The following is a 69,747-nucleotide window of genomic DNA, read 5'->3' on the forward strand; positions in this document are numbered from 1 at the left end:
AAACTATCAACCAAGGCGAAGATTTCCTCGGCGTGCAGAACTACGACACTCCAGGACAAATTTCGGCAGGATTTCGGACAAATACAGGAGGAAGCAATAGAGATGATTACCAGAGAAGCAATGAACAGCGAGGTGATAACAGGGATGATTCACGCAACAGGCAAAATAGCGGGCCTAGGTTCCCAAGGCCTTTCATGTCCCCTGAAGAGATGATGAATGGACCGTGCCAGATGCATTTTTTCCTCGACAGCAACGGTAAAAGACAGTCAGGGCACTTGCAGAAAGATTGTCGAAATTTTCAAGCAATGTTGCGGTATGCAGAAAACGCTAATGCACGGGCAGCACAGAGAAATCCTCGAGAACCCAGAAGCGAGATTCACTTGCCGCCTCCTCCCGCGATTACAGACGACAATCGGCATCAGCTCAGAATAGCGGCAGCACCTCCACCACCACCTTATGTTGATCCTAACTCCAACGGAGCAGTGTCGATGATTCAGAAAGGGAGGCCGTCCAATAGAGCTCAGAAAGTAATCTCACGACAGGTGTTTATGGCAGAGAAAATGCCTCCACCAACAGCTTGAGTACCTTAATTGGTCGGGACAAGATATCGGCTTCACAATAGCAGATCATCCGCAGCAAGTTCCTCGACCGGGGCAGTCAGCACTTATTCTGCCAAATAGCTTATCGCGGGATTTGATGTTTCTCGAGTGTTCATAGACGGCGGCAGCAGCTTAAACCTTATGTATGCAGATACATTGAGGAAGATGAACATATCCTTAGCAAACCTGAAACCAACAGACACAAGGTTCCACGGCATCACACCGGAGAAACCAAGTTATCCACTGGGAAAGATCAATCTCGACGTTCAGTTTGGGACCCGAGAAAATTATAGAATCGAGAGGCTCGAATTTGAAGTCGTGGATTTTCCGTCGCAATACCACGCTCTGTTGGGACGACCAACATATGCTAGATTTATGGCGGTGCCACACTATACATACCTGTTGTGGAGGATGCCTGGACCAAAGGGACCAATCACAATCAAAGGAAGCTTCGCCTTAGCCGATAAGTGCGACAAGGATTTTCACCGGTTGTCAGAAACCTTCGGGATGCAAGCTGAGTACTTGGCGTCAAAAAGCATGACTGATTACGACGTACTGCCAGACGTTGGAAGGCCAAACAAAGAATCAACTTTCAGATCGAGAAAAATTCAAAAGAGGTGCAGATTCACCCGACAGACCCGAAAAAGACGACATCTATCGCAAACGACATGGATATCGCATAGGAAAGCGCGCTCGTCGAGTTCCTCCGTGAGCACTGGAAAATCTTCGCATGGTGTCCAGCTGACATGCCAGGAGTACCCAGGGAACTTGCCGAGCACCACCTAAACTTGGATCCACTAGCGAGACCAATCAAACAACCTTTGCGGCGTTTTTTGGAACCAAACCGCAAAGCCATGCTGTCAGAAATCAATCGACTACAAGAAGCTGGTTTTATCAAAGAGATATTCACAGAAGCCACATGGGTAGCAAATCCTGTGCTGGTGCCGAAGAAAAACACTAAGGTCCTTCGCATGTGCGTCGACTTTACGTGTCTCAATAAACATTGTCCAAAGGATCACTTTCCCCTCCCGAGGATCGATCAAATTATCGACTCCACGGCTGGATGTGAACGTCTTTCCTTCCTGGACGCATATTCTGGTTATAACCAGATCAGATTGAAAGAAGAAGATGAAGTAAAAACCGCGTTTATTACACCTTACGGCGTGTTTTGCTATAGAACAATGCCCTTTGGTCTAAAAAATGCGGGAGCAACATATCAGAGGATGATGCAGAAGTGTTTGGCGACACAGATTGGGAAGAACGTGCAAGTATACATCGATGATGTCGTCATAACATCAAAAAAGGGGGCAACGCTGATCGAGGATCTCAAGGAAACCTTCGACAACCTTGATAAGTTCTGCCTCAAACTGAACCCGACGAAGTGTTCTTTCGGCGTCCCAGCAGGAGAACTTCTGGGTTTCTAGTTTCAGCAAGAGGGATCGAAGCAAATCCCGATAAAATACAAGCTATCGTAACAATGAGGAAGCCAACAAAGTTGAAAGAAATACAACAGCTAACTGGGCGAGTCGCAGCTTTGAGCAGATTCGTCGCTAGGCTGGGTGAAAAAGCGTTACCATTCTACGCTCTGATAAAGCAAGGAGATAAATTCCAATGGAACGAAGAAGCCGACAGAGCTCTCGAGGATTTAAAGCGCACAATCTCGACACCACCAATTTTGGTGGCGCCAAAAGAAAGGGAACCTCTCCTGCTGTATATCGCAGCCACGCCCCAAGTGGTGAGCACGGTGCTAGTTGTCGAAAGAGAAGAAGAAGGAAAACTCCACGGCGTGCAAAGGCCAGTATACTTCGTTAGCGAAGTTTTATCACCCTCAAAACAAAGGTACCCTCAGTACCAAAAGATAGCATATGGAGTGTTCACAACAGCACGAAAATTACGCCACTATTTTTCGGCACACCCGATCATAGTGGTCAATGAAGCTCCCTTGTCAAATATACTGAATAACCCAGAAGCTACGGGTCGTGTCTCCCTTTGGGGAATAGAACTTTCCCCTCGGGACATCACGTATGAAAAAAGAAAAGCAATCAAGTCGCAAATACTGCCGGACTTCATCGCAGAGTGGATGGAGTTGCAAAACACAGGACCCCCAGACTTATCGAGAACCTGGACCATGAACTTTGATGGGTCCAAGAGGCTAGAAGGGGCTGGCGCAGGAGTAGTACTCATATCACCTGAAGGCGACAAGTTGAAGTACATCCTTCGGATGACGTTCCCTAACGCATCTAACAATGAAGCAGAATATGAGGCTCTCATACACGGGATGAAGATGGCGAAAGCCTGCGGTGCAACTCGACTAAAAATCTTTGGCGACTCACAGTTGGTGGCTCAGCAAGTTATGAACCAATGTGACGCAGTCAATGATAGCATGATGGCATACAAGGAGGTGTACAACGAGCTCGAGAAGTTGTTCGATGGATGCGAAGTAAATCATATTAGTAGATTGAGCAACGATGAAGCCGACGTTCTTGCAAACATCGGGTCGCAATGCCTTGCAGTCCCGCCAGGTGTATTCTGGGAAGAGATAACAGAAAGATCCACTAAGTCGACAAAATCAAAAAAGAAGGAGAAAAAATCCTCGGGGGCTACCAAGGAAAAGCAAGAGGAAGAAGAAGAAGATCAGGACCTGGTCATGGTGATACAGATACCGTGGATGCAGCCGTACATATCATACATCCTCAGGAAAGAAATACCCGACGATCCAGTTGAGGCAAGGCGAGTAATTCGACGCTCCAAAGCTTTCACGGTGGTCAAAGGAGAATTATATAAACGAAGTATTTCAGGCGTCTTGCAAAGGTGTGTCACACCCGAAGAAGGAAGAATAATTCTGAAGGATGTACACGAAGGAATATGTGGCCACCACGCAAGTAGTCGAGCTATTGCAGCCAAGGTTTTTCGGGCAGGATTCTACTGGTTGACAGCAATCGAGGACGCCAAGGACATAGTAAGAACTTGCGACGCGTGTCAAAGGTTCGCCGCAAAACCTCATTCTCCAAAGACAGAGCTAGCACCAATACCATTGTCATGGCCCTTTGCTCAATGGGGACTTGATATGGTGGGCAAGTTACACAAATCCTGGCCAGGAGGAAAGGAGTATATGCTAGTAGCTGTCGACAAATTTACAAAGTGGATAGAAGCGAAGCCGATAAATTCACAAAAGGCCTCGTTTTCAGATTTGGAGTGCCCCACAGCATCGTCACAGACAACGGCAGTAACTTCACATCCCACGAATTCAAGGATTATTGCGAAGAGGTGGGTATCAAGTTGCACTTTGCGTCAGTTGCACATCCTCAAACCAATGGGCAAGTCGAGAAAGCCAATGGCATCATCTGCAATGGCATCAAGAAACGCTTGTTAGGACCACTGGAAAAAGCTCGGCATACCTGGCCAGAAGAATTACCAAGTGTGTTGTGGAGCATCCGAACAACACCAAACACAGCAACACAGGAAACTCCGTTTTTCTTGGTTCATGGAGCAGAAGCAGTACTACCAATCGAGATAGAGCACAACTCTCCACGCGTCGTCGAATATGACGAAGAAGTGTCGAGAAAAGCGCTAGAAGACGACGTCGACGCACTTGATGAAGCTCGAGACGAAGTATTATCTCGAGTAACCAAATACCAACAGGACTTGAAGAATTACCACAGTCGACGTTTGCGGCCAAGATCTTTTCAGGTGGGAGACCTAGTTCTTCGGCTCACGCAAAAAAGTCATGAAAAACTCGAGTCACCATGGCTTGGCCCTTACATTGTCACGGAAGTAATCGGAGGAGGAGCATACAGGATAAAGGACAAGAAGACAGGGGTGGAGGAGCCAAACCCCTGGAACGTGGCGCAACTCAGGCGGTTCTACGCCTAGAGTCGAAATATAGTCCTTGTAAAACTTCAATGTACTGAAACGCCCGCGAGTTTTCAGACGCACTCTTTTCCTTTTTCGGGGCACCGAGTGGGGCCGGAGAAGGTTTTTAATGAGGCGGGCTCGCGGTGCTGCAATATAATAAAGATAGTGTCAATATACCTTTCTCTTTATCGACATCTTCAAAGTCTTCGCTCCGACAAATTTCAATATAGTTCATCAAAAAAGAAAAAAACCTTGCCTTGGTATTAAAATACCTCGTGAGTTAGTAAAAATACAAAATAGTACTCAATAAAGAAGCTCAGGGGCTCATATCCGACATAAATACATAAATGCCTTGGTTCAAAACCTCGCAAGATGCAAATACAGTAAAGAGTCACCGAAATACTCGGGGGCTAGACAAACATACAAATATAATGATTGCTTCACAATATAATCACAGTCATGGGTCACAAAGAAGAATTATCTACAGGAGGAAAATAACTAGTCTTGATTCAGTATGTCATCAAGGGTAACTCTGTTTTCTTCAGGAGCAGCGCCAAGAAAATCGGCATAGTGACCATCGGCAAAAAAGTCAGCGTCCATCCGAAGAAGGTCTTCAATCATTTCTTCGGCTATAGGCGAAACCTTCGTGTTAATTCGGTCAATACCAACTCTTCGACGTTTTACCTTCTGATGAACCTTCGCGACAACTTGGGTAAGGTCAAGATTTGAGTGGCAGATCTGGAGCATGATAAGAGCAAATGCGCGCCAGCTACCAATTGAGCTTTGACAAAATCATGGATATCATGCGAGCATCCTTGAATCTTTCCATCAATTCAGGAAGAGTTTTTGGTTGAATGTTCCGAGGAAACATGGAGTTATAAACCATGGACAAGGTCTTGGTACAGAAGTCAAGGAAATCACGAGTTTGAGAGGTGCGATCCTGAAATCTGACAATTTGGCGGGTCCTCTCTGGGGTAGCCCAAAACAAAGAACCATGGTCCAGGGAAAGGTTAACAAGGAGATTCGTCCTAGCATTTACCCTCTCTTCCTAGGCAGCAGCATCAGTAAAGGAACCTATCAAAACAACGAAGTAGAAACCTTTAAGAGACATAGCATGAAGATGAAAGATATCGGAGGATGAAACAAGCATACCCGACATATCTGCGCTGGCTTCATTCATCAATTCGAGCATGAAATTTTCTCGAGTAGTCGCCTTTTCAGCCTCGGAAGCAGCAATTTCCTTAGCAGCCACGGCCTCGCGAGCTTGCTGAAGAGCAACTTTTTCGGCTTCAGATGACTTACGAGATTGCTCCATCATCACAAGTGTTTGCTTCTTCGCATACTGAAGTTGCTGTCGAAGTTCATCCAGTTCTTGCGACAAGGTATCGTCGACAGGTGCAGTATCAGCAAAAGCTCTCCTCGCGCAAGAAGAAGGCGAAACATTGGAAGGAGCAGAAGATGGAGTATAGTTATCAAATATCAACTGAAATTTAAACAAGACAACATCAAACAACAAGCAAAGACAGAGGTTTCATTAATCTCTTGGAATAATTACAAGGGAATTACAGTGGAGCTAAGGAAGTACGTGTCGCCAAATGGCTACTTTGGCGACAAGAGCAAAAGAAACAGAAAGAAAAATAGAGACATGCAACTAGACCTCCGGCCTTGACGAGCTAGGAGTCGACGCTGGTTTAATCCCGAGATAGGCCAAGATCTTCTTTGTGTTGGGCTTGGCTGCCTTAATCAGCGACTTCCACCTTGATTGTTCTATCTGCTCGGTGTCGCCAACTTTCATCCAGTCAATAGTCTGTTGACTGTCAGCAACCAATGCGACAGTGTTCTCAACGGCAACCTTCATATTTTCTTGGCGCATCTTCAGTCCAAGGTCTTCCGGTGAATTGAACATCTTGGCAAGGTTAAGGATAGTCGTAGGCTCCTCTTTCTTCGGGAAGAAGTAGGGGAACAATGCCGACAATGCTGCGTTAGCATTCGACACACCTTCACGAATCTCGGACCCATGAAGCTCCAGATAGGAAAGTGCGTCAAGGAGCGGGTCATCGACAGGGTTCGTCAGATCAAAATCCTGGTTTGTTTGGGCTGTCAAGAAAACAAAGCATTAGTCAAAAGACAAGAAACAACGATTCTCATAAAAATAGAAGGGATCAGCAAAATTACTGAAAGTGCGGCGACTTTGAGTTTTCAGGCGCTTGAGGATTCCTTGTTCACGAGAAGCTTGCGCAGCTTTGTGCTCGTTTAAGGCAGATGTAGCATCCTCAAGTTTTTTCTGCAGTTCCTCGACACCAGCAGCTTTTGCCTTGGCTTCATCAGCTTCGGCCTTGGCTTCGCTAGCAACGAGTTCGGCTTTCTTGCGAGCCGCCTCACTTTGCTCAAGTTTTTGAGCAAGTGCGTCGGCACGTTCGTTGGCCTCTGCAAGTTTCTCTGTCGAGATATGAAAAGAGAGAGAAGAAAGATCAAAAATCGCGACAAACAACTGGAGCAAAAAGCCAGGGAAAAACGGCAAGCATAGAAGTCGTTACCTTCGGCTCTGTTCGCATATTCACGGTACCCAATAAATTGGGATCCGATGCGGAGAAGCTCTTTGATCATGGGCTGTTCAAGACGAACACAGCAAGAGAAACATCGGCATGAAAAAGAGCGAGAAGGCGTGAAAAAAGCAAAATAAAAAATATAGATATCGACAAACTTACATCATCTAAGAGCAGAGTCGACGAACTGCCCAACTGAGGGGCAGGTTCAACAATCTTTTCAACCCTTGACCTTTTTGGTGAAGGAGCAAGGGGGCTTGATGGTGGAGTAGTGGTGACGACATTTTGTTGAGGAGGCGAAGATTCTTCTCCTTCAACTAGTGTGTCTGAGGCAAGTACAGTGCGTGACGTGCTCGTTCGAGGAGCTACGTCAACAGTTGGTACTTCTTCCTCGTCATCACTGTTGATCAAAAAATCGACAGCATAAAAAACAAGACAAGATAAATATTTCGAGTACAAAAAGAGGGAGAAGTAAAGACGACTTACGAGCTGACGAGGGATTCAATATACGGATCATAAGCTGCCTTCGGATGGGAAGGAACAACTTCTTCAGCCTTAGAGGTGCCAGAATCCTCGGCATCATTCCTTTTCCTTTTGTTCCTTGGGGAAACAGCAGGAGGAAGGGATTGTGTCGACTCACTGGCTTCAGACTCAATTTCTTTTTCACGGGAAGCCGCAGATTTGTGAGAACCCGCGACTTCACTTTCGGGAATAGCAGAACCTTGAGTATCTTCGGCAACGATGGCCTGTTCTTCGACTTCTCCACCCTCAGGAAGAGGAGGAAGGGAAGTCATAGTAGGATGGTTCTGTAAAAAATAGTGACAAAAGGAAAATTAAAGAGATGACAATACAGTGAGATGCAGAGAAAGTGCGTAACAAGATAAAAACTCGGGAAGACAAAATACCTCGGGGAGTGGATTGGCGGAGCTGTATGGTTCCACGCGACAAGAGGAAGGAATAGGGTCCTTGCCCAGGCGAGAAAGTCTTCGAATCAACTTCTCCAAGTCCTTTAAGGAAAGATCGCTGGAGATTCTGTTGGCGTCGTTTTCACCAGAATACGTCCAAAGGGGATTTTTGCGAGCCTGAAGAGGCTGCACCCTAATCCTAAGGAAGTAGGTAGTGATTTGAACACCAGACAGCTCTTTGCCTCGAGTGTTTTGCAGCTGATGAATACGAGACATGAGTGCCTCTGTCGCCTTTTTCTCTTCTTCGGAAGCTTCGGCATCCCAGGAGCGGCGGCGCTGGATTCTGGCACTTCCGTCGAAAGGAATTATGTTGTGTTCAACGGAGTTGGCGCTTTCTTCGTGAATGTAGAGCCACTTTTTACGCCATCCTTGGACAGAATCAGGAAATTTGACGTCGAAATAATCGACATCAGTACGAACACAGATAACAACGCCACCTATGTTATAAGTGACGTTGTGGGAGCCATTGCGGCGGAGGCAGAAAATGCGTTTCCACAGAGCCCAATTGGGAGGGATTCCGAGGAAGCATTCGCAAAGTGTGATGAAAATAGAAATGTGAAGGATGGAATTGGGGGTCAACTGGTGCAGTTGAATCCCATAAACGAAAAGAAGGCCGCGGAGGAAATCATGAATTGGGGTCGAAAGGCCGCGGATGAGGTGATCAACAAAACTAACCCGGTACTCCATTGGAGGCTTGGGGTAGCTTTCTTCGCTGGGAAAGCGGATGGCGTCTTCCTTCTTCATGAAGCCAAGCCTCTTCAGCATGTTGATGTCCTGGTTGGAGATTTTAGATCTCTCCCACTCAAGATCCTCGGCGGCCATCTTGGATTCCGGAGATGCGTGGCGAGTGAGTCGCGTGCGCGGTGGCATCAACGGCAATGGGCAGAGCAATGCTCGTAAGTGCGGAAGATCAGAGAGAGTTGGGCGCAGGGTAAGCTTTTGCGAAGAGGAACAGATGAGCGGCGCAAGCGAGGGGATGAACGGAGGTTGAAGAAAGGTTTATATAAGAATTGGGTGAAGCAGTGTACCGTTGGATGAAGAAATCGTGTGGTGAGAAAAGATCTTCTAGATACAAGGGTAAAAAGGTATTTTTACTAAGATAGGCGTTACCGTACGTGCGCCAGAAAAAGCGGAGGACGTGTGTCCCCCACTTGCACGACGTGTCAACGTGGTGGAAGCAATGAACCCACAGGGCAGAAAAATCACGACTATTCACCAGGGATGAAGAAAATTTGATTAAGGGAAGCATGTCGACAAGAAAAATAAAAGAAGATTGGCGACAGGAGGAATTATTAAAAACTTCGGGAGCCTTTGATCAAATACAAGTTTTTGCCCAAATGCTCGGGGGCTACTTCGACAAAAAGTAAAATTTCGAGTATGGCAATATAGAAATTGCGGGAGCCTACAACCAAGCACAAGTCCTTGGCTGTAGCCTCGGGGGCTACTCCCATCGGGAGCGCTGTTCGCGCACCCGAGAGATAAAAAAAAAGAGAAGAAGAAAGAGATCATATTGGGAAAATAATGACAATATAGCGACAAGGTGGACTAAAATGTTGAGCCTACAACCAAGCACAAGTTCTTGGTTGTAGCCTCGGGGGCTACTCCCATCGGGAACGCTGTTCGCGTGCCCGATGGAATTAACAAAGGAAAAATAGAAAAGCAAGAGAGTATATTTCGAGTTATAGTTAACTCTACATATACTCCCATCGGGAGAGCAATATAAGTCATATTTGACTCGATAAAATGTGCCATTCCAACAGCCGGAAAAGCACTCGACAATATATTCTCGTAACGCCGGTTGCGATCAATTTCTCGAATGCCGCAAATTTGCGAAGGTAAGACCCAGATCCGTTCTGCTGGCGTGGCATCGCCAAAGACTGCGCTCATTACCTTTATCCGTATCAACAGATACGAAGAAAAATCCTAACGGACGCGTTAGGTACCCGATAAATTTGACTGGGACTCGACAGAATGGTAAGACCTTAAGCGGCACCTGTCGAAGTTTACACCAGTATCCCGAGATCATGTCCAGGGACGTGATTTTGAAGTAGGTTTTTGCGGATTGCCACTAGAGCAGTTAACTAGTACCTGATCCGTCAGATGAACTAGCCCCAACTACCATTATCCATGTACAATATAGAATCTTATGTGAAGAAATATAAAAAAGTTAAAGCTTTCGAATAAAAATAAACAGTGGAGATTTTCCCTGATTCTACGATTCAAGCAAAATCTCGGGGGCTACTGACATAGGCATCCCAAATGGGCCTGCCGAAGATAGTACCCGGGGTTTACTGAAGGCCCACTACCCGAAGAATAAGAAGATTCGGGAGCCCAAGATATATCAAGGAAAGTTAAGAGTTGTAATAGGAAGTGTTATTTGTAATATGGCGGGATGAGTTAGAAACCGTCCCGGACTCTGTAACTTGTATAGCACGAATCCCTCGGCTCCACCTCCTATATAAAGGGGGAGCCGAGGGACAAAGAGGGAATCGAATCATTGTCTGCAAACCCTAGTTTTCATAATCGTCGAGTACTTTTCGGCTGAAACCTTCGAGATCTACTTGCCCTCTACTTCCAACTAAAACCCTAGCCTACAATCCATAGTCATTGATAAGTTGATACCTTGTCAAAAGCACTCCTTAAAGTTCACGTTCCAAATCTAGGGACACCCTGCGTTGTCACTTTGAGCATCCAAAGATAGTACTAACAAACAGTACAATTTCATAGAGAATCTAACTTAAATTACAACTCGTGATAAATATTTATGTAAAATTTAGCCTATAAGACACACACGGTGCGCACACTGTCACCTTCACACCGTGGGACAAGGTGTCTCTGGAGATAACATAATAAAACCACTTAAGTAGCATAATAGATGAAGAGTAACATCTACTTATTCAACTAGATTAAAAAGCTCATGATCACATAAAGATCATACCATGGGAGAAAGATAGACCACATAGATACCGGAAAAGCCCTCAGTCTCGGGCGAGAACTACTCCCTCCTCATCATGGGAGTCAGCAACAACGATGAAGATGGATGTGGAGTCGATGGAGATGGCTCCGGGGGAAATTCCCCGCCCCGACAGGGTGCCGGAACAGAGACTTCTATCCCCGAAAATTGTCTTCGTTGGCGGCGGAGCTACAGAACTTTCCGTGGATGGAGGCTGATTCCTTTATAATTTTCACATCGGGAGGCAATTTATAGGCGGAAGGGCGAGGTCGGTGGGCGCCCGAGGGGCCCACACCACCCCTAGGCGCAGCTAGGGAGGGGCCCACGCCTAGGCATGGTGTAACCTCCCTGGTGCCCTCCTCCGTCTCTGCTTTGGACTCCGTCTTCGTGTCGAAAAAATGGAAGGTTTGGCTTTTGTTTCGTCTAATTCCGAGAGTATTTTCTGTACATCTTTTCTGGAATACGAAAACAACAGAAAACAGGAACTGGCACTGTGGCATTTTGTTAATAGGTTATTTCCAGAAAATGCATAAAATGTGACGAAGCGTAAACAAAACATATAGAAATTGGTGTAAAACAAGCATGGAGCATAAACAATTATAGATACGTTTGCAACGTATGAGTAGGTGAAATTAAATGGCGGCGATGGCCAAGGAAAATCCAATGGAGCACCAAGTGGGGACTAAAAAAATGGAACCTCATTTGGCCTGCTGATATATTCCACAAAAGTGTAAAGTTGTGTTTGTTCGGGCTTTAGCTTCGACTTTTGGGGTGTAAAAGTGGAATTCCAAAGAAACACTAGCAATAGAAAAGCGCTATGTAGAAGCGCTGTGCGGAAATGAAGTACCGAGTCGCTATCGATCAAAAGCTAGGCGAGAGGTTCTTGCCGAGCTTCCCGAATTACAGTGGACCATACTGCCCTATATACTTCCACTTTTTACGATAAAACTGCCACCCCATATAACCCGAGCACACCAAGCGGTATCCTTCGGCCGGACCCGGACCCCGATTCCAATTCATTTCCCCCTCCCCTCCGGTCCTCTCCTACCAATAGCCATGGCCCACTAGGGTTAGGGTTTCACCGCCGTCGCCGTTGCCCACAGCCGTGCTCCGCCGGTTATTTGAATTAAAGCTCCGGCAGTTATTATGGATCAAGGAAATAAGAAATGACACGGTGGCTAATTAAACATGTTGCATGTGGTGTGTGTATCTCTACGGGTGCATGCAACGCTCATGTTAATGAGCACCATTGAACGAGTGAAAAATATAGTAAAAGAATTTCTCGGGAAAAGATAGTGACCTTGTATGGATATAAATTGTATTTTTGCAGTGAGCTTTGTATTCAAGAAGGGGGGGGGGGGGTATATGTTGTGCGTTGCTTGAAATTACACATTATTGTTGCTCAAATTTTTGTAGATATTATTCTCAATGAAGATTGCATTATTAGGGTTATTAATAATGCAGAATTGTAAAACGAAAAAAATTGGTTTTTATTCTAAAAAATTGTGCAACCAAAAAAGGGTAAAATGAAATGTTGGTCGCTGACGGTGGGCCCGGTCAGGCGAGGCGACGCGCACACTGTCTCATGAACCCGAGGTCTGAGGCCGTGACACCTCTGTATGCGGGAAGCCCCCGGCTCCGACGGCCGCGGGTGGCGCTGCCTCCCTCCCACCCCCCACCATTCCCTTCCTCCTCCCTCGCCCTCGCCATCTTGATCTTGACCATTTCCATCTTATCTCTACCACCCCCATTCCCACGCCCAACCTCGCCGATCCACCCGCGCGTACGTACGTCCCAAACACGAGATCGATCGATCGGCCGGCGGCCACCCATGGAGCCCGACGACGAGGCGCTCAAGGAGCTGGCCGCCGCATCCTCGCGCCCGCCGCAGCGGCGGGGCATCTCCTACAGCCAGCCGCTCTCCCGCGGGGACGCCGCGTCCGCGCGCCGCGCCGCGCTGCGCAACCACAGCCTCGACGACGAGCACATCCTCCCGGCCTCCCACTCCCTCTCCTACACCCACCACGACCCCTCCGCCGGCGTCCCCTCCGCCGCCGCCGGCACCGGCGGCGGCGGCAGCGGCTACCACCCGCCGCTCCCGCCCCAGCAAATGCAGCACCACCACCACCCCAGCGCGTCCTACTCCTCCGGCCCCAGCTCCCGCCGCTCCGTCGGCGGCGCCAGCGACGGCTCCATGACGCTCGAGCGCGCCATGTCCGAGTACGGCGGCGGCCACGGCACCCTCCCGGAGTTCGTCGGCGCGGGCGGCGGCAAGGGCATCTTCCGCGTGCCGCTCCGCGCCGCCATGCACCCGCTCCGCCCGCCCCCGCTCGAGGTGCGGCCCCACCCGCTCCGGGAGACGCAGGCGGGGTCATTCCTCCGCACGCTCGCCGCCGAGCCCCAGCGCCGGCAGCTCTGGGCCGGGGCCGAGTCCGGGATCAGGGTGTGGGCGCTCGACGAGGTCTTCGCGGGGTGGGGCGCCGGCGCGCGCCGCGGGGACGAGGAGAGCGCGCCGTTCCGCGAGGGCGTGCCGGCCCCGCCCGCGCTCTGCGTCGCCATGGACAGGGCCAACGGCCTGCTCTGGACGGGCCACAAGGACGGGAGGATCCGCTCCTGGCGCATGGACCTCGACACCGCCGCCACGGCGCCCGCGCCTCCGCCGCCTGGTTCGGGCGAGAGCGTTGGGGGAAGCAGCCACGGCGGATCCAACAGCGCGCCCGTCTTCAGGGAAGCCCTCACGTGGCAGGCCTACGGACGGACGCCAGTGCTCTCCATGGCCGTCACCTCATACGGTAATCTTTCCACGTTGCATCTACATTTGCGCATTAAGATTCGATCATTGCAAATGACGAAATGTTGTATGCCCTCACGTACGTCGCAGGTGAGATATGGTCGGGCTCGGAGGGTGGAGTCATCAAGGCGTGGCCATACGACGCCATTGCCAAGTCCCTCTCGCTCTCGCCGGAAGAGAGGCACATGGCTGCTTTGTTGGTCGAGAGAGCATACATTGACCTCAGGAACCATTGCACTGTTGGCAATGTGTGCTCTCTCCCGGCATCTGATGTGAAATACATCCTCGCCGATCATTCTCGGTCCAAAGTTTGGACCGTCACCAGCATGACATTTGCTCTCTGGTTAGTATGATGCCTTCACACATGTTGTGTTTACATTACTGTCTTTTTTTCGAGGTAGCGTATTTACCTTGCAGATTGTACTGAACCGATGTGCCACAGGGATGCTCGTACAAGGGAGCTTCTCAAAGTGTTCGGAATGGATGGCCAGGTTGAGTCAGCTCGCCTAGAGACACCGGTCATGCCAGAGCAGCCCATGGAGGAAGTAGAGGTCAAAGTGAAACCATCGAAGAAGGATAAGTCCCAGGGTGGTTCCTTAAACTTCTTCCAGAAATCTAGGAATGCCTTAATGGGAGCAGCCGACGCGGTGCGCAGGGTCGCAACAAAGGGGACATTTGTCGAAGATAACCGGAGAACGGGGGCAGTGGCTCAGGCAGATGATGGGGCAATTTGGTCAGGATGCACAAACGGTTCCATTATCCAGTGGGACGGAAACGGGAACCGTATGCAGGAATTCCAGCATCATACTTCTTCTGTGCAGTGTATAAAGGCGCTAGGAGATCGGGTGTGGGTGGGCTATGCAAGTGGTACTGTTCAAGTCATGGATGTCGAAGGTAACCTTCTTGCAGGATGGACAGGACATAGCTGTCCAGTCATAAGGATGGCGCTCGGTGGTTCTTACATCTACACGCTGGCGCATCATGGCGGTATCCGGGGATGGCCGCTCACTTCCCCTGGACCCCTTGATGATGTTTTGCGAACTGAATTGGCTAACAGAGAATTGTCATACACTAGAATGGAAAAGATAAACATAATGGTTGGAAGTTGGAATGTTGCACAGGGAAAAGCAACTGCTGAGGCGCTTAGGTTATGGTTGGGTAGTGTATCATCTGATGTTGGTTTAGTTGTAGTTGGATTGCAAGAGGTTGAGATGGGTGCAGGGTTTCTTGCAATTTCTGCGGCCAAAGAAACTGTAAGATACTTGATCTCGCTTTCAGTCATTTATTCTTTTGTTCGTCAATCAATCAATTATGCAAAGCCTGGATCTAAGTATGTACTGGTGTAGCTACCAGCATTAAGAATATTCCTGCTTTAGTTATACCTTTGAAACTCAAGCTGCCAATTTGCACTATCTTAGTAAAATAATAGATCTTATATTTCATAGGTCATCATGTTTCATCAGGGTGTTATTTACCTTTTTTTTCGAGATCGTGCAGGAGTAGCGTTATTTACTTTTTATTTCATCATTTCTTTGCTTGAAAATTGGTGCACACTCCTTCTAAGATTTGATCACCCTAGATTAGTTTTGTGACTACATGTTTTTCCCTCAAGGCAATTGCCACCATTCTTCGAAAAGAAATCAATACTGTTCCAATTTGTAATGTTGTTCATTATGCTCTCGCTGACAAGTTATAGCTTTTTTTTATTAGGGCTGTGCTGTTTCCCATTCCTGATAATTACAATTCAGTCATTAGTTAATTTTCCCAGAAACCAAGTTTTTGGTTGCCAATCATCAGTGCCCCACATGTTTTTTTGTATTGTTTCCGGGGAAGTACCTTTTTTCTTGGACACTTTATTACGCTTGCAGATTTGGTTTTATGGTTCACATCACTTGAGATAAATAAAAATGTCATTTGTTAGTGCTAACTTATTTTGGTTTCTTTTACCTTATGTTTGAAAGCTGCAAATACCTTGGTTGCTCCTATTATTCTTGATTTCATTGTGTGCAAGTACCCTACGTCACACATTTTATTCAACTTCCCTTGTTCATGTTATAGGTAGGACTTGAGGGAAGTGCCAACGGTCAATGGTGGATAGACAATATAGGCAAAGCACTTGATGAGGGGACATCATTCCACCGAGTTGGTTCTAGGCAGTTGGCTGCATTGCTTATTGCTGCATGGTATGGGCTTGTCATGAATTAGTTTCTCAGATTTAAACTAAAAAATTCTTTTGCTGCATAATGATAACATGTTGAATTGACATTCTCATGTGATATACATAACATGGAAAATATTAACTTTTCAAGGGTAAGAAAGAGTCTTAAGCCATATGTTGGTGATGTTGAGGCTGCAGCAGTTCCATGTGGTCTTGGACGCGCTATCGGCAATAAGGTACATGATCGTATAGATGTACAGGCATTCTTGTTCATCAATTGAGCTCCCGTTTCCTAAGGCTATGTCCTTATGTACAAGTGTACAACTACCATAATATCATGTTTGTAAACATGGATAATGAAAGTTTGGAGTCACCGTAGTAAGTATTTCAGTACTCATTGGAAATATCCGAGGATCTTTTCTGATATATATTATGTAGGAACACGAAATTCCAGTGATGATTTCATAAGCCTCTCTGAATAGTAAGAAATACTTTTATGTAGGAGCACATTCCAGTCATTGATCACTGCTCTGATTTATATTTCGTTGCATGTATCTAAGTCATGCTCCCCAATTATTTTACTTGTGTCATAACTAGAGATTCTTCTGCAGGGTGGTGTAGGGCTAAGAATAAGAGTTTATGATCGTAAAATGTGTTTTGTGAGCAATCATTTTGCTGCACATCTGGAAGCTGTTAACAGGCGCAATGCTGATTTTGATCATATTTACCGGACAATGGCTTTCAATAAACCTCATGGGTCCACAGGTTCCCTTTTCACCTTTCCTATTTAATTGACACACGTTTTCGCATTGCACATAATGTTGTTTCAATCCCCAAAAGGTGCTTTCTGTAACCATGTGATTTTTGTTGTTGTTGCAGGGTCTGCTACATCTGTCCAATTGCACAGAACAGTGAATGTATGTGTTATCTAACCTTCAAATTATCCATATTGATGAATTCTGCTGATGTCCAGATATTGTGGTAATGTCAGGTTAACGGAAATCAGGTTGATGAGGTCAGGCCTGACTTGGCTGATGCTGATATGGTTGTCTTTCTTGGTGATTTCAACTACCGGCTTTATGGTATCTCATATGATGAAGCAAGAGACATGGTTTCCCAAAGAAGCTTCGATTGGCTTAGAGAGAAGGATCAGCTTCGAGCAGAAATGAAAGCTGGAAAAGTATTTCAAGGAATGCGTGAAGGTCTGATCAAATTTCCCCCAACTTACAAATTCCAAAAGGGCGCACCAGGTCTTGGAGGTATGTCTATTTTGATTCTAAAATCATTTGATCAATTACTCTCTGTTCAGCTTGTGAAGAATCTTGCTACTGCCTCACCTAGGAATATCTTTTTCTTAATCACTTTGCAATTTATCATGTTAAATCATTGGTTCTGAATCTTCTTGATGAACTGGCTTGTAGGGTATGATTCGGGTGAGAAGAAGCGGATACCTGCTTGGTGCGATAGAGTATTATATCGTGACAGTCGTGCTGTATCAGTAGCTGAATGCTCACTAGAGTGCCCTGTAGTCGCTTCAATTACATCGTCAGAAACTACAACACTTCTTTTTTCTCCTTATGATAGCTCACCATTTCTTTCTCATATGGATCTTGTTTTCCCTCTCTTTTGATAGGTATGTAGCTGTCATGGAAGTCATAGAGAGTGATCATAAACCTGTGAGGTGCACATTTAGCGTTGACATAGCACGGGTAGATGAGTTAACAAGGAGACAGGAGTATGGAGAAATAATCGAATCAAATGAAGAAGTGAAGGCTATGCTTGAGGAGTCTTGTTTTGTCCCAGACACCACAGTTAGCACAGCTGAAATTATATTGGAAAATCAAGATAATATTGTCTTCCAAATTACCAATAACGATGAAACTAGCAAAGCAGCTTTTGAAATCCTATGTGATGGCCAGTCGACCAAAAAGGAGGATGGAACTAAATCTGAGATTCTTCCAAGAGCATCATTTGGCTTTCCACTCTGGCTTGAGGTATGAGCGATTTCTGTAGAAATACAATTGAACTCTAGACCCATTTTTATGTCAGTATTTATTTTTTTGGTCTCATGCTTATTTATTCATCCGTATCAGTGTATCACGCTCTCACTTCTCTTCGAAACAAAGAAACATACCACAGCACTACTTTGTTATAAAGCTTCACCCAGAAGCTGTTATTGTTAAAGCTTCAGTTTAAATGTAGGGTCTGGGCAGCAACTTATAGGGTCCTGGTTCTTCGGCAATCTCAATATTTATTTGCCTTTATGCGGGAATACGAGTGATCAAGTGCTATTTTACTATGTCATGCAGGTCCAACCAGCGGTCGGTCTAATTAAACCAGGAGAAACCATGGAGATTACAGTTCATCATGAAGACTTCTACACACAAGAAGAATTTGTTGACGGGATACCACAAAACTGGTGGTGTGAAGACACGAGGGACAAGGAAGCTGTTCTTACGGTAAACATAACTGGTAGCACTTCAACTGAAACCAAGACACACAAGATCGATGTCCGGCATCGCTGCCCAGTAACATCAGCACCCCCGCCTACTATAAATCCACCAGTGTCAGTCGCTCCGCCAAGCAATGTCATCAGTGAAGCTCCATCTAAGCGTTCTTCCAAGAAGAGCCAGACAAAAAGTCAACAACAAGACTATGCACAGTTCGGAGGCTCGGAGGTACATGATTTGTGCCGCATGCGTTGCCCCTGAGGCCTGTAGAAAGGAGTACACTCAATATTGCAGTTTCTGTCTAGGAGATGTGGGTCAGAAAAGTTTTAGATGTCTCATATAAACCAAGAAGGAATGGAGTTGCTCCAGTTCTGTACATATGCTTCACTTACCTCTACCAGCTGCCATTCTTTATGTAGCCCAAACAAGGAGTCTAGAGTCATCTCACTGCTAAATAAGTTAACCTTTTGCTCGAATTCCGGGAAAGTTGTCTAGTGAATGAACAAACAGTGATCAATGTAACTTGTTTCGTAGAATTACCTTAGGCATGTTTTTTCCTTACTTGAAAAGTGCTAATGGTCCTGTAATTGATGACTATTCATTTGTTAATAAGAGATCAATTCATTCTTGATGAATCATTTATGGTGCCTTGTGCCAGTGATCACCTCCATGTAGTGTAACTACTTTCCATATTTTGACTCTGCTTTGTGGTTTTTGCGTGGTAGCCTCATTGCGGGAGCAACTCCCATGTCTGTTTGGCTGAAATGTGCTTCATGTTCTGTTGCTGAAACGAAAGAATGCAGTCAAATTTGAAACTACAGTATTGTGCCCAATTCCCTACTCCAGAGTGTTGTTGAAAAGTCTGCCCTCTCAGAAATAATAACGGGCCATTTTTATCGCAAGTGGCTGTGAGGTCACTAAACATTTTTCCCACTGGAGTGTCCAAGACTGAAAATGGATGAGCAACTACCATGTCTATTCAGCTAAGGTGAACTAATAAGTGAAATCGTTGATATGAAGAAAGTGTATGAACAGGAACCAGGGAGGGTCCTGGGCCAGGGCGATAAGTGAGAGGCTCCTAGTGTGGTACTATAGGAAAATCACATATATTTACATCATTTTTGGGTGCACACACCCTCATGCAAAGAAGAATAAGTTCCTATGGAAGTATAAGTACACTGGACCCGAGTAAACATAACACTAAAACTCGAATACAACCTTATTAGTTTTGGAAGTAAAATAAAATTCACGAAATATATCTACATGGGATCTAGTTATGAAGATCTCGACACGAGGAGCTCAAGAAACGGTTCATAATTTGGATGAACAATTCTCTATATATATTGTGTTTTGAAGTTTCATTTTCCGTAAGAAAAGAGGCAAAAACTGAGACTTCCCACCCTCCGGTATCTCTTATCTCTCATCCTATTTGGCTTCCCGTTGCAACAAATGGAGAGAAGAGAGACAACTTCCTGCCACATTCAAGCTTTCCTTCGTCAAGATCGGACTTTTTTTTATATTTTGATAGTTTACACATAGCATTATTGGCCCTTCTTTCAGTCTTGCCCCGAGGTTTTCCTAAGTCCTAACCTTGCTAATGGCCGCTGTTTCGAGTATATGGTCTTAAAAGTTGTTTGGTTCATACAAGCACCATGCTGTTTTCAGCTTTATCTCTTTATCGAGTAAATTTGTGCATTTTTTATCAGTGCTATGTACATGGTCAGTTGTGACTGACATGCAAATGTGTCACTATTAGGATACCCTCTATCTTACTTATAGTTTAAATAAATGGACTAATTTTTTAAAGTCATGATGTCATTGAAAAAATAAGTGTGTGGGGTGATGTGTGTGTTAGATGTAGTATCATGGTTTTAGTGATTAAATAGTGACAACAAATTCATGATCTATTATGATTTTGCCTTTTATTTTGCTACCTCACTAGGGATAAAGTGAATGCATGCGCTATGTTCGTTACGTGACAAAAGTGATGATCATGTTTGGTCAAGGTATCATATTTGACATTCAACATCATGTCAAAGTACTTAAAGCTATACTATGTTGATTCTTAATTCAAGATTGCATGGTGTTTCCCCTTTCTTGTGTAGTATAAGAGAGATGTGTTGTATCATCTCTATGTTAGGACGTGATGCCCATATGAATGTGTATCTTACTCATGTTATTATTTTGTATCCTCATATCGCACTTAGAATTACTATTTGTCCACTACAACTTAAAAGAGAGAATAGTCAAGTGAACCCATGAACCCAGGTCCACTTTTTATCATAAGAAACACCTTTATATTGCTTTTATCTTGTTTTCTATTTATAGCACTATTTTAATCCGAAAATACAAAAATATTTACTTTTCTTATTTGCATCCAAAACACCAAAAACAATCAACCCCTTTTCAGTTTTTATTTAGTTACTTTATTTCATCTAGCTTTACTCGCTTTATTTTTACTTGTGTTTTATTTACTTACACGAAACCTTGTGCTTGACAACCACACGGTGGAGTTGGGGACATAAGGCTTTTATTTTACTTGCAGGATTGCTAGAAGAAGAGAGAAGAGAATACTCTTTGTCCACTTCCCCGAGAGTTCGATATAAACTCTCGAGTCACCCTTGTGGGAAAAATACTCTGCTGATACAACACTCTGCACTTGGAGTCCCAACGTCATTAGATCCCTCTAGCCAAATCCAACTCCACTAAGATGCCCTCTCAAGATTGAGCGTGACACCAAGCATCTCCATCGCCTGATTCAGGATGAACTAGATCTTGTGTTTTCCTAGAGGTTCCAAATTCCGCCTTGCCAACTGATGCATGTAAAATGCATGCATGAACTTTGTAGTTTTGTGACACATATTCCAACATATTTTCAAATATACGATGTTATATGCATGTTTAAAACTGATTTTTGGGGATTTACCATTGACCCGCTTTATTTTGGTTATAACCCTGCAGGTCAGCAAAACCATATTTTGTGTATTTTTAACTTTCAAGGAACTAAACGGAGTCAAATGGATCTACGACTCTAAGGATGTAAATATTTCATCAAGAGAGGCATATGTAGCACTTGGACCTCACGAGATGGGCCAGGAGGGGATAAGAGGCCAGGTGGCGCTCTCACTTAGGGTGGGTGCTCCACCCAACCTATTTGCTCCTTGTTCATCCGATTCGCTTGATTTTTTTGCCCATGTACTTCGTATGACCTTAAAACCTCTATATAAAGGACTTCATGCGTCTTCCTTGAGGAGATCTCGGCAGAAACACCGAAACACCAAAATATAGCCAGAATCAGCGAAGATTGGAGGGGGAAACTCCGCCGGAGCCACCGTCGGAGGGATCTCCACCTTCTCCAACGTATCCACCATCATTACCATGATGAAGAGGGAGTATTACACCTCTAGACTATGGGCTTGATCTATTTATCTCTTGTTATTCATAGATCTAGTACCATATGAGTTGCCTCACTTGATTATGGTCATATATATAATTCCTATGTGGTGGATCTTTATTCCTTGATTTGATATATGATATTGGAACCTATTATGTGTAAGATGTATTTATAGATGCATATCATGTACCCCATTCTTAAGTACTTGTTCTAATCCAACTTGTATGCAAGAAAATGTGTGGGGAGAAGTGTGTATTAGATGGAGTAGCATGGTGGTAGTGATTGAACAGTGACAACACATTCAAGATCTACTATGGTATTTACCTTTCTTTTGCTGCCTCATTAGGGATAAAGTGAATTCATGTGCTATAACTATCACGTGACATCTTGATAATCTTGTTTGGTCAAGGTAGCATATTTGTAATTGAAATATTATGTCAAATACTTAAGGTTATACTATGTTGATTCTTAATCAAGATTGCTTGGAGTTTTCCCTTTCTCGAGGAATATAAGAGATGTGTTGCATCATCTCTATGTTAGGACGCGGTGCCCATATAAAAGTTCCACCAATATTATGTCTTTGATGAATTGTTTGTGTCAACTACAACTTAAAAAGAGAGTAGAAAAGTGAACCCATGAATCCCGGTCCATTTTAAACCATTAGAAACCCATTTCCAACACAACTATCACTCTTTATATTTTCTGCAATTTATTAATCCGAAAATATAAAAATACTTTCTTCACTTGCAAAAACATACAAAACCCAAAAACAAATATTTCTTCATTGTCTTTTATCTTGCTTGCTTAATTTACTTTCTTTAGTTTACTTTACTTTATATTTATATTTAATATTACTAATACGAAAGTTTGTGCTTGACAACCACACGGTGGAGTTGTGGACATAAGATAAAAACTTTTTTTTGCAGGTTGCTAGAAGAGGAGAAGAAGAAATCATCCTCTAGCCAATTCCCCGAGAGTTTGCTATAAACCCTCGAGTCACCCTTGTGGGAAAAAGACGCTTGCTACAACATTGTGCATTTGGAGTCCCAACGAGTTGGTACACATGAAGTTGTTGCTATCACCATCCAAGACCGACTATCGAGCTTCGGTTGGATATCCCTCGTCGCGAAAAGACGAAAAGACAAAGGCCCATCGACCGTTGTCCACCATGCGGGGCTGGAGGTGGGGAAAGTTTGGGGGAGAGGAGGGTTGGGGCGGCGGCAACTAGTGTTTCACCCAATCTGCCTAGGGAGCAACATGGGCACTCAACTTGATATGACTTTGAAATGTACAAGTTTGTAATTACTTCCAATTCAGTGTTTTAGTTATACTAGGCTATTATTACTGAACAGTAATTTGTTTGTCGTCGAGCATGTACAATATTAATACTCTATAAAAGTAAGTATGTTTGCCTTCACGTTTTTTTCATGATAAAAAATATTTTCACCTTGTGAATTTGAGCAATTTTTCATACAATATATTTTTCCGGGTGCCATTTTAAAAACGGCTTTGTAGAAATCAGGCTCCTGATTTTTATTATGTTTAAGTCGACTCCTTAGCCATTGAATTTTCCTCGTGATTCATGTTGATATTGTTAGGGCAATATGCTTGTTGTATTACCAGGGGACCAAAGGCCACAATATATAGTACATGTACATGTGCACATATGCAGAAAGCCCCCTAACATATGGGGAAAATACAATATACAGATACACCCCAAAGACGAAGACCACGCATGTGGACGCGCATGAAGGCAGCGAAATCAGGGTAATTCGCGTCATCGAAGAGCACCGGGCAGCGAGGGATCACAACATAGCCCAAGGAAGACATAGTTCTTTTTTTCTTTCTTTTTTTTGATTTTTTTTTACCTCAGATCGAAGTCAACTGTGAGAAGACGAGCAGAGCCGGCGACGCAGATCGGGGAGTCGGCGGCGTGAAATCGGGAGCAGAGCAGGCGGGGAGAGAGCAGAGCGGGCCAGAGCGGGCCGGGCCTGCAGCAGGACGAGGACGAGGCCTGGCGCGAGCTGGAGATCGCGCGCGGATCGGCGGGGCCTGGCGCGAGGGCGAGCGAGGGCTGGAGATCGCGCGCGGATCCTGGTCCTGGCGGGCGTCGGCGGGTCTGGCGCACGGATCCTGGTCCTGGCGGGCGTCGGATCCTGGCGAGCGAGAGCTGGAGATCGCGCCTCGCGGAGATCATGCGCGGGGCCGGACCTTGCAGAATCGGGAGCGGAGACGGGCATGTAGGAGCCACGCGCGGGGAAGAGCAGGCGGCCACGCGCGGGGAGCAGAGCGGAGGACGAGGAGATCGATCGGGGGATGAGGACGGCCGATCAAGACGAGGACGGCCGATCGAGACGAGGACGGCCACACGGGCGATCGGATCAGGGAGAAGCCGGCGGTGGGGCGGCCGGGAACAAGTCTTCACGAGGACCAATTTTGCTCTGATACCATGTTAGGGCAATATGCTTGTTGTATTACCAGGGGACCAAAGACCACAATATATAGTACATGTACAGGTGCACATATGCAGAAAGCTCTCTAACATATGAGGAAAATACAATATACAGATATATACATCTAACAGATATGTCAGTTGCAAGTGGGTTGCAACTCAGATTCTCATACTTGCAAGTAGGTTGCAACTAAGATTTTTCTAGTTGCAAGTTGGTTGCAACTGAAATTTTACTAGCTGCAAGTGGGTTATGATTGAGAAAAATAATATCGACACCGTTGAATTTGCTTTAAGATTCATGCTGGCATAAGAGTTGCAACTCACATTAGTTGCAACTAGGTTGTAACTAAAACTTAATGGCGTGACTAAGATTTTTTTAAACGGAGGCAAAAGTTTTACCCCATCTATTAATTAAGAAGAGGGTGCTCGATTTTTAGGAGAAAATCGAGCGAAAACCTACAGCAACATAGCTAAGCTCATAGCAAGAGCACACCAACAACATCAAAAGAAAGCAAACTTTTAAACCAACTAGAACCGTGGGTGACTGAAATTTAGTTATTAAGTCTAAATTGCCTTAAATTTAGACAAGCCCTTTTAAAAAGAAATTTAAAGTTCACGTCTTCTGAGACGACATTACTTACGCGTACGTGGACGTACTAGTGTAGGATACGTAATTATTCGTGCTTTGGATTATTCAATTTTGTTTCCGTGTAGGATAGATGGAAGAAACTTCAAGAAAGTATGAGAAAAGTTATGTCCGACCCGTATAGCATAATAAACCGACCTTGGCTAGGGGCTCCGCCTCGATATATAAGTATCGCAACTCCAAAAAGAGCCGAAGCGCGAAAGTATTGCTCCGTTTCGACCCCCAATGACGACTAGTGTGTTGTCCAGGCGAGGCTCTGGCGGTGGCGCCATGGACAAGAACTCTGGCCCTACGTTCGAGGCTTCGCCGGACGTCGAGGTAGTCAGGAGCTTTGATCAGATGGGCATCCGCGATGACCTCCTCCGTGGCATCTACGCCTACGGCCTCGAGAATCCGTCCGCCGTCCAGATGCGGGCCATCCTCCCCATCATCAGCGGCCGTGACCTGATCGCCCAGGCGCAGTCCGGCACCGGGAAGACCTCCATGATCTCGCTCGCGGCCTGCCAGGTCATCGACACCACGGTTCGCGAGTATGTACTCTGAACTCGTTATATTGCACTTATATATACAGAACTTACTTTGTTTCAACGTGTCCATCCGATGTTAATTTGGTGATGTTTCCATAAGAAGTTGTCTCAAGAGGATAGGTAGTTGTTTGTCGGGGCGCAACGCAATTGAGTTTTTTTTGCAAAATTTCGTTCTTATCTATCTATAGAGGGCTGGATAGTTTGATTCGATTCGACGAAATTCTCTTCATAAGTGACGTTGTTAAAACTGTCGATTTAGTCAATACATACCTTTCTTTCTTTCTGAAACAAAGCCAGTACATATCTCGTCTAAATTAATCCCTAGTCCTAATCCTAATGTTGCTGCGTTTCACAATCATTGCTTGGAAATATCTTGTGACAAATCCAGCCTTTTATAACATATTTTCTTGTAGTAACACTGTATTTAGCATATGTTCTGAATACCAGAGCTGAAGTTGATTCCCTCCGTTCATTGTGTAGGGTGCAGGCACTGATATTGTCGCCAACTAGAGAACTGGCTACACAGACAGAGAAATTCATGCAGGCTATTGGTCAATTCATGAGCGTGCAAGTCCATGCTTGTGTTGGCGGCAACGCAAACAGTATCGGCGAGGACATTAGGAAGCTCGACCACGGGGTGCATGCTGTGTCAGGAACGCCAGGCAGAGTCTGTGATATGATCAAGAGAGGGTCCTTGCGTACAAGATCAATCAAGCTCCTAGTTTTGGTTAGTTTGCTTTTCCTTTCATCGTATTTATTCTTTTGTTTTAAGTTGGTCTTTCTTAACATCCTTTCACTATAGGATGAAGCGGACGAGATGCTGAATAAAGGGTTTAAGGAACATATATATGATATCTACAGACATCTTCCCTCGGAGCTCCAGGTTGTCTTGGTGTCCGCAACTCTGCCCAATGACATTTTGGAGATAACCAGCAAGTTTATGACTGATCCAGTCAGGATCCTTGTAAAGCGTGATGAGTTGACTTCAGAGGTTAATATCATAACTTCTTTTGTTTCATTATATATGCATCAGGTTGTATTTAGCACTTAATTACATTTTCCATTAATTTATTGTTTGCAGGGCATCAAACAATTCTTTGTTGCTGTCGAAAAAGAGGAATGGAAGTTCGAGACGCTATGTGATCTCTACGACACGCTGACAATCACCCAGGCCGTAATTTTCTGCAACACTAAGAGAAAGGTCGATTGGTTGACTGAAAGGATGCGCACGAACAATTTCACAGTATCGGCTATGCACGGTGACATGCCTCAGAAGGAAAGGGACGCCATTATGGCCGACTTCAGGTGTGGCACAACTCGCGTTCTAATCACGACAGACATGTGGGCGCGAGGGCTGGATGTTCAGCAGGCAAGTATTGTTTGATATTTTAGCTCTGTCTTTTTATATGGAGTATATACTATAAGTTGCAACATCCCCTAAAAAAAGTTGAATCATGCCTGACCATACGTTATTTACATCCTCAGGTCTCTCTCGTCGTAAATTATGATATCCCAAACAATCGTGAGCTATACATCCACCGCATTGGGCGATCTGGACGTTTTGGTCGCAAGGTAAGCTGCATACATGCTCCTGCTGTAAAATTCCCTTGTCTGCTTAACAGATAAAACAAGTTCAGACCAAGTGCAAGTTGTTGCAGTTTCTATTTGCTGATTCTGATGATACGAAAAATCTTTCTGTCCGCAGGGTGTGGTGATCAATTTTGTACGCAAGGAGGACATCTGCTCATTGAGAGATATTGAGCAATTCTACAGCACGCAAATTGATGAGATGCCAATGAATGTGGCGGATCTGATTTGAGCATAAGGGAGAGGAAATCGCTAATCATTTTGCTTTGGCTGGAATTGTTTGGCGTAGATAGTAACTGAACATGGTGGGAATCATTGTGACTGAAATAGTTTGGGGTCCTGACAACTATTTATGTTTCGATACCTTTCTTGTTTTATAAACAATGAGCCTCCCCTTGTCAATTTTCGCTAAAGAAATCACAAGTATTTTACACTAAACATGAAAAGCGAGAAGAGTAGTATAATCTCTACTTATTACATGCCCATCATGTGCTAGCAATACCACAAACAGTTTTGATAAGGTTCAGCAAACATACCATTGATGCACCATCTTAAAAATGATTCAAAACACATCTCGAGAGCTTGAATCATATCCTCGACACAACAGGTGCCCCATCCATGCCTCCTAGAGTATGTTTTTGCAAGTACCTTCTTAATCCTCTCAACACTAGATTAAGACAATGCAGGATCACTTGGATAGTTTGTTTTAAAACAGGCTGCATTTCTCGTTTACCAGATCGCTCAACACACTACCACTACTCCCACAAAGAATTAGCTTGTGTTGCGATGATGGGAAGGAGTCAATCCAAGCTCCAGCAAGATCATGTATGCTGTCAGGTAGCCTTGCAAAGCAAAAAAACACTGGATATGACTTGTTAAATCTGTTTTGGCAAAGCACAATTAAACATATATACTCCCTCCGTCCTAGGAAAGTTATCTCAGATTTGTTAAAATTTGGATGAATTTTAGATGTATGTAGACACTATCTAGTATGTAGATACATCCAAATTTAGATAAATCTTAGACAAATTTCATGGGACGGAGGAAGTAGATGATCAAGATTTAACATTTAGCTAGAAAAGTGACATTGATCAGCCCCTTCTGAATATTTTTTTTTTCCTTTTTTTTGGGGAATTCTGAATAAGTTTTCTTTTGTAAGAATATTATTTATGAGCATTAGCTAAAAACTTGTTGTGCACAAGTGTTATTGTCTTATTGATCTGAGATACAAATAGAGATCTCCAACTTTAACTTTATTGAACTTTCCTATTTTCCATCATACCATGTCATGCTCATCATTTTGGTGACACAATGTCCACCATATTCTTCAGTTTTCCCATTACTCTACAGTAACCAAAACAGCTCTTCTGTATATGATACAATCTCGTCTTTTTTCCCTAAAAGGTTTTACCGTAACTTCTCTAGTAAGAAAAACTATATAATCTGGGAATCTATCTTGCCAATGATGAACCATTCACCCAAGTATCCTTCCAGAAAAGTATTTTCCACCATCATTTATAATCCTGACCGAGTGTTGCTGGAAGATATGGTTAATCTCCGCTACGCTTTACCAGAAATGAGAACCACCGGCACCTGATCTCACCTGAGATAACACATGGTTCTTCGAATATTTCCCTGTTATCAGTTTTTTCATGTACAATCAGTATTTTCCAATTTTCAGTGTCAGTTCCTAACATGCTTGATTCATCGTAGTTTCTTAGATGCCAAGCCCCCAACAATCTTTAGGCACACAGACGGCAGGCCAATGGACCAAAATGATACTTTTTCTCCCATCCTCTTTATGGAGCCTTTTGGAGCTTCCGAAAAAGAAAGCATAAAGTGGCGCATGTCTTTTGCCCAGATATATCTAAGAGTAATGTTGTAATGGAGATGGTTTCGGCAACGTACACCCGTAGATCGAAAATGGTTAACGTTCTGCTGGAACGTGGATGATGTAGTCGTACTTGTAGCTGACCTTAGAATCGAGTGTAGTCCTCCTCGCGCGGCGTCTAGTGCCGCAGGTGCATCGCTCGTAGTTTCGCACACTTCTCAACGACGACTCCTGGGTCTCAGATCCAACAGAGTTTGCGAAAGTAGATCTTCTCGATCTGAATCCCTGCAACGCTTTCCCGTACTGGGTGGAGTTAACTTCCTCCGTATGCAGCTCTTCGAGGAACTGCACACGGGAGAGAGAACTAGAGAGAGGGGGCACCCTAGGGGAGGGGGTCTCGGAAATTATGTGTGGTCTCCTCCCTCCTTGTGTCCCACTATATGGAGGGGAGGGGTGGAGGAGGCCGACCAGCCAAGTTGGGATGGGAGGCAACTAGGTGGCCCCCACCCCATGCGCACCCAAACCGGGCCCCTCTTGGCCCATGGGATGGCTGGCTAGCCCCCTTAATGGGCTTCTATTTGAGATGGGGCCCAATTAAGCTGGGTTCTTATCTGTACCTAATAATAAAGGGAGGGTTCCGTCGTCCGTCGATCATTTTGCAGTTTAACCCCTGAAAAATTGGATATCAACCCGCAGTACGTTCACGTACATGTTCCTTACGTTGTGTTTTTTCGCGTTCCTCGCCTCGGTGGGCCTGGCCCAATCGTGCACGGTAGCAATAGGTTACCGTATGTCCTACGTTGACAGAATTCATCACGAAATTCATACCCGCCCCTTCATCGCTACCATAAAGCACGCACCGGCGACGCTCCTATCGCCTAGCCGCTATCGCCCGCAACCTCTTGTGCTCGATTCCTCTATTCGACCTTACGACGATCGTTCGGCATCGATTCATCTTGCGGTGCTAGACCTTGATCAATCTTGCGGTCCTCAACCTCGACCTTCTTTCCAGCGTGGCGAATCTTATGTTACCACAAGTTTGAAACTTTGAGAGCAACTCCAATAGTATAGTCGGTTGTTGACTATAAGCAAGATGCCATGTCATCTATAGCCAACATGTAGCCCACAAGTACAATAGTTGGCTATAAGAATGTACTACTTTCTCAATGAATGACCCACCTTTCATTCACACAACTTGAATAGGAGCACGTGTTAAAGCTATCTCTTGCATGAGAGTACACTTACATTTTCTCTCATCTTCTCTCTCCTCCAACTAAATACAAATATGTTATTTTAATACTTGTAGCCAGCTTAATAGAGCTTAGAGCAAGAACAATAGTGTAGCTGGTTACCGGCTATAATAGCTTACCACATCATCTATAGTCAACTAATAGCTAGCATGTACAATAATAAGCTATAAAAATGTACTACCTCCGTGTTAAGGAATAAGGCGCACGCGTATTCCAAGACGAGCTTTGACTATAAAAATTGAGCAACAAAATTTTGATTTTATTATATGTAATCAACACTGTTGGATTTGTACTGAAAATAACTTTCTAACGATGCTAATTTCATATAAACAATCTCTTATATATTTGAAGTAATTCTTGGTCAAACAAAAAACACGTAAAATGAGGACCCATTATTCCTTGAAACGGATGTAGTAGTATTTTTATAATACATGACCCACATTTTACTCTCACATAATGCCTATTAGCACGTGCTAGAGCTGGCTATTACATAAGGCTAGCCATATTGCTATTATCATAGCTAGTATCATGCATATTGATCCCACAAAAATGCTGATGTGGCAGCTAATTAAAGAGGAGAGATGAGATTAGAGTAACATATGTGGATACTGTATCATAGCGCATATCACAAGAAAAATTAATGCCAAACAAATCTTGTGCACAAATTTGTATTGAGATTCTAAAAAATAATAAATATAACAAAACTATGATACTAGTTCATGATACAAACCACTATATATAGAGATAGTACCATAAATATCATGTGCATGATACTACTACATGATACTTACCACTATGGCCAGCCTAAGAGCCCACCTCTCTTCTCTCTCTCCTCGAACTAAGCAAACATATAATATTTTATCTTTTATAGCCAGCTGACTAGATCTTATTGTACTTACTCTTATTGTATTGCTTTGAAGACAAAGGCTCAGACGCTCAGGACATTGCTATTGGGAGAATAGATAATTAAAGCCGTTGGCGTCGAACCTACCTTCGACACATGGTTTCACTTTTGGGATCCTTGCTTGACTTCCTTCGTTGGCCAATACGACCTCACTCTCCATCTGCGTAGGAAGCACACACAACTCTATGTGCACGCGGTTACTGAGCGCTGGCAGGAAGCAACTCGGAGGACGAGTCGTCTAGGACTCCGGGTCTAGATCATGGGGGAATAAGGCAACGCGGCAATCCATCCCGCGAGCGTGTCTGGATGGGCCGCGACGGATAAAAACTTAGCCCAACGCAGCGACGTATTTCAAATGCGGATGGCCGCGTTGTTCGGGATGACACAAACCTGGCCTAAATCTGGGTCAGATTGCACGTGGCATCCGCCTGCTCGCCTTCCAAGCCCACATGTCGGTGGGCGGAAGTTCTATTTAATGTGGACTGGGAGGGGGACTGTCCCTATCAAATCCCCACTCCCACTCCACTCCCCTACGCACGCTCGAGGTCGCCGCCATGGCCCCGAAGCGCGAGTTCGAGCCATCGGCGAACTTTCTCCAAGTTGTCTCGACTTCTTCTAAATTGTTTGATTTTCAGATTGTTTGACCACTCCTGCGCCCATGCGGTAGTTGGAGTTGATGCCTGCCATAGGGGTTACCGGTGTCTTCAACAGCCAATCGACACCTCGGTTGCTAGGGCAAAGACATAGGTGTTTATTGGTGTGTGTGTCGGAGCTTCCTCGAAAGATATGCACGACTCTATCCTGTGCCGACAACGAAGACGCCGCGAGCGCCTTTCCCTTCATGGAGAGGTAGTCATGAAGTTTTCCCCTTTGAACCCGGAGTTTCGTCTTCTCACTGGTCCAGTTAGCTGGTGTTCGGGTTGTTGGTGGCTCTTTGCTCATGCCAAGATGTGGAGAGGTGCCTCTCTGATCTGGCGCAGTTCATCGGTGTGGCGCCTCGGTGCTTGAATGTTCAAGTCGAGATACCAATGTTTAGTTGAAGACTTGAACTTCTTGTGACGTTCTAGTAGATCGAAGCTTAGCCATGATCTTCTTTTTCTCTTTCTCAACTTTGTCTTTAGCTTTTCACACCTTTGCTTTGTATCTTTAGATGGTCTTCCTACTTTTTTTTTTTTTTTTTTTTTGGTTTTTGCTGTTTGCCACGGGGACGTGTTGTACTTCATTAATTTAAAGTTGAACTCATTTCGAGCTTTTCTTATGAAAAAACATTTCGCTGGACCATAATACCGAAATACGAAAAGAAAAATATGCTTGGACAAACATGCCCAAAGCCAACACCGGCTTTCTCAATTTTCAAGGCCCCACTTTTCAGTGTGTACATGTGCAGACCACATTGCATGAGAAATATTAGTACGTCCTCCTCTTTATTACTTCACGTTCTGCCATACTGAGTCAGTCGAAATCAATTTTATATAATGTAATCAAATATATTTACAAAAAATATCAACACCCTACTTCAAAAAGAAAAATATTAACACCCATTTCTCCCACACATCCGCACGCACGGGACCTGGTCGGACACACGAACGCACACGGACCCACTCAAGGCCCGAACCCCTCTGCTGCGCTGCGTCCTCCTCTTCCTCCCTCCCCATGGCGCCCAGGGTTTTAATGGTAAGTGCCCGCCGCCGCCGCCGCTCGGCTTACCGCAGCGCCGCCGTCATTAATGGCGACCAAACCTTCTCACGCTCGGACCGCCGTCTATGCAGGTGGCGGAGAAGCCCAGCATCGCGCTCTCCATCGCCTCCGCCCTCTCCGGCGGCCGCGTAAGTCTCCCTCCCTCCCTCTCCCCCGCGCCGAATCCTCTCGCGACCAAGGGTATTTTCGCTTCCTGGGCCCAGATTTGTCGGTGGTTTTGACTCGAATTCGACGACAGTGTCTTAGGGAAGTTTTTGGTTCACAGAAGAAGCCGGGTAGAAAGCCTGTTCGGTCAAAGCGCAGGTTTCCCCCCAAGAACGCTAGTTGTAGGTTGTAATTCTAATGGCTGGGTGTTTGGACTTCGGAGTATTTCGGGGTCGTTGACACTCTCTGAGGTCATTGTCTCTGCAGAGTAATAGCTAGTGAGATTCAGGGGATGGTACAGAGCTAATAGGATTGGTTGCAGTTGCACTGTCATGGAAAATTATGCCTCTTAATGTTCTCATTCTGCAAATTGAATCGAACTTAGTCGCGCAAAAAAAATAAAAACTGTAGTGAGGCAATCATCATTTTGGGCATGAAGGGGCTAGGCACATTCTGGGTAGCTGCTGCCACGCGGCATAATGTGGGCAGTATCATGGTGGCTCCAAAGCAAGTAGTAACTATGCGCTGCTGTAACATTTCGCTCTCACTGCACATCTCAAAATTGTCAAATTTCGGCAGATGTCTACACGCAAGGGAAGTACCGACGTCCACGAGTTTGATGGGATGTTTCAGGGATCTCATGCATCTTTCAGAGTGACGTCAGTCATTGGACATGTCTTCAGGTCCTGCATTTCTCCTTCAATTCTCTCAAGACCTTTCGTTACAGTTGCTTCACTTGATAGTCCATGCCAGTTTTGAACTGCGCAATGCGTTTGAATGCATGTGCATAGGCTTTCTTCATATCAGTCTTGATACCTACAGGCATGAATACATGGTGGACCGCCGCATATCTGCAAAGTTGATTCCTTAAATAAAAAATATATAAGTAATTGTTCCACTTCAGCTGAATCAACATTGCAGTTGCCCACTACAGTACTAACCTTGGACAGTAAGATCTTTTATGTGCATTTTTTACTAAATGTATTGCCTTCTGCAGTGTTGATTTTCCACCTGCATATCAGAACTGGGAAGGGACTGATCCCATGGACCTTTTTAATGCTCCAGTTCTGAGATCTGAGTGCAACCCAAAGGTAATGCATTCCTCTTAAACTCTAATTAGCGAATACAACTCAGTTAACAACAGGACCCAGGAGTAGTCAAACAAAACCAATTATGTAAGAACAGCTTCAGTCAGTTCTATGTATATATTGCACATTCGTACATGAGTTCTACTTCTTCTTTAGATGGTACAATCGTAGATCTACTACCAAGTTTAGCTGACTCTCAGACATTCTATTTCATCTTTTCTCTATAACTGACTTGGCTTTTCGACATATTTTCTACTTTCTAGAATCTAAACCGACAAATTTCCTGTCCTACTGCAAAAGAACTCCCAACTGTAGCGCTTGCATAAATCTGTGAAGGAAATGGTTGGTGAAATACTGAAATGCCTATCCTTAGGTTTTATGACAATTACATACAAGCACCACCATGTCTAAGTAAATAACTGACCTATGTATCTCTTGAAGGTTCATATCCAAAGGCATCTAGCCCAGGAAGCTCGAGGCTGCACCTATTTGATACTTTGGCTTGACTGTGATCGAGAAGGAGAAAACATATGTTTTGAAGGTATATTCTTGTTCTGGGATATATGTGCATGTTATCATATCTACTTATGTACTAGAAATTTGGGCAGTGTACAAAAAGCTAAGTTCGCTTTTCTATGATCTGGAGTCTATAAAGATATAGAATAGTAATTTCGAACAACTTGACTAAGGTACAGAGAATGTCAGATGGCAAAGAGCTATCTGGACTATGTTCACAGCTGGATTAATTAGATTCCTTTGAATTTCTAGAAGCTATACATGTTTTTGCTTTCCCCTGAGGAACATCGACAATTCTGTTTAATACTTTGCAATAATTTGGTGTACATGAGATTTACTTTTCACTAACTAATAATTGATATGAGAAATTCTCATTCATTACTTCCACATACCCAGCTTGCTTATTATCTCTTAGTCTGAGCAATGTAATAATAATGCTAATCGTATGTTCCAGTAATTAGTTGCACCGGGATTCCTGAAAATGAGGTTGGCAGAAGAATATTTCGAGCTAAATTTTCATCTGTTACTGAGAAAGACATATCAAATGCTATGGATAATCTTGTCTTGCCAAACAAAGACGAGGCACTGTCAGTGGAGGCTCGACAAGAAATAGACTTGAAAGTAGGAGTAGCGTTTACTCGATTTCAGACCAGATATTTTCAAGGAAAATACGGCAATCTCGACTCAAGAGTTATTTCGTGAGTTCTCTATCTACCTTTTCGCTATACTACTTTTTTGATCAATTGCATATTACATTAATTTTCGGACAAGAAAATACCATCTATATTCTTCAGATACCCATTGCAATATTTGTATCTATCTGTAATGTCAATGTTTATCACCTTTTCTGGGAAGTTCCTTTTGTTCAATCTCTTGATCTTTGTAACCACCTTCTCAAATGTTCTGCTTTTGACACTTTCCATAAATTTGATAGTGCAAGTAATGTAAGTATGCCTTGACTGGTGCTTTCATGTTGGAGTACCATGTATACGCTTTTCGTGTTTGAATGATTCATCTGGATTTAATGGAGACATTTGAATTTCTACCACTATTCACGTTTCTGTTGCTAAAGGCTTTGATGAATCCGTGTTTTAAGTATCTCCTGCAGAATTTGGTCTTATGATTTATTTTTTCTTCTTCTAAATTAGGTATGGTCCCTGTCAAACACCTACACTTGGATTCTGTGTACAGCGCTATCAGCAAATTAACACATTCAAACCAGAGAAATTCTGGTCTTTGAGAACTTGCATTATCAAAGACGGTGATGAAATACAGCTAGAATGGGACAGGAAGAAACTTTTTGATTTTGATGTAAGATCCCCATACCTTAGTGATTTGAGTTTATCCTTCGAAGTATTCTTGATGTGTTCATCACTCAACTTCACAGGTCACTGTAATGTTCCAAAAGATGGTAGCCAGTGATGGAGCTCTAAAAATAACAGATATATCAGTGAAGGAAGAGTGCAAAGCCCGCCCATCTGGTCTTAATACAGTGAATTTGCTAAAGGTGACATAGCTCTAAGACGGGCAGCCTTTTTCCTTGTTTAAGCTACAACTTAATTGGATAATGATGCTTGTATGGGCTGCCATTTCACTTCGTTGCCTAGTGCCTACAAAGTCCACTTTCTGTTTACCTGTAAATGGTGCATTGCTCACTTCTGTTTGGACCTTAATATTGATATTGCAATTTATATTAATGTATATGGTTACAATATTCTGTACATTACGATGACATTAAATGGAATGTAGTACCAAGATCTGCCGTTGGATATGACCTGATTTATACTAATCATAATGTGGACCAGGGCATCCATTTGTGTATAAAAGGGCTTCTAGGATATGCTAATTAGATAGGGTTTCTTCCTTTAGTTAAATGAATTGCATATTTTAGTGTACTGAATGTTGCACTGCTCCCAGGTTGCATCAAGTGCGTTAGGCATTGGACCCCAGACAGCCATGCACTTGGCCGAACGACTTTACATTCAAGGATACATCAGGTTTCAGAAATGGGTCTCCCTTTTTTATGGAAAATGTTAGTTAATTTGAAGTTGGCATGAAATTGTCAAATTAACTCATATTAGTAAGGCCGCACTGTTCCTGCATGAACTTTCTGCATATATCGAGTTCATATGCTGTGACATTGTTTTATTTTATGTTATGCGTCATTTAAGGGTTACCTTGCACTACTCTATGATGCCCTATGTAGTACAGGGGATAATGTTTTAAATTTCATCTGAAAATTGTGTAAAATCTATAGTCAGCCTTTTGTAGTTATGACTTATGACTTATGAGTGTAGATTGCCATCTGAGTTACAAACACTTTTTTACCACTACTGAAAGTTGCATACAAAGGTGTGATTTATAGTTGATGATAATTTTTGTTTTTCCAATTTCCTGCTGAAGTTCTAATTACTATCTTTGTACAGTTATCCTCGTACAGAGAGCACTGCCTATCCTGCGTCATTTGATTTTAAAAGTGTACTGTCTGCACTAGCACATAATCCTTTGTGGTCCAATAACGTCCGGGCATTGGATGCTGGTTTTGTTAAGCCTCGTCAAGGTCATGATGTTGGGGATCATCCCCCAATTACTCCAATGAGATTAGCACCAGAAGAAGCTTTGAAAACTGATGCATGGAGGCTGTACCAGTACATATGCCAGCATTTTATTGGCACTGTCAGTCCTGATTGTAAATATACAAGGTAGTTCACGATGCCCGTGTCTGAATTTGCTGCTAAATTACTTGTATTGTTGTCCCATTGGCCATCACATGCATTATTCCTTGGAATGTGAACATGTCAATTCCTTTCTGGAAAAAATGGTTTGCAGGACTGCAGTTGAGTTCACTTCAGGTGGAGAGATTTTCCGTTGTGTTGGTCACCGAGTCACGTCCAAAGGTTTTACATCTATTATGCCATGGCTTGCTGTGGGTGAGAATATTCTTCCAACGTTCAAAAAAGGAGACACAATTAGCATTCATAAGGTTGACATACATGAGGTAAGGCTTATGAGTTTGCTCACATCACCTGAGCTTGCGTTTATTTGGATGTGGATTGCTGACAAGTATTTATTCTTCTCTAAGGGAAGCACCACAGCTCCTGATTATCTTAGCGAGAGTGAGTTGATTTCTCTCATGGAGAAGAATGGCATAGGCACAGACGCATCAATTCCTGTGCATATAAACAACATTTCCGAGCGTAATTATGTCCAGGTTTGAGGTCTTTTCTATCCAGAGTTTTGACATCTTATGTACTCCCTCCAGTTCAAAATAATTGCCCCAAAATGGATGTATCTAGACATATTTAGTGTGTAGATGCCCGCATGCCTGCTTAAATATCTAAATGCCCAATTGCCTAAATGCAGCTACCTATCTTTGTTGAAGGTAAATTCTGGAAGAAGATTAGTACCTACAGCCCTGGGAACTACCCTGATAAGAGGATATCAGTGTATTGATGCTGATCTCTGCTTGCCAGATATCCGAAGCTTTATTGAGCAACAGATTACTCTAATTGCAAAAGGCAAAGCGGACGATCTTCAAGTTGTTCAGCATGTTCTTCAACAGTTTATGAGAAAGTACTCTTATTTTGTGAAGAAGGTAGTCTATTGTGTTAATAATCTCTGAGGCTTTGATGTCTTGTCAAGTGTGTTAGGGTTTACATGTGGTGTATTGTTAGATCAGGTCAGTCATTTGCCGCCATAAGAATTGGCAATTGACGTTGCCACTATTGCCGCACAAGTGCCAACCGTTGGAGTGGCAAATGTTCCACTTCCCTGTGTGTTGGATTTTCTTGTTTTACTTATACATTTGCATTTGTAAATCGGTAGTTAACATATCGTTAAAGCCATCCTAAAAAATGCTAGCAAATTTTAGTTAAAGCACAAGTGCAAGGTATGATCTTCTGTCAATTTTCTAGTATTCCTAGTAAATGGTTTAAAGTACATCCATCTTCACAATGATCTATTGAACTATTCAGTGTGCATGATTGACATGGATGGTTTTCTTCTAGTTTATTCTGTGATTGAAATATCATTTTCTTCTAGTTGCTTATAATGAACTAACTGTGTTGCTTGCAGATTGAAAACATGGATGCTTTGTTTGAAGCACAATTTTCACCTCTGGCAGACTCTGGGCGTCTATTGAGCAAGTGCGGAAAATGTGGTCGGTATATGAAATATATTTCCACTCAGCCAATGAGGATGTATTGTGTAACTTGTGAGGAGGTCTATTATCTTCCCCAGAATGGTTCCATTAAGGTGGTTACTTTACTAAATTCTCTTTCACTGTTTCTGGGTAATTATGTGTTCGTTATTTTATGGATAATGTCCACAAATACAGAATCATGCCAAGACCATATTATAGACAGAATCATGCAATTCATGTGCCTTGATAGATATTTTGTTGTCAGTCAATTATAGACGGGTTGATCTTGTGTGTTTGCAGTTTTCAGTTTGCTGTGATTCATTGGCATCATCATGGAGGTGGCAATTTGGCTCCTAGGAGCAAATGCTCTCATTATATAAAATAATTAAAAAACAACTTTAAAAATGTTAAAAAATTCTGATATAAATTTGTTGGTGTACATCGTGATATTCTATGTTAGTGCACAAATTTTCGTGGAGAAACAACATTTTATATGGCGTGTACAAAAAAGATAAAAAAATATCCTGTACGTAGTCGTGTTATAGCATCAAAACTTGTCTTTTTTACATGAGCCACAATTGTTTTTAGTTTTTTTTTAAAACTTGTGTACCAACATAAAATGTCTAGATGTACATGTAAAAATTTAGTTTAGGATTTTTTGACACTTTGAAATGTGGATTCACATAATGGGAGCATATGCTCCTATGAGCCAAAGTGCATTTCTCATCATTTGTTTCTTTTCTTCCTTTGTATATCTATTCTATTCTATACGATTTGCTGTGCTTTATTTTATGTTCACCACTTTCATGTTGAACATAGTCACTGCATTGACTTTTGTGCTATCATCAATGATCAATCATAAAAACGCATGATATTCTTTGCCTGCCAAGGGTCAGTTCACTTATACCTGGTGATTAATTATACTATCCTTTTCAGCTTTACAAGGAAATTATTTGCCCTCTTGATGGTTTTGAGTTGCTTCTGTTCTCGATGGTGGGCCCTGATGCAAAATCTTTTCCACTATGCCCCTGTTGCTATAATAGTCCTCCATTCGAAGGCATCGACAAACTTTTCGGGGCACTCAAGCTTGATGATACTGGCAAGGTTGGGAAAGGGGCTGGCATGCCGTGCTTCCTTTGCCCGCACCCGACATGCAAACAATCAATGATCACTCAAGGAGTCTGTGCTTGTCCAGAGTGTAGCGGTACACTAATTCTTGATCCAGTCAGTGCACCGAAATGGCGGCTTCTCTGCAACACGTGTAACTGCGTCGTGTTGCTCCCACATGCCGCTCACAGAATCACCACCACAGATAAGAAGTGCCCGACGTGTGAGTCAACTATCATCGAAGTTGACTTCAACAAGAAAGCTACCCCTCTTGAAGATGGAGCTACTTTGCATGAGGGTTGCATCTTGTGTGATGAGCTGTTACATTCGCTCGTTGAGATGAAGCATGGGAAGTCATTCTTCATGCGGAGAGGCAGAGGCAGAGGTAGGGGTAGAGGCCGAGGGAGAGGCAGACGGGGCAGGGGAAGACATGATGACCCTAAGATGAGCTTCAGAGATTTCTGAATTCCTTTTTTAACTTTGACCTGTAATCCTACTCTGTAAGTACATTTACTCCTAGATTGGAACATTTCGGTTTCATATTCATACAGTGTTATCATGTTGCTTCTAGCAAAGATTGTATGTATAGTTCATTTTGTAGAAGAAATGCAGGGATCAGTTATGCTTTTCTGATCACTTGTTCAGAAAATGTATGCGCTTCAGAATGTAGAAACCGAAATGCAAATGTCATGCTTATGCAGGAATGTTCTCAACTAAATCAGCTTTGCGTTCCTTTGGTCATTCCTTATGTAATAGTTGGCCTGCTCTCTTCTCACATTATAGCCTTTCTGATATATATATTTTTTACAACAAGCCTTTCTGATATACTAAATCATGCTTGTGCAAGAGGTCTCAACTTCATCAGCTTTGGATTCTTGTTATCATTCCTTGGTTGCTAGTTACTCCCTTTTACTTGTAAAACGCATCGGGCATATCGCTTGCAGAATATATGCTGAAGTAAATGTTTGTTGAATACCGCAAGTTGCCTTAACTGTCATTTTCATTTTGAATTTGTTTACATGTACCTTGGCTGAAACATGAGAAAGTAAAAGCCCTACACCGTGCCAAACATTTTTTGTTAGATTGTCTTATTTGTGTCCGTCTTTTCTCATAGGACAACAATTTGGGAAGGTGGGATGAACATTTCCCATTCATTCCCTGTCATTATTTTTGCCCATTTGTGCTCTTTTGTAACAAGGCCTGATGTGGTGTGTTTTTCCTGTTTGACATCCCAGTTCTTCGTTCTGATCTCCCTTCTACAGTTGTAGCTTCTGTTTAAAAGAGGACCGCCTTTTCTTTTTCCAAACATCCAAACGTCTCTTAAGAAAAGGAATATTTCACAAGGTTACAAGAGAGCAGATACAGTCACAGCTAGGATGTGCGCACAACCGTACACACAGATGCACATTTAACTAGGAACACGGATCACAAACTAAAGACGCACTACTACTACCAACCTACAGTAGTTAACTAAGCTAGGGCTAGATGGATATTCATCCAACTACATGCATCTTACATGTTAGAACGACATTCATATCAATGCATGTGAGATCTGAGTCTCAGGCAGTGTCGCGGGGCTCCTCCTTGCCAAGGAAAACATCAGTCAGGACAGTCCTGGACTGCAGCGATGCCCTCAGAATTTCCAAACCCTGCAGTGCATTGCAGTCAGCAATTCAGCAAGAAACAAACACAAGAGAGAAAGGAAAACATGTCTATGCAATGCAAGTACCTCGGCGTGGCCGAGCTGCACGGTCTTCTCCTGGATCGCGCTCAGGTCCAGGGCGGCGAAGGTGCTGAGAAGCGCGACGCTGGACGACATGGGCGCGACGGCGAGGCTATCCGTCACCGTGTACCTCACGATGCCCTGCACGAACCCTACGCCCGGCACCACCGCCTGGGGCTGGGGGTGAGGAACGTACTGGCACTGATCCTCCATCTTTTGGCCGCACGCATACCTGCACGGGCACGGAACGCCGCTCACGTCCGTCACCATGCGGTCGTCGCACAACCACGGCCTGGGCTTGAAGAACTTCCTCTGCTGCGCGGGCGTCGTCACGAACCGGGATTTCGCTTGCATCTCTTTGCCGCAGCCCGGGCACTTGACGCCGGGCATGTCCGTCAGGTAGTTGCCGTCCTTTCCGCGGCATTCGTGCTGGCACTCGAAGAAGAACACCGCCGGCTCCGGCAAGCCCAGGATGGAGCTGGCGCCAGCGCCGACGGCAGGCGAGGGTGCGAGGAGAGCGTCCTTGGACGCACCGGGCGCGACGTAGGCGGCGTCCAGCGTCTCGAAGCTGGCGTAGATGTCGCCGACGCTGCCGAACATGGAAGGATCCTTCCGGAGCAGCTTCACGGCGGCGCCCAGGGGCAGGGCGAGCAGGGAGAAGAGGAAGTCGACCACGTCCTTGCTCGCCTCCGCGAGCAGCACGCGCTGCGCCTTGGTGTCTACCAGGAGCTTCATGCTCATCGTCTTCGTGTTGGTGGTTGCCATTTCGGTAGGTTTCTTCTTGGCTATCCGCTATCGTATCTCAGCCTCAATAGGCTTGCCTCGTTGAGATCGACGGGTTTTACCCGAGCAGGAGCACGCGGCCGGCGGCCGGCAAGGTTACACGTGTGGGCGTGCCGCACAGGTGGCGCCTTTGGTTCCAGGTGGCTCGTGTAACCTGACATCGAACTAGCTAGAGGAGTGAATCGTAGTTGAACCCTGTGCAGTGAAGTTTTTCTGTTAAAGATCGGTCTTTTTCTTTCCAGAAATGTATTTTTTTATTTCACATAATTTTGAAGAACTTAATTCTTTACAAGTGTGTCTAAGTCTGAGACCTAGCATAGCTTATGTCTCAGTCGAATAACATGATACGGGCTTAAACAAAGTATAAACAGCAGCAAACACGAATCTTTAAGAAGAAATAAAATCCAACGATGAAGCACATGACTAAGATATAAGCTACGTTTCAGCTAGCTGAAACGTGTTTGGTTTGTAAGATTTGAAATCGCTTGTGTGTGTTTTTTCTATGGACTACTTTGCGCACGATGACAACTATCATGAAACTAATCAACTCTGTAAATTTCTCTGCATTTTGCATGTGGTGATCTAAATTCTAAAGATGGGTTTTAAAGATTTTTCTAATTTTTTTTTGTTCTTTGACATCCGACTATGCAAAGTACTCCTTAGTATATCTAGAAACATCTAAAATGAGATAAGTTTAAAATATTTTTTTATGAAATGAAGGGAGTATGTTTAATACTAGTTCAAAACCTTTCAGTTTTACTTATCAATATAGTGTTATCTTCTCCTGATTCTAGCAAAGATTATATATGTAATGGTGCATAGCCTATTTTGTAAAAAGAAAATGCTCACTTATTATGATAGAGGGAGGCTGGAACCTGGCTAGCTCACCATCTTATGTGCTAGCCAGGTTTATTATTTATTGGCTAGAAGTAGAAACTTCAATGCATAAGGGAGAAAATTGTTTTTCTGCACATGTCATGCTCATGAGTCAAATTACACATCATAAATGTTCACATTTCATGGAAGGACATCCCTAGCGGCGCGACGCATTTCGGTACAAAAATGACCGTTTGCATCCGTATGCATCGGGTGTCATGGTATGATTGACCGTTTGCATCGGGGTAGACCTAGCGGCCCAACGAAAAAAGTTTGTCGACATTTTTTTTGATAGAAATAATTTACATAGTGCGGAAAAACCTGCAAATGAAACCCTAGTCTAGTGACGCGCCTCCGCGGCCGCCTACTGCTGGTCGTCATCGTCGATGACGATCAGAACCGGAGGTGCCCACGGCCATGGCTAGTAGAGAGTGCCATGTTGGGTCGGCGGCCTTGCCGCGGGTGGAGGCGGTGGAGTGCGTGCATGCTCGCACGTTGGCGTTACTGGAGGAGTCACCGACACACTCTGAGCCAGGGCAGACTCACACAGCTAGACGGTGAGGCTATTCCACCGGCCAAGCTCCTCCAGCTCACTCTAGGCGTCGGCCAACTCGAAGGCCTCCTCCTCTGCGAGGTCTGACGACTAGATCTCTGGGTTCGCCAACGTGTCTGGAGCAGCGCCTTTGAGGAAGACAACATCTCCATGCCCGCCGTCCTCGTCGTCGTCGTGGCCTTCGTCTTCGTCCTCTTCATCACTAGTCAGGCCGACTCCAAGCTCGCGGTTGAAGCATGCAACGTCGCCGAGGTAGCCCAGTCGGAGGCGCTGGTCAAACTCCCAAGCTCCGATTGTGAGCCAGTTGTCGCTTGTCGGAGTGGAGGCCGAAAGCCGGATCATCTTGAAGATTTGTGGCAGGATGAACCCGGGGCGCCGCACCTCATCATGCATCCCACGCGCGGTCCCGGAGGCACTGGCACACGACAGGAGTTGAGAAGCCACCCGGACAACAGGCCTACATCCGGCCATGGAGTTGTATGGTCCTCCTCGAACAGTTGCCACATGACATCGACCGGAACGTACTAGTGCGCTAGGGATCCTTCTTCTTTCCACTGCGTGAGCATCCGTCCTCGTGGTCATTCTTTGACCTGCGGAACGGCCACCCCTTGTCCATTCCTTCAGTGTGAGGAACCTTGGGGAGATAAGTGGAAATGAGCGCCGGATGTGGGGGGGGGGGGGGGGGGGGGGAATGGCCATGTCCTGCTCTGTAACATCCCAGGTTTAGAGGTTATAAATAGAGAAAACATATGTGTGCATTACATTAATACATAAAAAATCGGGGGGATTTCCGCGCAAACAAAACTTGTCACAATGACTAAAGTTTCACTTGAGTTGATGGAATTAAAGTAGATCATCAAGTCAGGTGCTATAAACTTCCATGTGAACTTTTTAAAATCTATTTTTGGTAAAAGTGATTTGATATATGAGTTAGATCAAATGACACTTAAATTAAAATAACACCACATTATTTAAGAATCAAACTCTAACTTATTAACACTTAAAAGTTACCAACTTCCTTTGCGTGTAATTTAATTCATTTTTAAACTTATTAACATATATGGTAAACTGCAAGGTCTAAAGTGCATAAAATCTACACATTCTTATTTAATTCATAACTTATTAAATATATGGAATATCACAAAACCAAATTTGTTCACATTACAAATTAGAGTTCAAAATATTTGAATAAAACTAACTATGAATATTTTTAATCTCATATGATCATGCCTTTGTAAAATCAAACATAACCATTTAAATTTGGGGCATAACCTTTATCTTTGACATTTTGAGCACTATTATAATATGGAGACAATCACACATGATATATTGCCTCATCCACAAGTATAAAATCATCCACAAGCCATTTAGTTAGAAATTCCACTTGGCTATCCAAAAACGAATCCATGCCACATAGGATGAAAATATCTACATGCCTTGAATTCTAAGTTATGACACCTCATGCTTAAGGAATTGCTATGGATGAGAGCATGACAACCAAACACTTTACTCATAAAACCAAAACAAGAGTCACCCACCTATGGGTCATGTTACTAGAGCATGCTCAAGTCTATAAAAGGAACCCCATATGATAGCTATTTGATCATCTAGTACCATGATACAAGGAAACCAACACATTGGGCCACTCCATACATTAGTTAGGACCAATATCAAGCAGCTAGGAGGTGGAGGCATACCATAAGATACATGTTTATCAGAGTTCCTGAAGAGCAAGCTACATAAAATATCAAGGTAGAATTCCTAGATAAACCATGTATTTAGATGACCATATCATCATCTCTTGAGTAGAGCCCTAGGATATTCGAGACATTGAAAAGTTAGAGAGGTTATAGATACTAACCATATTCATGTCTATCCAAGAGAATACAAGATAAGTATTATACTATAGTATTTTGAGCAAACACTTGATCTTAGATGAGAAACCATATTTCATTAGTGATACCTAGGAAGCCAATACCATGATCATCAAAATTAGGTAGTGATCATAAAACTCTAAGAACTAGAAGTAAGAATCTAGTGAGAAATAAATTGATCATATTTAATACATGTTCATGCTTTGGAGATATAGAAGTATAAGTTAAACCTAGTGTGATAAAATGATATCATCCATCACATGCAATCATATGAATGCCACAAGTAATCCACCCTAGTACATTTTCAACATCTCAAGTAGAGAAATAATTTAAGGACATCAAAACCTTTCTTAGCCAAGCACTTATCAATGGTGAAGAAGAGCAACCCTGGACCCTATGTGTCAATCGAAAATTATGTCTACATCTTGTGATCCTAAGAAAACTCTATCATCAAGGCCTATAATTAGATTCAAGCCTTATGATTAGTTGACCATCCCTGTAATTAAAGTAAGCGCATGAACAAATTGACTAACTCCACGCAAACCTTAACCCTAGATAATTGTCCAAGTCCCTAGAAAAAGGTAGACACATGAAATAATGCCCATAAAATCCTATTCTCAAATAAGAAACAAAGTAATAAAATTAACTTTGTAAATTATTTCTTTGCAAGGGGAATACCAAATAAAATCTTTACCTATCACTAGGTAATGTTAAAAATCCTAGAAAAATAATTTTGAACTCCAAAAGAAGAAGAAATTGGAATTATCATTATTAACATAACTATTTAAATATTAAAGCATAATCAACAATCAACAATACTAATACATCTACAAAATATTTAAGTATCAGATGATGACTCTCCACTATTTCCAACAGAGGGCACACAACCAATTTTTTATAAAATAGAACTGAATTCAAAATAGAATTAAAAAAATATACAAAACATAAAAGTTTTACCAGACAGGTCGTAACGGCCCACAACCCAGCACCAGTCCACCGCATAGCCCAACCCAGCCCAAATACCGATTCGGTTTAAAGCAGTCAGGCTATTTTTTTAGAAGTAATCCGATCTTGCCTCATATGGCGCGGCCCATGAAGCTCCCGCTTCAGGCGACACTTTCTTCTGGTGTCGCCTAAGATTGAGCGGCATATAAGAGCTTTGTGGTGGGTGGGGGGGATTGGACAAGCTTGTAGCTTTATGGGGGTCGTCCGCGAGTCACCAATGGCAACTTACGAAACACGTCGAGGTGGCGTGGGGTTTTAGTATCCTACTTGGTATATTTGGTGCAAAGAATACACCCTCTGATTATTACTTGACGCTCATATAGATGTATCTAGACACATTTTAGTTATAGATACATCTATTTTAGTATCAAGTAATATGAATATGAGGGAATAACTATTCTTTTCATTATTCATTGTGATACTACTCTGGTAGGAATCTTGGATTATCAACAAATATTTAAAGTAAACATATCTATTATAGTACTATGACTACGGGTAAAATCCAACGGAATATGTGTATGTCCCCGTGATTATCAGTAGTGAGATGGTGCCATCTCTTGGTCAAACCATACAACATTGGCTAGATGCAAACAGGAATATCAAGTTTTTTTTTGTTTTTTTGAGGGAAAACAGGAATATCAAGTTGAATGGCTAAAGCCACAAGGAAAAGAGAAGAAACCCGATGACATCAATACATTATAGGATGACTGTAGAGATCAAATCGTCTATCTGACTTGCCTACCGTTGGCTTTGTACGTATCAACAAGGAACTAGGTCTATGTTTTGTATGGCTAAGGCAACGGGGTATGTTGTCAACACACATTGTGTATTAAGTTATCATGTGGTAAATTAGTACCAACGCACTCACACCTTTATAAATCATCCGGTACGTGTGGCACCTTTAAAGTTGAAAAAAATCATAGAAACATACAAATATGTTTTTTATTAGATATGTAATTTGAATTGTATTCAATTAGCCAGTTAGCCCCAAACCCTAGATTGGTTTGGCCTACATAAACTCTGTAATCTCAACACATCAATACAAATTCTCTCCAAATATCAGGTTAATTTAGCTTTGAAAATCTCGTCGAGACCAAGTCGAAGCTGAAGATGGGTCGTAAATCATTTACATGGTGTTGGATTTAAATTTTTTGAATTTTTGGATGAAGTCTAGATACTTTTACCCCTCTCGCCGTCATTGGCTTCTGTCGGCCAGACCATCTCTCGGCTCTCGCCGTCGCGTGACGCGGTAGTGCTCGGTGTCGCTCCCTACTGGCGACGACATGGATGCTCCTAGGGGAGGTGGGCTTGTTCATGTTGGTAGTTGGCACTCGTGCATATGGTAGATCTGCCGGTGCCGGCCGAGGGCTTTTTCCCGGCGGAAAAAACGAACGGAGGGGCCGGACGCGAGATTCTCAAACAAATCCACACGATAAAGCGGGAAGCGCATTGATCGAGAAGTCAAACCGTCACCCGGCCGGCCAGACAGGTTGCTGCTTCTTCCAGGTATCCTCCTCCTGTCCTCCATTGGCTGACTGGCAGATGAATCTTTTTGTTCATCGGGATTCGGGAGCGTAACCCAACGCTGCAATAGGGCGTCATGCGTGCGTAATCTAACGGTCACCAGTCAGGACGTACGAGTGTACGACGTGATCCATGCACAAAACTGCTGGCGATTGTCGGCGACGTCGGAACACCGCACGACGTGCCGGCGAGCGAGATCGCCGTGGTTTACGGGTCAAACTCGCGAAGCCCGGAGGGCCGGAGACCATCCGTCGTGCCCTAGCTTCGAGAAGAGGTAATATCGTTGTACTCCGTATGCTCGGTGCATGCATGTATCTAACCTTGGCCTGGGCGGTCTGGGTGGTGCTGCGTGCGCATGATTGGAGCTCACGTTCTCGACATGTGGCCAAGAATTAATGGACGACTATATGCTTGTTGCTCCTCAACTAATTAATCCATGTGGATCGAGTCTGTTGGATCAAACATGGTGAACAAGCAGAACAATTTTGATTCTAGGGTCCATTTAATAATTTAAAATATAGAACACGCGGTCGCTTTCATTGGTTGAAATGTGTTTATTCCAACGGTCGGTAAATGTGGGTTTATGGTTTTGGTTTATATATGTGTGGCATACGATCCATTTATAGCACATGATTTCATTTGTTGGAATTTGCACTTTCCAGATATTTTACACACGTAGAAAATGATAAATCTCGGTTAATGGAGTCGATGCCATATTGCCATCTAAGCCGAGAAGTGGGCCATCTGTCCATGTCCACACGAGTAACTTCACTAGATTTTCTGCCACGTCATCACTTACATTGGGCCAACCTATCAATTTTTGTGTCCATTCGTGCTTAATTTGAGTTAGCGCTTTTTTGCCAAGAACTTAGAAACATGTGGTGTTTTTTTGTCATGGAAATGTTAAGTGCTCTAGATGGTAAATTTGGTGGTTTTATGATATATAATCATTTATAACACATGATTTAATTGATTGGAATTTTTACATTCCGATGGTTTATATGTACGTCCTTAGAAAATGACACACAAATCAGCGCATTACTTGATCATTTTTGTAAGAATTCGCCAGAAGACATGCACGCGTTATTTGATAAATTCCATGAGGATTCAACGAAAATTTGTGCATTTTTCATACCAATGTGTTTTCCACTAAATATGTCGGGTGTCAAGTGCTATGATCCACTTCATGTTTGTCCCTCACAGAAAACGATCGATCAAGTCGTTATCAACAAAGCACGTGAATTCTTTCTCTTCGTCCTGACCTGGTTAGGTCCTGGAATGGCCATGTTAGTGTGTGATGATGCAACTACCGCCTAGTCCCTTTGACACGTTGAATATGACATGTCGGCTTCTACCTCTACTTAAAATTGCTATTAACCGAGCGAAAATAATGATTTTGATAGGCTGCTATTGTTTGCCCCCAATTATTGTAGGTAAGTGTTTTTTTTTTGTACAAAAGTTGAGGTCTTATACTGGTTGTTTTGAAGAAAGCGTTGAATAGGGGTAAGACACCCAGGTGTGGCTTGAACCCTGGTCCTAACAAAAAAAAACTCTAGTTGAGTTAGTTTCTAGGGCACGCTCACTCGCTAATTGCGCCACCACAATGCGTGGAATAGTTGGTTGGCGCCTTTCCTCGACCTAAAAGGCAATTCTTCTGGATTTCTTCATCAAGAGGTTGAATATTTATTGTTTCTTGACAATTACTCACATAAACATGACCATATGAAAAGTAAGGAAGAGAATCTAGCTTGCTTTGTTGGGTTTCCTTAATTTTTTCTAAGAAGGTTAATATGGCTCCAACATGACCTTATTAGGACTTTTTTAGGAGTGGCTAACATAGTATTGACTCTTTAATTAATATTTTGTGGTAGATTAGCTTAATACTAGTTGACTATCATGCATGATTAATTATCGTGTAATGTGCTGTGGGATGTGACGCACATGCTTACCATATTTGTGTACCTTCTTCGCTCGTTACTCTTAACTTGTTTTCACATAGTACCAGTGCTAAAATGTGTTTCTTAAGACACGTCTGTCTGTACTTTCGGTTGAAGTATATACTGTAGATTATTTAACTAAGTTATGGCTCTCTATAACCGTTGAGAACACTTGAGATCGCAAGTCAACTCCCAGATGATCATACAGCAACCTTTCAAATGCAATGCACCTACCCTCCTCGTTGGCTATATAAACCACAACAGTTTGCGCTTTCTCTTCACACTCCCAGCTTCCAACAACAGCAAAACCTCTAGACCCTCCGATCACCTTGCCGCCGGCAGCGCACCGCGCATAAAATGGCATCCGCCATGACGCAACAGCACCGGGGCCGCGCCATTCTCCAGCTAGCAGCCGTGCTGCTCCTGGCCTCGCCGGCAGCAATGCTGGCGGCCGCCGGCGCCTGCGAGAGCGCGACGTTCCCGGCGGGCAAGAGCTACACGACGTGCTCAGACCTCCCGACCCTCGGCGCCACGCTGCACTGGACCTACGACGCGGCGGATTCGTCGCTCTCCCTGGCCTTCACCGCCAAGCCGGCCGCAACCGGTGGCTGGGTGGCGTGGGGGATCAACCCCACCGGCGACGGCATGAAGGGCGCGCAGACGCTGATTGCCTTCAAGCAGACCGGGGCCTACGTCGTGAACACGTACAACCTTACTGGGTACGGCCCGCTCGGCGCTGCGTCGACGCCCATCGCGTACGAGGCCACCGAGCTCGCCGCCGACGACGGCGACAACGGAACGGTGCGGCTCTACGGCAAGCTGCAGCTGCCCAAGGGCATGGTGACAGTGAACCACATCTGGCAGGTGGGGTCGGCGGTGGCCAGCAACGCGCCGGCCAAGCACGCGTTCGGACAGGAGAACCTGGACGCGAAGGGCAGCCTCTCGCTCACCGGCGCCGATGCGCCGGAGGCCGCGCCGGCTCCGGTGGCCGGTGCCCCGTTGTCCGGTGAGTCTGGGGACATGGAGACGCAGGTGGCGGCGTCGCCCGCGCCGTCCGGTGGGAAGCCGTCGCCTTCGCCGTCGGCGGCCGCGTACGCCTCGTCTCCGGTGCTGGTCGTGCTTCTGGCACTAGCGGGTTTCTTGGCGATTGTATGATCTCGGTGAGCCCCGGAGAGAAGATCTGTCCCTCCCGTGGAAGGACGTAGGATCGACCTTGTTTCGTTTCTTGGACACCGATGCTACATATTTTTTGTTTATTTATTATTTGTCTGGATTGAAATAAAAGTGATTGTCAATAGAGTGTTTTGTACAAGCTACATGAGTTTGGTCAAATCTTTGAGTTGCATTTAGTTTCAAGCAAAGTGAATATTCGGATTCATCTGTTCGAGGACACCGTTTCCAGATGAACCATTTCGGTCGATCATATCTAGCTAAGTACAAGGTGTATCGATGGATCATGCACCTTAATAATCTCCCTGATGATCGTTGACAATATTTATACAGCTAACCGTTGCACGTGATGATCCGATCAGGTAACCACGGATCATGTTTTGAACAGCTGGATTATACTATAGTTTACAACTCCCACGCAAATTTACAACAGTTCGTATATTCGTATGGTGGGGCGCGGTGATCGCATTAACTTGAGAAATGAACTCCGTGAGCTAGCATTTCCCCCGTCTTGTTCCTCACCGCCTGAACCAAAGGGGAGCAACCCATGGGATGCCTCTGCCATAGCTCTTTCGTGATCTAGGCATTGTACTCCCTCTGTCTCATGAAAGTTATCTGAGATTTATTAAAATTTAGAGGTATCTAGATGCTATTTAGTGTCTAGATATATTTTAATTTGAAAAAATCTCATACATCTTCTATAGAACAGAGGGAGTACAAATAATGGTTGTGAAGAGGGCTCATTTTGAATCCCGTGTTTGTTCATCATTTAATTTGTCTAATGCAGTTCTTGTTTTCATCAAAGCAGTTGGCATATCCGCATTTTTTTGGCATGTCCGCAATTTGAAATACCGTACACATGATCGAGATGTTTTAGGAAAATCCTAACTAGTCGGGTGTAAAAGATGTGAGTTCTCTTTACCCATTGATTACACTTCCCTTGGAAAAAAGAGGTGTAGGAGAGCACTAGTTGTTCTTTAAAGGCCTGCGACCATAAGACTGTTCGTCCTCCGTCCACAAATAAGTGTACATGCGGGTTTTTCAAGATAAATTATCAAGTAGAGTAAAAAATACATTGGAAACATGCATCTCACCTATTTTATTCTTTCACCTTCAATAAGCTAAGTGTATGTAGAAAACAAGAAGAACATGTCCTTAATATTATTGGGTTTGATTTTCGTGCGATGAGAGAGAAGCAATTAAAATACATTGGGATGATAGGAGTATACTCTTTTGTGAACACAGTTTTAAGCTAGATGTCCACTTATTTGAGAACGGAGAGAGTAGGTAATGTTTTTCAAACAGAGAAACCAACTTGAGAAAAATACTAGATCGGCCAATGCCCTATGTGTACTATACGAATATTTGCCAATGTAATGTGTCTCTTTTTGTTTTCTTATTCTTCATCGGTTTTGGGGCTAAATAGGGTAGATTTGGCGAACATTTCAAATGGATACCTTGGTGATAAAAGTAACTAGGAATACTTGATGTAACAATTATTTACCAAGTGAAATTTACAATAAACGAAATGTCCAAGCTTATTAAATGATGAGTACAAAAATGAATTCATAAACCGACGCCAAAGAGATAGTGTAGTGCAGAGTGGGATATCAGTCTAATACCGAAATTATTAAAATACAAAATACAAAATAAATATCATTAGATAACCATGAATTATAAATTCATATGATATCTATATAATATTATAGTAGTTAATTTTTTAAAAAAGTTTGGTCAAAAATTACTTGGCTTGACTTTTCAGAAAAAATATATGCCTTTTTATTGGAACTGAGGGAGTAGTTAGCTGCTAAACACAAACATTTAAAATGAAGAAATATTCCTAATTAAATTGTCAATCGACGAGGGCTTCAAAATCATATAGTTACGTTTTCTTATGGTTTGATTTCTTTTGTTGTTGCAATAATCTACTATATATAACTGAACGACTATAATGGTAGAACCTTGTAACCATGTCGTTTTTGTAAAGGAAAATGAGTGTAACCAGCATGGGAGGCAGGATTGAAGGAAAAAAATTACATGAGGGGGCCAGGTCAAGCTAATCTCCACTAATTAGCCCTTCTAAAGACCTCTAAAACTAGATTTTTTCTTTCTTTCTGCTCATTACATGAGCGCATATCATTATATCAATACTAGATCTAATTTTGAACATCATGTTGCAACAAAGCCAATGTAGAGTATTGGTCTTAATTTTGATATATGGTTGTTTTAGCTAAATATAAAAGGAACCATGTTCCTGATAGTCACATGGCTGCACTAAACATACATAAAAGTGTTCTCCATGCCGAAAAAATGACGTCGGCATAGACACTCAATATTCTCTAGGTTACGGCAAAGTAGGTACTGCCACGACACATGTGTGATTAGTGACTACTCGCTCCAACTCATACCAATAAGGCACATTATGTACACCATTATTGAGATATCGTTGGTTAGTTTTGTGCATCACATTTCTATCTTGGAAAGCGTGTGGGATCTATTTATGGTAACAAAGGGAGTTCAAAATATAGTTGCAACGCAACATAAGTGACAATGTACCTGGTGCACATGCATAGTTAAATTTAACATATACTCGTTCCGTTTCAAATTAGTTAACTCAATTTTATGTACACCTGTAAAAATTGAGTTTATTAAATTTAGAATGGAGGTAGTAACTTTAAGGAGTGCAGTTTACAAATTTGGTCTCATGTTTTTGTTCTTCTTCAAAGAAAACACATCCCAAACTTGTAATTAGTGTGCTGAGCCAGGAAGAGCTGTTGCTCTGGGCTATTTGGGCTATGCGCTACCGCAGGCCGTTACCTCATCCAACCCACGGCAAAGGCCGGCCCGAGCATCTCGGCAGCCCATTAGGCCGTCCAATCTGGGCCGTGCTCGCGGCAGCCAAGAAATAAGAACCCCCCTCACACGCCGCCCGAACGTTTCTTCCTCCTCCTCCACCTACACCGCCGCCGCCTCCGCCACCGCTAGCTCGCCCGCTCCGCCGCAGTACTCGCGAAGGTACTTCCGACTCACGCCTCATCGACGGATACGTCCTCCGTTTTGGATCTTCTCACCCTGAGTTTCCGCTGTTACGCACCGCACTGCTGGCGGTGCCGCTTGCTTAGGACGCAAACAATTTAGCCAGTCCGATTCTTAGTGGTGGTTGTTTGTGCGTGGGTGTGATGTTTCGCCTATTAGGATGCTGCCTCAGCTTATAGTCACTATATTCGGGGTTCAAGTTATGGCGGTGAACTGTACTGTTAATCTAGTAGTATTAGGTTCTTGATGATCATGGAACTAATGGTTTTAAGCTTGATTGCTGTAATGTGTGTCTGGGAAGCTATGGCTCTTTTACATCTGGGTAAACTAATACTGAAACTACTGATGTGTATGTAACCTTGTCATGTTTTCCTCCTGTATTTTGCATGGATACAGCCTAGTCCTTCCTCCCCAGTAACCTCGCCGCTTGCGTTCGATCAGAAGACCGAGATGTCGACCATCAGAGTTCCCAGGAACATGCGCGCCAAGCGCGAGCTCCTCAAGCACGCGCCCAAGCTCGTAAGCTTCTCTTCAGCTCCCAACTCTTGCAAATTTACCTTCGGTTTACAGGACAGCAACACGATGTCCGGTTAAGTGTTACCAACACTGCACTATATGCTATAAGCGCACGCCATTATTATTATGATATATAACTACGTTGTAGTAGTAGTATTTGAGCGTTTATTATCTTGTGTCACTGTGGCCAAGCTAATCGTTCACCAATTTCGCAAATTTGTTGCGATTAGTGCATTGCAACATCATATTTGAACAGATTTACACAGTAGAAAGGCCCAGATTTGCTGGCACCTATACTTCTACAGATAGCCACCTGCAATTTTTAATTTTGTTTCTATTGGAACTCTCTCCTGCTTCGGAACCTTCCATGTCGAGAAACTTGAAATAGTCTGTACATGTTTTTTCCCACATCAGACTATTGCTCTAATGCTCTTGTTCCAGGTTGAGAATGGCAAGAAGATGATTATTCTCCATGGTACAAAGACCAGCGCAGTTTTGAACTCCGTGCTGGCAGATCTTTTTCACCTCAAGCGTGATCATGCTGTCAAGTTCACCAAGAAGAACGACAACATCAGACCATTTGAGAGCGGGGGTGAAACTTCCCTCGAGTTCTTCTCCCTTAAATCTGACTGCAGCCTCATTGTGGTAAGTTCCCATTGTTAGTTGGTGAGAATGAGAAATTGTTGCTCGAGACGATGATATGGGTCAGAAGTAAAATGACTTGAAAGAGTCGTTGTACATAGTATATACAATCAATTTTTTGAGCATCTGTATGGAACCTGTCTGAAACATTTTCTATGTCTTCTGTTAGAATGACACTTTCAACTTTCATTTTGTATAAAACATACAAGTTATTCAACTGTTAATTATTTATGTTTTTGCAGTACGGTTCTCACTCCAAGAAGAGGCCTAACAACCTTGTTTTTGGAAGGACTTACGATCACCACATATATGACCTTGTTGAAGTTGGAGTTGAGAACTACAAATCCATAGAGTCGTATGCATATGATAAGAAGTTTGCACCTAAACTTGGGACAAAACCTTTCTTTGCCTTCATTGGGGAGCACTTTGAGAGCGTTGAAGGGCTGAAGCACTTGAAGGAAATGCTGCTTGATCATTTCAAAGGAGAGGTGTGCATCTTATTATATAAGCTTGTGTGTAGGACATAGATGATCCCTTGAGCTTAATTAGCAAACCTTTCTGTTGTTGATACAGGTGGTAGAGAATCTGAACCTTGCTGGTGTAGATCGGATATTTGTGTGCACAGCAATTTCCCCTACCACTGTCTACATGATGCACTGTGCTCTGCGTCTAAAAAGGTCTGGCACATCTATTCCTAGAATGGAGCTGGTTGAAGTTGGGCCTTCAATGGACCTGGTAATTAGGCGGAACCGACGTCCATCTGAAAGCTTACAGAAGGAAGCTATGAAGGCTCCTGGTCATGCTAAGAAGGTAATTTCGATGGAACAATTGTATTTTGGTCATCATATGTTATCCTGATGGTGCCATTATTAGCCATAAACAACTATATCGCTGTCCATTATCTTCTCTCTGAGAACCTTTATGTCAGTATTGGTATTCACAATTATCATTGACATCTACAGCTGAAAAATGTCTCGAATAATCCGATTGATGGCAAGTTGGGTAGAGTCTACATTCCAGACCAAGAGGTTTGTGTCTAATTTGTTCTAAGTAGCTGTGAAGTTCAAAGTTTAACCTATGGACATACTGACCTGATTCATGGTTTTTTGACTGAAAGGTTTCGAAATTGGCCTTAACAAGCGACATAAAGGGTCTCAAGCGAGAGCGCCGTGATGCCAAGAAAAACAAGGAGCATTCTAAGAAGCAAAAGGTCAACCCTGAGTGAATAGCACACAAGGCTATTCTTGGTAACTGATTAGTTTAATGATATTCGGTGTACTGTTACAGCTGCTGTATTAAACCAACTGGAGACCAACTTGTTAGACTGAGTGGTAATAGTCCACTACTCTCTTCTAGGCTATAAATCATGTGTATGGACTTCTGCATCAGTACCGAGGCAGCTCATATCAGACATAAGCATGGAATTTTGGAGCAACATATGTCGCAAGTACTTTGTTTTACAATTGTTACTCCCTGTTATTAGCTGATTAGAGATCATTGTTGCAATGATGTGTTTATGTTTGGTAAGCATGGATCTCGAACTTTTTCTAAACCCACATATGGTTCAGTTGTGTCGTTTCTTTATCCGTGTTGTTGTGAATCCTGTAGGCTTTGTCAGTATGTGGTTTGTACTGACTACTAGCAATGTGATTACAAGAGTGCAGCTTCCTATAACTTCTAGCTTTTGTGGGACTGGTTAATAAGTTCACGTACATGATCTTTTCCCATGTCCTTAAGAGTAACACTTATATTTGAAAGAACCATTGTACTTTTTTTTTTTGTAGAAATCTCTCATCTTTGGCCCCAGGAACTACTCAATGCACATGAACAGTTTGACAGTTCCTTGAGTTGTTGAACTTTGAGCATACATACATTATTAGACTGGGTGATTATTCACTGAAGCTTCTCTTAGAAAGGCTTCAGTCTGCCGTCAGCTACATATTCAAAGATGAAACATCAAGTTGCAATAGGAAATCGATCTTTTGACAGATGAAGGGTATCTGAATAAGTCTTTGACATCAATGCGTATAATCAACTTTTGGACTTGAATACTTGACGCAACAAATATTTACCAAGTGAAATTTATAATGTACGAAATGTTCAATCTTATTAAATGATGAGTAAAAAGGGAAGCAGTCATAAAGCGACACCGAGATAGTGTAGTGTAGAGTGGGATATCAGTCTAATACCCTTGTGTTTTGTAGTTTTAAAAAACTAATACGTTCATGGCGAACTGTGCCTCTGGTTTTCTACTGATGTTTCCTCCCTATATAGAAGAAGGTGCATCCTTGCAGGATGCTTCCACCTAATGCAAACAATATTACTCCCTCCATTTCAATTGATGCGTCTTTTTGTTTTCAAACTATGTAAAATTTGACCAAATATTTTGAATAAAGTATTAACATATACAATACACAATCAATATCATTAGATACACAATAAATCATATTTATATGATATCTAGATAATATTATAGTAGTCAATGTTTTTTTAAAGTTTGATCAAAATTTACTTAGCTTGACTTTTTTTTTGAATGCCTTATTTGTTGGAACAGAGGGAGTAGTTAGTTGCTAAACACGAACAACGTTAATCTGATCAGTGATGCATCTCCACCCTCAGTTTGTCTTGACGAGGGATTGAAAATTACAAGGTTAGAATTTCTTATGGTTTGACTATTTTTTGTTGGTTCCACAATCTACTAGGGCTACCATAAGTAAAGTAAATATACAACTTAATTACTCTGACGGTATAACCTAGCTTTTTTCTAAAAAAAAAGAGTGTAACCAATGGCGAAGGTAGAGTTGAAGCTAAAGGGGGGCTTTTCACATGAGGGGGCGAAGGTAGAGTTGAAGTCATCAGAACATATTTTATTTCAGATCTAATTTTAAACATCATGTCACACAAAAACTTGTATTGATCTTAACTTTGATGCATGGTTGAGAAAATAAAACATTTTTAGGTAACTGTAAAATGAACCCTATTCCCGCTAGTCACATGGCTGCAATAAACAAATACAAAAGTGGTCTCCAGACCCAAACAAATGTTGTGGGCACATACACACAATATTCTCTTAGTTACTGAAAAATAGGTAGTGCCACGACACATATGTGAGATTATTTACTACTCGCTCTGTTTCCTCTGAAAAAGGGACCTTTATGTACAACATTATTGAGATATTTTTGGCTAGTTTTATTTGTCAGATTTCTATCTTGGAACACGTGTGGGCTTTATTTATGGTAATAGAGGGGAGTTTAGGTGCAACCCAACCAAGTGACAATGTACCCGGTGCACATGCAATTTTTTGAAATGAACAGTTTAATTTAACATAATTTTAAGGAGTGCAGTTTTCAATTTTAAGGAGCCGCAGCCCAAACTAGTAATTTGTGTCTTGAGCCGAGGAAGTGCTGTTGCTCTGGGCTATTTGGGCCTGCGCTACTGCAGACATCTCAGCCGCGAAAAAGGCCGGCCCATTCGGCGACATCTCAGCCGTCCAATCTCACCACCAACCTAGGGTTCTCACTCGCGGCGGCCAAGAAATAAGAACCCCCCTCACACCACGCCCGAACGTTTCTTCCTCCTCCTCCAGCCGCCGCCGCCGCCGCTGCCAGCTCGCCCGCTCCGCCGCAGTCCTCGCAGAGGTGCCGTCGACGCACGCCTCATCGATCGATACGTCCTCCGTTTTGGATCTTCTCACCCCGAGTTCCCGCTCTTCGATGTGCAGATGGCGGTGCCGCTGCTGACGACCAAGATCGTCAAGAAGAGGACCAAGCACTTCAAGAGGGCGCACAGCGACCGCTACATCGGCCTCAAGGTGAGACCCAACCCGTCTTCTTCTTGCCCGTCGCGCTCTCAGGCTCCTACTTGATCCTCTTAGCTGATCCGCTGATTATCTGTTCGTCGACGTGTGGTAGATTTAGCTTTGTTTTGGACGATCCCATCATGGTCGTATGCCGAATGGCAGCTTCTTGGCTGTTTCGCCTGTTTGTTTTGGACCTCTTGTAGTCCAGGACATCCTAGTAGCTTATCGTTAGCTTGTGTTTTGATTTAGACGCTTTCACTTGGAGCTTGAAATGCTTGCAAACAGTTTTTAGCCAGTACGATTCTTGGGTGTGGTTGTTTGTGCATGGGTCTGATGATTCGCCTACTAGGATGCTGCATCAGGTTATGATTGCCTTAGTTCACTGTCTCCGGGGATTTATGTTATGATGGCGAACTGTATTTTTATTTGTTAATCTAGTACCAGGTTCTTGTTGATCATGGAACTGATGGTTTTAGGCTTGATTGCTGTAAAAATGCTATGCCCATTTTACATCTGGTTAAAATAATATTATTGTACCGAACTACTGATGTGTAACCTTGTCATGTTTGCCCCCAGTATTTTGCGTGGAGACAACATATTATTTGGCAAAGAGCACATAACTTATGTGCTGGAACTTTTAATTTTCTAGTTATCTAGTCACCCTAGCATCACTGATTTCTGTTAAGAGAGCTTGAAAGGGCTCATTTACGGTTGTACTGTTTTTCTAGAGAAAGCTGTGCTAATCATAGTTTGCTTTGTTACAAAGGCTGATTTAGTTATTCGTTTACGTTGTTTGTATGCTTGTGCAATATTTGCCATGAAGGATTCAGTCAAGCTTCTATTAAGCGCTAGTGTGCTTGTGCAATACTAAGCACAATTAAGCGTAGGTGTTTTGCCTCCGCTCAGCGCGTAGTCACGCTTGCATGCACATAGGAGCGCCTAATTTAACACTGGATTCTGCACAGTTGTCTACATGTAACTATTATTTTTCTGTTTTGTATGAATAGTCTTATAATAATATACCGAATGCCTCTACTTCTTTTCCTTCTATTTTCCGTTTCTGTACTTGTCTTGCTATAGTTGCTGAAGCTGCTATCCGTTATGCTTAACTAACTTGCTACTACTCTTATGTGTAGCCAAGCTGGCGTAGGCCAAAGGGTATCGATTCTCGTGTCAGGCGTAAGTTCAAGGGATGCACCCTGATGCCCAACATTGGATACGGTTCTGACAAGAAGACCAGGCACTACCTGCCCAACAAGTTCAAGAAGTTTGTCGTCCACAACGTCTCTGAGCTGGAGCTGCTCATGATGCACAACAGGTATGCATTTTGAAACTCACCATGCTGGTTGGTTGGTTATGAAAGCTGCAGTTATCATCTTCCATGCCCAGTGTCCGCTCTAGTAACGTTTGCTGATACTAGTCTCTTTCTGCAAACAGGACTTACTGTGCTGAGATTGCACATAACGTGTCCACACAGAAGCGCAAGTCGATTGTGGAGCGTGCTGCTCAGCTTGACATCGTCGTCACCAACAAGCTTGCCAGGCTCCGCAGCCAGGAGGACGAGTGAATCATCATCCTATAGCTTGCTTCTAGTCTTGGCATCTGTTGTTAGACAGTACACCGGCATTTCAGATAATATTATCACCGTTTTTGTATTGCTGCTAGATATATCATCATGTATGAAGAATCGATTTGCTATGACATCATGTGGAGTGCGCAACAAATCTGAAGTCTTGTGTTATGAGCTATTGGTATTTGATGTTCTGAATCAAATAGCACGCAACCCTCATCAGTATCGAGTAGGTTGTGTTTGTTCACATTCTTTGGTTTTCCACTAATAAATGGAGCATGGCTGCTGGGCACATTCATAAGCACAGCACCAGACTTTAGCTATTAACTACCCGTACTGAATCTGGTGCCACAGATTTGAACTTGGAAGATTCAATTGCTTCATTTGCACTGGCACCGCTTGTACGCACACCATGCTTGGATTTTGAACTCCGTTTGCAAAAACCAATTGCATGGCGTTGACGAGCTCCATATTGGTGTGCCACATCAGATTTTGCCAACATTGCATGCATGATACTCCCATTATTAGGCGCGCAAGTACCCCTAGGTCATCAATTTAACCTACATAATTTAAATTATATAATACAAAAAATATATCATTAGAAAATAGAACATCTGAACTTTCTAATGATATAATTTTTATAACATATAACTAATGCTAACTTGATCAAATTTGCGACCTAGGGGTACGCGCGTGCCTTATAAACTGTGAGAGAGGGAGTACTACTTATGATATTCTCATTGTGGCTACTACCTCCGTCGCGGTTTATAGGTCTTGCATATATCTCTAGATCATTAATTTAACCAACATGACATCATAATATATATACTACAAAATATATATCATTAAAAAGTTCAGATGTTGTACTTTCTAATGGTATAATTTTTATATTGTAAAACTTATATTATATTGATCAAATTTACGATATTGGGATACGCGTAGGACCTGTGATCAAATTTATTATATTATAATTTTTATATTGTAAAACTTATATTATATTGATCAAATCAAATGCTGTGTTATTTTGTAGATCCTATTGTTTTTTGATGGAATATATAAAGAGGAACACGTAGATTTTTTATGTGCCATGATTTACGTTTATGGCCTGGTTGTTTGTAACATCGAGGGGTTGTGTTTAAGAGCATCACTAGTAGTACCCTACCCTCAAATCTTCAAAGCATTTTAAGGGTTGAGAATTGTCATTTTTTGTCACTTTTGAGGGGTGAAAAACAGGGGCAAAGACTAGAACCCTCAAACCATCGAACTTTTAAGGATTCGAGGGTTCTAGTCTTTGCCGCAACCATCAAACCATCAAACTATTATTTGACATATCACAATTATCACTAGAAGAACACATTCAACCATGAAACAAACTAGGACATGAAAGATCATTGATGCATGGTTTAATAGTTTACATCACAAAATCATCATCTTCCCCCTCTCATCGTCACCGTCACCAAAAAGTTGCACCTTGGCGCCATCTCCTAGACCACTTCCACGTCCATCAAGCACCTCCATAAGCGTCGGTGGTGGAGTCCTCCACATTGCCATCACCACCACCACTCATCGGAATGTCGCCCCGAAGAGTAGAGGATGCAGCACGGAATTTCCTCTTCATGTCCGCGATGTCTTCCTTGTACTCCTTCCACCATGTAAATTGCTCTTCATCCATGTCCTTCTTCGAGATCATCATGTGTTCCTTCTCTTCCACCATGAGTTCTTTCCATGCCTTTGCTTCTTTGACATTGACCATCCTCTCCTCCAAGTCGGCTTTGCGCGCTCTTTCTTCGGCCTTGGCTTGGCTTCTTCACGCCTTGCTTCAACTTATGCAAGCTCCACCTCTTTCTTCTTCTCGATGATAAGAAGCTTTGTCTCCAATGCCTTCATTCTCAATGTCTCCCTTGACTTCATCATGTGCTCCATCTTCTCCCTCATGCTTGACGCCTCTCCTTCCATCTTCATCTTTAACTTTGCCTTCTTGGTTCCCACAGGCTTGCACGCGTTCCTTTCCTCCTCATCGCTATCATCCATCCTAAGCATTGCCGCCTTCTTGGGTGCGGTCTCTTGATCCCTCAACTCCCACTTGTCAAAATCTATAAGATGTTCCCAAGCATGCTTAAATGCGAATGGTTTGCCCTTGGAAGCGGGCATCTCCATGTACCTCTTGGCGGCAATGCCCTCCTACAAGAACACACATAGTATAAACACTCATAACAAGAACACACATATGCATAGAACATCAAAATAACACACATATGCACTCACATAGTCACTCTCCACGCTTCCACTAGGCGATGCATCAATCACTTGTGCCATTGCCGCACTCCAACGAGCACATTGGTGCTTCATCAACTCCCACCGGCCTTGAAGCGACCGGTATGAACGAGAGATGTACCCACCGGTCTTCAGTTTCATCTTGCAATAGGTGTCCTCTATGCATTGCCAATATCGTTTACCGGTTTGATCGGTACCGGTGCTTGCATCCATACCCACAGCAGCCCAAGCACGAACCAAGAGAATGTCTTCAACCACGCTATAGTTTGTCGTGCGCACGGCGGAGGAGCGGGCAGCGGTGGTTGCATCTATCTCGGTCACCTCCTCCTCATCTTCCTCTTCCTCCTCCTCCTCTTCCTCCAATTCATCACCAAACCCAAAGGGCTCGAGAGTAGGAGCCCCGAGGTCCACCTCCGCGTCTTGGAGAAGCCCCATGAACGACGTCGTCGTTGTGGGCATTACACCGAGCACCTCGTGCACTACGGTTGGAGGGGCGACGATTGTGGGCGTCGGCGCGGCCTTCTTTCGCAAGGTGGTCTTGTTGAAGGCGGGCTTGGCGCCCTCAGGCTTCTTCGGCCCAAGCGTCGCCGTCTTCCGATGGGCCTTGGTGGTGGGCGGCCGGGCGACGTGCGGGGCCAGGGCGATGGGCGGGGCGAAGGCGACGGGTGAGGCTGGGGCGGTGGCGGGTTGCGGCTGGATGACGTGCTGCCCAGCATGCCGATGTTTCGCGCCGATGTGGGTGGCGGCGACCACCGCGGCCACCTCCGCACCGGACCGGACGGGCGGGTGCTCCACTGCGGTCGCGGGGCCGGGGACTGGGGACGGGGCCGCGAGGGAGGCGGCGGGGGCAGCGACAGAGGAGGCGGGCGGGAGGGCGGAGGTCGGGGCCGGCTCCATGCCGCGGGGCGGCCGACGACGGGGTGCATGGAGGCGGCGGGCGGGGCTGAAATTTCCCTCCCGTGCACGCGTGTGGAGGACTACGGGTTGAAGGGGTTGGGACTCTCCAAGCCTCACATGTACAGGTTGGGAGGAGGAGTAGGGGTTGGGCCCTTAAAAAATTTTAAGGGTTAAAGGGTTAAGAGGTTCTAGTCTACGTGTTTTTTCGGTCGCAAACTGTAAAAAACGGTTATTTTCGAGGGTATGAGGGTTTAGGGATACTACTAATGATGTTCTAAGAATCAGAAAGCGGAGAGAGTAACCTGGCCGTGGGGGTGGAAGGGACAAAATATTTCCTTTTCTCGCATAGGACCACCTTTTACTATTTGTAGAAAGGGCACTGTTTAGCTTAGCTATGGTACTAGTATCATAGCTACGTACTATTATGCACATTGGTCTCACAAAAATACTGATGTGACAGCTAATTAAGAAGAGAGATGAGATTAGAGTAAATAAGTAGATACCGTATCATGGCGCAAACAACGAAAATTTTTAATGATAAACAAATCTTGTACACATATTTGCATTGAGATTCTAAAAAATAATAAATATAGCATGACTATGATAATACTCCATGGTATTACCAACTATTTCTAAAAAATAGTAGTATCATATGCATGATACTACTACATAATACTTATCACTATGACCAGCCAGACTACTCATAGTGGGGGTAACTAAGGGCATCTCCAGGCGCGTCCCCCAAACCATCCTCCAAAGGGATTTGGGGTGCGCCGGACAAAAAAACCTTCCTAGACGCGTCCCCCAAAGCTGTTTTTTGTCCGCCGCGACCCGATACGGTGTCCGACGCCCCGAGCCCGTCCCCGCTACACAGGGGACGCTCCGGGGATGCCGGACACACCGAAAAGTGAGGCGGGGAGTGGCGGGATCGACGCGTCAGTGGACATTGAATTTTAACCTAACCGTCGCCTACCTCGCGACGTAAGTTATTGGCGCGCAGCGACGATGCAGTTTCCACAGAGGCGTAGCGAAGCATCTCATCGCGCCTAGCTCTACGTGCCGGTGTTAATGAGCGCCACCGCTCCCCCGCCTCCCTCCGGCCTATAAAAGGACCAACTCTCATCGTCCTTCTCACACACAAACCCTAGCGCCTCTCTCCCCAACCCTAGCCGCCACCATCTCAAAAGTCGACACCATGGCTGGTAGAGGCGGAGGCCGAGCTCGCGGCCGTGGTCGTGGCCGCGGCAGAGCTACACGCTCGCCGTCGCCTACGACGCTGTCGTCTTCATAGTCGGACATGCATGACGAGGAGGGGCCGGTGTTGTTCGAGTTTGTCGTCGTCCTCAAGGGCGACCCACACGCCATCCAGAGGCTACCGGACACCTCCGCCGACTTCGTCGCCGGCGACGGGCGCCCAGGCTCGCTGCATCTGCGGGAAGATGCCTGCGGCTGCTGCCGGTGGATCGTGGACGTGATCTACGACGCGCGCGGCAAGATGTACCTCCACATCGGCTGGAAGAAGTTCGCGCGCTACCACCGCCTCGAAGCCGGCTTCGTTCTCGTGTTCTCCTACTTTGGCGAGAGGGACATGAACATAGAGGTGTTCGACGAGACGCGTTGCCGCCGACACTACCACAGCGACATCGTCGAGGAGGACGACAACTGATGAGTGTTGTTTCTTCGCAGCGATAATATGCACGAACGTTTCTGTTTTTTTCTTTCTCGGAACAACCAACAGGGGCATGATACGTCTCAAACGTATCTATAATTTCTTATGTTTCATGCTACTTTATGATGATACTCACAGGTTTTATACACACTTTATGTCATATTTATGCATTTTCCGGCACTAACCTATTGACAAGATGCCGAAGAGCGATTCTTTGTTTTCTAGCTTTTGGTTTCAGAAATCCTACAAAGGAAATATTCTCGGAATTGGACGAAATCAACGCCCAGGGTCTTATTTTTCCACGAAGCTTCCAGAAGACCGAGGGGGATACGAAGTGGGGCGACGAGGCGCCGCCACACTAGGGCCGCGCGGCCTAGGGGGGGCCTGCGCAGCCCTAGCGTGTGGGGCCCCCGTCAGCCCTCCGACTCTGCCCTTCCGCCTATAAAAAGCCTTCGTCGAGAAAACCCAAGTACCGAGAGCCACGATACGGAAAACCTTCCAGAGACGCCGCCGCCGCCAATCCCATCTCGGGGGATTCAGGAGATCGCCTCCGGCACCCTGCCGGAGAGGGGAATCATCTCCCGGAGGATTCTTCATCACCATGATCTCCTCCGGATTGATGTGTGAGTAGTTCACCCCTGGACTATGGGTCCATAGCAGTAGCTATGTGCTATCATTGTTCGATCTTGTGAGCTGCCTATCATGATCAAGATCATCTATTTGTAATGCTACATGTTGTGTTTGTTGGGATCTGATGAATATGGAATACTATGTTATGTTGATTATCAATCTACATGTGTTGTTATGATCTTGCATGCTCTCCGTTGCTAGTAGAGGCTCTGGCCAAGTTGATACTTGTAACTCCAAGAGGGAGTATTTATGCTCGATAGTGGGTTCATGCCTCCATTTAATCTGGGACAGTGACAGAAAGTTCTAAGGTTGTGGATGTGCTGTTGCCACTAGGGATAAAACATCAATGCTTTGTCTAAGGATATTTGTGTTGATTACATTACGCACCATACTTAATGCAATTATCTGTTGTTTGCAACTTAATACTGGAAGGGGTGCGGATGCTAACCTGAAGGTGGACTTTTTAGGCATAGATGCATGCTGGATAGCGGTCTATGTACTTTGTCGTAATGCCCAATTGAATTTCACACTACTCATCAGGATATGTATGTGCATTGTTATGCCCTCTTTATTTGTCAATTGCCCAACTGTAATTTGTTCACCCAACATGCTATTTCTTATTGGAGAGACACCACTAGTGAACTGTGGACCCCGATCCATTCTTTTACATCGAATACAATCTACTGCAAACATTGTTCTTACTGTTCTTCGCAAACATCATCTTCCACACTATACATCTAATCCTTTGTTACAACAAGCCGGTGAGATTGACAACCTCACTGTTACGTTGGGGCAAAGTACTTTGATTGTGTTGTGCAGGTTCCACGTTGCCGCCGGAATCCCTGGTATTGCGCCGCACTACAATCCGCCACCATCAACCTTCACGTGCTTCTTGACTCCTACTGGTTCGATAACCTTGGTTTCTTACTGAGGGAAAACTTGCTGCTGTACGCATCACACCTTCCTCTTGGGGTTCCCAACGGACGTGTGCTTCACGCGTATCAAGCTCTTTTTCTGGCGCCGTTGCCGGGGAGATCAAGACATGTTGCAAGGGAGTCTCCACTTCCAATCTCTTTACTTTGTTTTTGTCTTTACTTATTTTATTTACTGCTTTGTTTGTTCTCTATATCAAAAATACAAAAAAATAGTTACTTATATTTACTTTATTTATCACCAAAAAAATGTTATCACCAGAATTTGACCGAGTCAGAGGTGGGCCGCGATCAAGATGGATTTGAAGAATATACATGGAAGAAATACGTGAATCGGCCTGTTATGCAAAGTTTGGGCTAGTCAGCCCGTGTATCTGTAATATAGTAGGATACGTGTCGGTTAGTTAGAGTTTGTCTCGTGCACGGTTGGGATTATTCCCACGTTAGAAAGTCTACGGACTATAAATATGTATCTAGGGTTTACGAAATAAACAACAATCATCGTTCACCACAAATCAATCTAGGCGCATTGCCAACTCCTTCGTCTCGAGGGTTTCTTCCGGGTAAGCATTATGCTGCCTAGATCGCATCTTGCGATCTAGGCAGTACAAGTTTATTCGCTGTTCATGCGTTGCTCGTACTGAAGCCTTTTTGATGGCGAGCAACGTAGTTATCTTAGATGTGTTAGGGTTAGCATTATTCTTCGTATCATATGCCATCGTAGTGCAACCCTTAGACATCTAGCCGCCCTTACACCTATCTTAGGTGTAGGGGCGACACCCCGCTTGATCATTATTTCGTAGATCCGATCCGTTATGGTTGCTCCTTGTTCTTCAAGGATTAGTTTAATATCTGCATAGTTAGGCCTTACAAAGGGTTGGAGGATCCAGCGGCGCGTAGGGTGTAGTTTGCTAGCCCTAGACAGGATGTTCCGAGGATCAACCTCGTGTTGGTTTTTAGGCCCTGTCTAGGATCGGCTTACGATCACCGTGCGCGGCCGCGAGGCCCAATCGTGAGTAGGACGTTCCGATTATGCGATGAAAACCCCAAATCGTCGTAGATCGTTTTAGCTTTATCTTGATCAAGCAGGACCACCATATATTCGTACACCTCGTATGAATCATGGGTGGATTGGCTCCTTGAGCCGATTCACAGGACAACCTGAGAGCTGATCGAGGCTCATATTTAATGTTTACGTGTATGCCATGCAGGAAACTAAGCGAGGCATCTTCATCACCTTCCTGACCAGGTATAGGTCAGGTGGCACGCCCTTGCACCAGCTTCGGACGTGCGTGCCGGAGTCTTTGCGGGCCGTCGCTCGGAGGACTAGGGCCAGCCGCAGCCCTAAGTTGCTCCCGGCTCTCCTGTGTTGCCCGTCGTTGCTCGCCGGTGGGTTTCTGACCGCAACACATTCTGGCACGCCCGGTGGGACAATCTTCGACATCAACCACATCGCCATCTACATCTGAGATGGCGGACGGCACTCCAGTCACGTACGAGGATCTGACCGAGGAGCTCAAGAAGAAGTATGACGAGGTCAAAGCAATCCTCGAAGCCGACCTCATCGGCTCTTTTCACAGAACCCGTTCACATGGCATCAGGTGGAAAGGGTTCTCGCCTGATGGTGCGCTCGATGGAATAGACCTATCTGCCCCGTCAGAAGAACGCACCAGGTCCCTGCGTCAGGAGATTAACTACATGGTGGCTCACTCGCTGCACCGCCACTCTGAGAACCTGGTGAACACTTTGGAGCGTGTCGCTCTTCGGGTGATCCAGGAGATCATGAGGCACCAGTACTATCCGTCAGGACCAGCTCTCGGGACGTACCAAGGAGAGATGCCACTCCAGTCCCGTCCACCGCTGCCATTCGCGTTGGCAGCACCAGAAGTGCTGAATTCACCGGCATTCGTCGTCTACAAGATCGGTGGTGACCCTAGTGACTGCCAGTTCTTGCATGAGGCGCCTAAGGAGATCCCTCACGGGTACACGTGCACATACGTGCCAGACTGCGGTAACTGGGCACTCACAAACCAGGCTGCAACAGCAGGGACTTCTGGGAAAGCAGGAGGAACTTCAGCGACAGATCTTGAGAAGCAGACGTGGCTAGCTAAGTACGCCACTCCAACAAACCTCCAGAGCGCAGCTCCTGCAGTTGGCTCAGAGCTGGAGAAGCAAGCATGGCTAGCTAAGTATGCCACTCCTACGAATCTTCAGAGTTCGACTCGTGACGCTGATCAAGGATCAAATCAGTACGATCCTGAGAGACCAGTTCGGCATGGTGCCGAAAAGGAGGACAATCGGCTATTCCAAGCCGTACCCCGACGAGTACGAGTTAGTCCCGCTACCACCCAAATATCGGCTCCCTGATTTCTCCAAATTTAATGGATCAGATGGTTCCAGCTCCATCGAGCATGTGAGCCGATATTTGGCACAGCTAGGAACGGCCTCAGCATCGGATCCACTACGCGTGAGGTTCTTCGCACAGTCCCTCACGGGATCGCCTTTCGGGTGGTACACTTCGTTGCCACCGGACTCGATCCGGACTTGGAAGCAGTTGGAGGAACAGTTCCACATGCAGTTTCACTCAGAAGCTTCCGAGGCCGGCATTGCCGATCTAGCTCAAATACGTCAGAAGCGTGGAGAGACCGTGGCAGAGTACGTCCAGCGCTTCAGAAATCTAAGGAACCGATGTTATTCGGCTCGTGTGACTGAAAAAGAAGCAGTCGAGTTGGCAG

At 44.2% G+C, this 69,747-nt stretch overlaps 7 protein-coding genes across 7 annotated transcripts; 6 read left to right on the top strand and 1 right to left on the bottom strand.

Annotated features, from left to right (window-relative positions):
• Positions 1–12,549: 12,549 nt before the first annotated feature.
• On the top strand, positions 12,550–18,785 carry LOC127302223 (type I inositol polyphosphate 5-phosphatase 13). The gene is made up of 11 exons (XM_051332640.2): positions 12,550–13,710; positions 13,800–14,052; positions 14,152–14,962; positions 15,768–15,892; positions 16,019–16,103; positions 16,479–16,632; positions 16,747–16,784; positions 16,859–17,126; positions 17,289–17,412; positions 17,501–17,861; positions 18,177–18,785. The coding sequence occupies exons 1-11, from the start codon at positions 12,750–12,752 to the stop codon at positions 18,576–18,578; spliced, it is 3,582 nt and encodes a 1,193-aa protein (XP_051188600.1). The 5' UTR covers positions 12,550–12,749; the 3' UTR covers positions 18,579–18,785.
• Positions 18,786–24,990: 6,205 nt separating this feature from the next.
• LOC127302224 (eukaryotic initiation factor 4A-III homolog A-like) lies at positions 24,991–27,269 on the top strand. Its single transcript, XM_051332641.2, has 6 exons — positions 24,991–25,339; positions 25,817–26,063; positions 26,139–26,327; positions 26,418–26,705; positions 26,822–26,908; positions 27,042–27,269. The coding sequence occupies exons 1-6, from the start codon at positions 25,035–25,037 to the stop codon at positions 27,153–27,155; spliced, it is 1,230 nt and encodes a 409-aa protein (XP_051188601.1). The 5' UTR covers positions 24,991–25,034; the 3' UTR covers positions 27,156–27,269.
• Positions 27,270–32,483: 5,214 nt separating this feature from the next.
• Positions 32,484–40,320, top strand: LOC127302225 (DNA topoisomerase 3-beta). The gene is made up of 15 exons (XM_051332642.2): positions 32,484–32,582; positions 32,678–32,734; positions 33,330–33,433; positions 33,748–33,841; positions 34,280–34,379; positions 34,809–35,052; positions 35,503–35,665; positions 35,742–35,861; positions 36,272–36,351; positions 36,781–37,056; positions 37,184–37,352; positions 37,437–37,565; positions 37,737–37,949; positions 38,429–38,608; positions 39,432–40,320. The coding sequence occupies exons 1-15, from the start codon at positions 32,562–32,564 to the stop codon at positions 40,065–40,067; spliced, it is 2,586 nt and encodes an 861-aa protein (XP_051188602.1). The 5' UTR covers positions 32,484–32,561; the 3' UTR covers positions 40,068–40,320.
• Positions 40,321–41,161: 841 nt separating this feature from the next.
• On the bottom strand, positions 41,162–42,102 carry LOC127304181 (uncharacterized). The gene is made up of 2 exons (XM_051334881.2): positions 41,332–42,102; positions 41,162–41,251 (listed from the first exon to the last, which is right to left on the bottom strand). The coding sequence occupies exons 1-2, from the start codon at positions 42,088–42,090 to the stop codon at positions 41,162–41,164; spliced, it is 849 nt and encodes a 282-aa protein (XP_051190841.1). The 5' UTR covers positions 42,091–42,102.
• Positions 42,103–50,145: 8,043 nt separating this feature from the next.
• LOC127298275 (auxin-induced in root cultures protein 12-like) lies at positions 50,146–51,189 on the top strand. Its single transcript, XM_051328175.1, has one exon. The coding sequence runs from the start codon at positions 50,235–50,237 to the stop codon at positions 51,030–51,032; it is 798 nt and encodes a 265-aa protein (XP_051184135.1). The 5' UTR covers positions 50,146–50,234; the 3' UTR covers positions 51,033–51,189.
• A 2,752-nt stretch (positions 51,190–53,941) lies between these two features.
• LOC127302230 (ribosome production factor 2 homolog) lies at positions 53,942–56,704 on the top strand. Its single transcript, XM_051332647.2, has 7 exons — positions 53,942–54,062; positions 54,480–54,602; positions 55,041–55,244; positions 55,484–55,729; positions 55,815–56,051; positions 56,204–56,269; positions 56,359–56,704. Exons 2-7 carry the CDS (start codon positions 54,534–54,536, stop codon positions 56,464–56,466), a joined length of 930 nt encoding a protein of 309 aa, XP_051188607.1. The 5' UTR covers positions 53,942–54,062; positions 54,480–54,533; the 3' UTR covers positions 56,467–56,704.
• Positions 56,705–58,746: 2,042 nt separating this feature from the next.
• LOC127302233 (large ribosomal subunit protein eL32z) lies at positions 58,747–60,764 on the top strand. Its single transcript, XM_051332650.2, has 4 exons — positions 58,747–58,879; positions 58,963–59,052; positions 60,177–60,358; positions 60,478–60,764. The coding sequence occupies exons 2-4, from the start codon at positions 58,963–58,965 to the stop codon at positions 60,605–60,607; spliced, it is 402 nt and encodes a 133-aa protein (XP_051188610.1). The 5' UTR covers positions 58,747–58,879; the 3' UTR covers positions 60,608–60,764.
• Positions 60,765–69,747: the final 8,983 nt, after the last annotated feature.

The sequence above is a fragment of the Lolium perenne genome, chromosome 5 (genome assembly GCF_019359855.2).
Source record: "Lolium perenne isolate Kyuss_39 chromosome 5, Kyuss_2.0, whole genome shotgun sequence".
In the NCBI taxonomy this organism is placed as follows: Eukaryota; Viridiplantae; Streptophyta; class Magnoliopsida; order Poales; family Poaceae; genus Lolium; species Lolium perenne.

Excerpts from the sequence above, each read along its gene's own strand:
- LOC127302225 (XM_051332642.2), top strand. The coding sequence starts at position 32,562 with ATGGCGCCCAGGGTTTTAATG. Across the intron at positions 33,842-34,279 it reads GATCTGAGTGCAACCCAAAG|GTTCATATCCAAAGGCATCT; the intron begins GTAATGCATTCC and ends TATCTCTTGAAG. Across the intron at positions 37,950-38,428 it reads ACTCTTATTTTGTGAAGAAG|ATTGAAAACATGGATGCTTT; the intron begins GTAGTCTATTGT and ends TGTTGCTTGCAG.
- LOC127302224 (XM_051332641.2), top strand. The coding sequence starts at position 25,035 with ATGACGACTAGTGTGTTGTCCAGGCGAGGCTCTGGCGGTGGCGCCATG. Across the intron at positions 25,340-25,816 it reads ATCGACACCACGGTTCGCGA|GGTGCAGGCACTGATATTGT; the intron begins GTATGTACTCTG and ends TTCATTGTGTAG. Across the intron at positions 26,706-26,821 it reads GAGGGCTGGATGTTCAGCAG|GTCTCTCTCGTCGTAAATTA; the intron begins GCAAGTATTGTT and ends TTACATCCTCAG.
- LOC127302230 (XM_051332647.2), top strand. The coding sequence starts at position 54,534 with ATGTCGACCATCAGAGTTCCCAGGAACATGCGCGCCAAGCGCGAGCTC. Across the intron at positions 54,603-55,040 it reads TCAAGCACGCGCCCAAGCTC|GTTGAGAATGGCAAGAAGAT; the intron begins GTAAGCTTCTCT and ends CTCTTGTTCCAG. Across the intron at positions 56,270-56,358 it reads TCTACATTCCAGACCAAGAG|GTTTCGAAATTGGCCTTAAC; the intron begins GTTTGTGTCTAA and ends TTTGACTGAAAG.
- LOC127302233 (XM_051332650.2), top strand. The coding sequence starts at position 58,963 with ATGGCGGTGCCGCTGCTGACGACCAAGATCGTCAAGAAGAGGACCAAG. Across the intron at positions 59,053-60,176 it reads ACCGCTACATCGGCCTCAAG|CCAAGCTGGCGTAGGCCAAA; the intron begins GTGAGACCCAAC and ends TCTTATGTGTAG. Across the intron at positions 60,359-60,477 it reads CTGCTCATGATGCACAACAG|GACTTACTGTGCTGAGATTG; the intron begins GTATGCATTTTG and ends TTCTGCAAACAG.
- LOC127298275 (XM_051328175.1), top strand. The coding sequence starts at position 50,235 with ATGGCATCCGCCATGACGCAACAGCACCGGGGCCGCGCCATTCTCCAG.
- LOC127302223 (XM_051332640.2), top strand. The coding sequence starts at position 12,750 with ATGGAGCCCGACGACGAGGCGCTCAAGGAGCTGGCCGCCGCATCCTCG. Across the intron at positions 13,711-13,799 it reads CATGGCCGTCACCTCATACG|GTGAGATATGGTCGGGCTCG; the intron begins GTAATCTTTCCA and ends CGTACGTCGCAG. Across the intron at positions 17,413-17,500 it reads GTAGTCGCTTCAATTACATC|GTATGTAGCTGTCATGGAAG; the intron begins GTCAGAAACTAC and ends CTCTTTTGATAG.
- LOC127304181 (XM_051334881.2), bottom strand. The coding sequence starts at position 42,090 with ATGGCAACCACCAACACGAAGACGATGAGCATGAAGCTCCTGGTAGAC. Across the intron at positions 41,252-41,331 it reads TGCAGCTCGGCCACGCCGAG|GGTTTGGAAATTCTGAGGGC; the intron begins GTACTTGCATTG and ends AATGCACTGCAG.